Source organism: Hypanus sabinus, chromosome 15 (assembly GCF_030144855.1).
Source record: "Hypanus sabinus isolate sHypSab1 chromosome 15, sHypSab1.hap1, whole genome shotgun sequence".
Classification (NCBI taxonomy): Eukaryota; Metazoa; Chordata; class Chondrichthyes; order Myliobatiformes; family Dasyatidae; genus Hypanus; species Hypanus sabinus.
Genome location: NC_082720.1, coordinates 38,981,559 through 39,046,385, shown reverse-complemented (window position 1 = coordinate 39,046,385; position 64,827 = coordinate 38,981,559). Strand labels below are relative to the sequence as shown.

The 64,827-nt window shown below is 40.6% G+C and overlaps 2 protein-coding genes across 2 annotated transcripts; one reads left to right on the top strand and one right to left on the bottom strand.

Moving 5' to 3' along the window:
* Positions 1 to 11,918: 11,918 nt before the first annotated feature.
* On the bottom strand, positions 11,919 to 30,094 carry higd2a (HIG1 hypoxia inducible domain family, member 2A). The gene is made up of 2 exons (XM_059990239.1): positions 29,840 to 30,094; positions 11,919 to 12,337 (listed from the first exon to the last, which is right to left on the bottom strand). The coding sequence occupies exons 1-2, from the start codon at positions 29,985 to 29,987 to the stop codon at positions 12,168 to 12,170; spliced, it is 318 nt and encodes a 105-aa protein (XP_059846222.1). The 5' UTR covers positions 29,988 to 30,094; the 3' UTR covers positions 11,919 to 12,167.
* A 112-nt stretch (positions 30,095 to 30,206) lies between these two features.
* Positions 30,207 to 45,985, top strand: nop16 (NOP16 nucleolar protein homolog (yeast)). The gene is made up of 5 exons (XM_059990238.1): positions 30,207 to 30,402; positions 39,302 to 39,410; positions 44,312 to 44,372; positions 44,672 to 44,778; positions 45,572 to 45,985. Exons 1-5 carry the CDS (start codon positions 30,296 to 30,298, stop codon positions 45,710 to 45,712), a joined length of 525 nt encoding a protein of 174 aa, XP_059846221.1. The 5' UTR covers positions 30,207 to 30,295; the 3' UTR covers positions 45,713 to 45,985.
* Positions 45,986 to 64,827: the final 18,842 nt, after the last annotated feature.

Here is a 64,827-nt window from a genome sequence, read left to right as displayed (position 1 = left end):
TCCATTTAGGAATCAGATGGTAGAGGGGAAGAAGCTATTCCTGAATCGCTGAATGTGTTCCTTCAGGCTTCTGTACCCCCTTCTCGATGGTAACAGTGTGAAGAGGGCATTCTATTAAATCTATTTCATGAGTACTTACAAAATACCAAGCAATTCTCATTAAGTTCGTCAACTGTGCCTCATCAGTCACATGCATTTAAAAAAAAAAGCGAACTATAGATCGTAAGGTGGAAACTGCTTGATTAGTATTGGAGAGGGTATTGGTAAGATGTTTCCTCAGCCATACTGTATAATAAATATTTTTCTAACAAATCTCTAATACCTTATAATAAGTAACTGAGAGGAGTTCCTATCAGACAAACATTCAGTCACATTGACTCCCTTTTAGCATAGGGGTTTTGTCGGAAGTAAAAGCTTCAGAATTTGAAACTGTCCTAATTAGTCATTGATTATTGTTTGTTTGAGCCAGAATTGAAATCTATTCTACATTTTCACCCATTATTCATCCAGTAGTAAACTTTTAAACTCTGACAGTTTGGATCATATTTGCTTTTACGATCAAGAACTCCCATTTGCCACACCAAATATTGGAATAATTAAGCAAACTTGAACAACCCCCTCCCTTTCAGTGTTTAAACTCTTGATACAAAGCTAAGTCTTGTAGCTGGATATATTCCTTTTGATTGAACTTTTAGTCAATGTATTGCATTAAAAATTTATCTCTAATTTGTTTAAGGAAATTAATTCAGATTAACAAAATAATACTAGTATGAATATTGTTTAATTTTAGAGAACAGGCTTGTAAGTGACTAATTACTTGTCTTTTTCCTTTGTGCCTACTGCCCAGCTCAGTTTTACTATGCAAAAATGTCATTTGGACTTTTGAAAGTGTATATTTTAGTCATTTGCATATGTAGTGCCATCAGACAATATTAAGGCCTCAGTTCATACATTTGAAGTTTTCATTTCCTTTAGTGTTACAGATGTCAGAACTTTAATTTAATCATCCTAAATGCTATGATTGTATTAACCTGATGTTAGAAACATTTGGATCAGATGTGTGCCTGTGAGATGCAAAACCTTGCATTTGTGTAAGGAGACCCTTCAACTGTTTTGCTTTCCCCACACCTGAGCATTTCCGGTATCAGTGGATTTGATTTATTAGATTAGATTCAACTTTATTGTCATTGTGCTGAGTACAGATACAAAGTCAATGAAATGCAGTTAGCATCTAATGAGAAATGCAAAGAATAGTGTTATTTACAAAATAACTGCAAATAAAAAGTAAGTGCTACAGCACACAAATATAAAAGTACTGAGACAGTACAATATGGGTGCAATACTGCTTAGCGCTGTGATGTGAGGTTCAGCAGGGTCACAGCCTCGGGGAAGAAGCTCTTCCTGTGCCTGCTGGTGCAGGAGTGGAGGCTCCTGTAGCGCCTACCAGATGGGAGGAGAGTAAAGAGTCCATGTTTAGGGTGAGATGCATTCTTGATGATGCTTTTTGCCCTGCCCAGGCAGCATTTATGGTAGATCTTCTCAATGGTGGCCAGTTGGGTGCCGATAATCCACTGGGCAGTTTTCACTACACGCTGGAGTGCTTTGCGGTCCAATACGGAACAATTGCCATACCACACTGAGATGCAGTTGGTGAGTGTGCTCTCAATGGTACAGCGGTAAAAGTCCCTCAGTATCCTGGGACAGAGGTGAGCTTTCTTGATGCTCACAGAAAATAAAGGTGCTGTTGCACCCTTTTTATCAGGAATTATCACAATATAGCTTTAGCCTATGATGAGATGCCAAGCTAAAGTTGGAACAGGCAGTGTTCTGATTGTTAGGGCTGCAAAAATATGGTAGTTCAAAATGGGAAATAGTCTTGTAAGCAGAGTTGCTGCTTAATAGATAAAAAGCTGGTGGTGTAGGTTTGGAATCTGAACAGAATTCTGGTTGAATATGCATTTGTAACTGGAAGGGATAAGAATTTCATGTTAATATCAAAAATGTGATTTGGTGTTTTGTTTGCCTGATATTTAACTACAAATTTCAACTTGCAGGACTGAATTTTGAAGAAAATGGATTTAAAAATGGCAGAATGGGATTTAAAAACTAGAACACCACAACCAATGCCGGAGGGTCTAATTCAGTACCTGGAGGAAAGAGGACAGTTTGTTTTTGGTCCATGCCATCATCTGGACATCTTGTTAACTGTTTATTTTACTCCCTTGATGCTGCCTGACCTGCTGAGATCAATAGCATTTTGTGTGTTGCTCCAGATTCCAGCATCTGCAGTCTTGTCTCTTGATTACATTAGTAAGAAGCACCGGGGGGGGGGGGGGGGGGGATTATAGAATGAGGTAGGATGGATATGGAGCTCAGCAGTTGGATATATTAAACAAAAATAAATAGTCCTTTTTTGGCCAAAAAAAAGGCTCCTGTGAAAGATAGACTAAAATGCATTAAGATTATCTGTGCAACACAAAATTTAGCAAAAGCAGTAAGATGGTGCAGATCCAAGTGTTAAAGCAATGGTTCTCCCTTGAATGACTTGGCATGGATTCTGAATCTTCATATTTGTACAACTTTTTCCAAATAGCTCAAGCTATAGTATATACAGTAAACCATCCCTGAGTTATGCACAGGCTCCAATTATGCATATGTCAGAAAATACACAAAACACTTCATCATTCCACAAGCATTGTAATGACTTCAAAGGCAAAAGATTCAAAAGTACAATTAAAAGTTGGTAAGTACATCTTTATGAATAGTTTTGAGAGATTTCTGAATTTAACATCGTGGGAGCTCAGTCATATAGAAGGATCTCAAGTTTGCTGTTTATAACAAGGGAATAGCTAGGATAACAATTATTCTTGTGCTTAACTCAATAACAAAAAGATGGAAATCTGAAATTTTGCAAGTACACTATTCTACACACAAGGATACACAGTAAGAAAAAACTGCTTCAACAGTCTCTTAATTGGGGAAGACTGAACATCTGGCTTTCAAATTCATTTTAAAATGTGGTAACTTTAGCATGTAATATTGGTTAGGGGATGACCCAACCAGTGCTCCTCCATCTGGAGGAAATGGTCCCCAGCTAAGCCTACCTTTTTGTTAGCTATGTAGAACAGTCTATGTTCCAAGCCTTCCCTGGTAATGCTCCCCAAGTCTTTCTATGCTACATTGATAACTGCATTGGTTCTGCTTCGTGTAGCCATGCTGAGCTAGGAATTATCAACTTTGCCTCCAACATCCACCCTGCCCTTAAATTTAGTTGTTCCATATCGTACATTTCTCCTATTTTTTGATCTCTCTCTCTCTTCATCTCTGGAAATGAAGGTGTCTAGCACTCTAGCAATATTTCATATTTTCCATAAACCTACCAACCTCCCACCCTGTCTTCTTTTGAAAAGGCTGTAAGATAAAGGAACAGAATTAGTCCATTTGGCCCATTGAGTCTACTCCACCATTTCATCATTGCTGTTCCAGTTTTCCTCTCGGTCTCAATCGCCTGCCTTCTCTCCATATCCCTTCATGCCCTGACCAATCAAGAATCTATCAACTTCTGCCTTAAATATACATAAAGACTTGGCTCCCACAGTGTGGCAAAGAATTCTACAGATTCACTACTATCTGGCTAAAGAAATTCCTCCCTGTCTCAATTCCAAAAGGACTCCCCTGTACTTTGAGGCTGTGTCATCCGGCCTTAGACTCTCCCACTATAGGAAACATCCTCTCCACATTCACTCTATCAAGGCTTTTCACCAATTAATTGGTTTCAATGAGGTCAGCCCTCATTCTTCTGAATTCCAGTAAATACTGGACCAGAGCCATCAAATGTGCTTCGTGTAACAAGCCATTCAATCTGGAATCACTTTTCTAAATCTCCTTTGAGCCCAATCCAATTTCAGCACATCCTTTCTAAGATGAGGGCCCAAAACTGCTCACAATACCCCTCGTCAGCCCTCACCAATGCTTTATAAAGCTTCAACAGCCTTGCTTTTATTTTCTAGTCCTCTTGAAATGAATGTTGACATTGCATTTGACTTCCTCATGCCTCAACCTGCAAACAACTTTTAGGGAACCCTGTACTACTACTCCCTAGTTCCCTTTACACCTCAGTTTTGTTTGAATCTTGTCTCAATCTAGCAAAGAGTCAACACTTTCACTTCTACCAAAGTGCATATCCATCCACTTCTCGACACTATTCCATCTGCCATTTCTCCCAATCTGTCCTCCTGTGGCCTCTTCTTCCTCAAAACTACCTGCCTCTCCATCTATCTCAATATTGTCTCCAAACTTTGCAACAAAGCCATCATTCAAATATTGACAAATAGCGTAAAAGGAATCTGTCCCAACACAGGCCTCTGTGGACCACTAATCACTGGCAGCCAGCCAGAAAATGCTCATTTTATTCTCACTCTTTGCCTCCTGCCAGTCAGCCACTGCTTTATGCATACTAAAATCTTTCCCTTAACACCATGGGCCTTCTGAAAATCCAAATACACATCATCCAATTCTCCTTTGTCAATTCTGCTTGTTATTCTAAGAATTCCAACAGATTTGTCAGACAAGATTTTCCTTAGTGGAAACCATGCTGACTATGGCCTATTTACCATGTGACTTCAAGTGCCTGAGACCTTGAGCTTAATAATCAACTCCCAACATCTGGGATTGCTGAGCCTTTGGCAATGATCTTTGCATCATCAAAGGGGACAGGTGGGGTTCTAGAGGATTTGGAGGGTTGCAGATGATGTTCCCTTATCAAGAAAGGAAGTAGAGATAGCCTAGGAAATTATAGACCAGTGAGTCTTACTTCAGTGGTTGTTTAAGTTGATGGAGATTTAGGAACATTTGGAGAGGCATAATACGATTAGGAATAGTCAGCATAGCTTTGTCAAAGGCAGGTCGTGCCTTACGAGCCTGATAGAATTTTCTGAGGATGTGACTAAACATATTGATGAAGGTAGAGCAGTAGATGTAGTATATATGGATTTCAGCAAGGCATTTGATAAAATACCCCATGCCAAGGCTTATTGAGAAAATAAGGAGGCATGCGATCCAAGGGGACATTGCTTTGTGGATCCAGAATTGGCTTGCCCACAGAAGGTCATATTCTGCATGGAGTTTGGTGACCAGTGGTATGTCTTGGGGATCTCTTCTGGGACCCCTTTGTGATTTTTATAAATGACCTGGATGAGGAAGTGGAGGGATGGGTTAGTAAATTTGCTGATGACACAAAGGTTGGGGTTGTTGCCGATAGTGTGGAGGGTTGTCAGATTACAGCCAGACATAGGATGCAAAACTGGGATGAGAAGTGGCAGATGGAGTTCAACCCAGATAAGTGTGAGGTGGTTCATTTTGGTAGGTCAAATATGATGGCAGAATATAATATTAATAGACTCTTGGCAGTGTGGAGGATCAGGGGGATCTTGGGGTCTGAGTCCATAGGACACTGACTGTGTGGTTAAGAAGGCATATGGTGCATTGGCCTTCACCTGTGGGATTAAGTTCAAGAGCTGAGAGGTAATATTACAGCTTACATAGGACCCTGGTCAGACCCCACTTGGAGTACTGTGCTCAGTTTTGGTCACCTCATTACAGGAAGGATGTGGAAACCATAGAAATGGTGCAGAAGAGATTTACAAGGACGTTGCCTGGATTGGGGAGCATGTCTTATGAGAATAGGTTGAGTGAACTTGACCTTTTCTCCTTGGAGTGATGGAGGATTAGAGGTGTATACAATGATGAAAGGCAATGACCATGCGGATAGTCAGAAGCTTTTTCCTGGGGTTGAGATTGCTAACGAAAGAGGGAACAGTTTTAAGGTGCTTGGAAGTAGGTACAGAAGAGATGTCAGGTAAGTTTTTTATACAAAGAGTGGTGAGTGCGTGGAGTAGGCTGCCAGTGATGGTGGTGGAGGTGAATACAATAGGGCCTTTTAAGAGACTCTCGAATAGATACATAGAGCTTAGAAAGATAGAGGGCTATGGGTAATCCAAGGTAATTTCTAATGTAAGTACATGTTTGGTACAGCATTGTGGGCCGAAGGGCCTCTATTGTGCTGTGTTCTATGTTTCTATTTCTTCCCAATCACTGAGGTGAGACTAACTGTCCTATAATTTTCTTCTGCCTCTCTCGCTTCTTGAAGAGTGGAGGGACATTTGCAATTTTCCAGTCTTCTGGAACCATTCCAGAATCTAATGATTCTTTAAAGATCATTACTGATGCCTCCATAATCTCTTCAGCTACTTATTTCTGAACTTTGGGGTGTACACCATCTGGTCCAGGTGACTTAACTACCTTCAGAACTTTCAATTTTCCAGGAAACTAGTTATGGTAACTTCATATACATCATGCCCCGTTACCTGGAAATTACACCATACTGATGGTGCCTTCCACTGTGAAGAATGATAGAAAATACTTATTCAGTTCATTTGCCATTTCATTATCCCCAATTATTACCTCTCCAGTATCATTTTCCAGCAGTTTGATATGCAGTCTTGCCTCTCTTTTACACTTTATGTATCTAAAGAAACTTTGTATTCTCTTCAATATTATTGGCTAACTTACTTTCATATTCCATCTTTACCACCTTAACCATTTTTATTCCCTTCTGTTGGTTTTTAAGTTTCCCAATCCTCTAACTTCCCACAGATTGTTGCTCTATTACATTCCTCTCTTTAGCTTTTATGTTGACCTTAGCCACGGTTGTGTCAATCTTTCCTTGTAAGATATTTCTTCCTATTTGTGATGTATAAATCCTGTGCCTTCTGAATTACTTCCAGAAATTGCAGCCATTGATGCTCTGTCATCATCCCTGCCAGTGTTTTTTTTTTCTAATCAATTTGATCACTTGCCCCTAGGGTTCTTCTACCTTATGCTATCTAATAATTCTGGTTCATTGCACGACCCAGTCCAGAATAGATGATCCTCTCATGGGCTCAACCATGAGCTGCTCTAAAAAGCCATCTGTAGCACTCTAGAAATTCCCCCTCCTGTAATCCTGTACCAACTTTACTTTCCCAATCTATCTGCATATTTGCATATTGAAGTCCACATGACTATTGTAATATTGCCCTTTTGGAATACATTTTCTACCTCACGCAATTTGTAGACCACATCTTTACTACTGTTTGGGGGCCTGTATATAACTCATATCAGGATCTTTTTGCACTTGCAGTTCCTTAGCTCTATCCACACTTCAGACCCTATGTCACCTCATTCTAAAGATTTGATTTAATTTTGTACCAACAGAGCAACACCATTCCTACTGTCTTCCTGCCTATCCTTTCAATACAAAGTGTATCCTTGGACATTAAGCTTCCAGCTATAATCTTCCAGCCAAGATTCAGTAATACCTACATGAACATGCCAAACTGCAACTGTGCTGCACATTAATCTACCTTATTCCGTATTCTGCGTGCATTCAGATACAACACTTTCAGTCCTGTATTCACCCTTCTTGATTTTGTTCGCCTTTTACATTGCAACTCGTCCTGTTGACTGCAATTTTGCACTATCAATTGCCTCTCCTCAGCACTTGTGGAAGCTTAAGGAAGCTGGGGTCATCACGGAGTCCAGAAACCCCTGAGTCCCCAGTAGTGGCAGCCAGGAAGAAGAATGAGAAGCTATGGATGTGTGTGGACTACAGGACTCTGTCCCCGGTCAGTATACCGTCCCTGTTCGGGCGCTATTAGGACACTCTTGCTCAATTAGTGTGGAGTTAGCAAAAGGCAGCATATCCACATTTGCCTCAGTTTGTAAACCAGCTACCTCATTTTCAGTACTATTACCCACCTTTCCTATGATGCTTCTTGCATTCAAACACAGGCAGCTCAGGACACTAGTCACACCATGCTCAACTCTTTCATTCCTAACTTTACCTGAGGTCTTATAAATATCTGCCTCCACAACCTCTCCACTAACTGTTCTGGCACTCTGGTCCCATCCCCCTGCACTCTAGTTTAAACCCCACCATGCAGTATTAACATATCTTGCAACTAGGATATTAACCCCTTCAGTTCAGGTGCAAACTGTCCCTTCAGTATAGGTCCCACCTTCCCTGGAAAAGCAGCCTCATGATCCAAAAATCTTATACCTTACCCCCCCCCCCCCCCCCCACACCAATTCCTTAACCATGTATTAAGCAACTGTATAATCTTCACTTGCACGTGGCATGGTAGCAATACTGAGCTCAAAACCTTGAAGGTCCTGCCTTTTAAGGCAGCATCTACTCCCTATACAGAACTCGTCACTCATCCTACGCATGGACCCCAACTTCTGGTTATTCATCCTTCCACTAAAAATACTGAGAATTCAGTCCAAGATATCCCGGTCCCTGGCACCCAGGAGGCAACGTACCATCAGAAATTTCATTCTTGCCCACAGAATATCCTGTTCATTCCCCTAATAAATCCCCTATCACCACAGCATGCCTCTTCTCGCCACCTTCCTTCTGAGCCAGAGTCAGAGGCAGACCCAGTGTCAGAGACCCGACCACAGTGACTTTCCTCTATTAGGTCATTCCCCTGACAGTATCCAAAGTGATATAGAGTACTGGTTGTTGAGGGAGATGGCGACAGGGTTACTCTGCTTGGCTCCTCAATTCTTTTCCCCTTCCTGAATATCACCTAGTTTCCTGTGTCCTGAACTTTGGGTGCAAATACCTCTATATATCCTATTTATCACCCCTTTAGCTTCCTGAATGATCCAGAATTCATCCAGTTCCAGCTCCTTAATATGGTTTGTGAGAAGCTGCAGGTAGATGCACTTTTTGCAGTTGTAGTTGTCAGGGACACTGGAGGTCTCCCTGCCTCACCACATCCCGCAAGAGGAGCATTGAATTACCCTGCTTGGCATCTCTAGTACCCTTGCTCTACAAATATAAAGGAAAAAAAAGAGCTTATCTTTCCTTTACTTTTTCTGATTTAAGCCTCAAGATCACCAATCAGACTGTCCACTCAGATGATGGCCACTGTGCTTGCCCCTGCCTTTCTTTAATTTGCTCTTATTAAACAATCCCAGACACCAATTGGTTGCCAGTCAAAGCTCTGTCATGCTGCCATATCGTTGCTGCCTGTTATCCCCGGGCAATGGATTCCCTTTTCCTACGTTCTTTATCTCTGCTGCATCTATTCCCAGGATAAAGCTTTCCACATCAGAGATGCCCCCTCTAAAGAATAGAGATTCTCTTCCTCCAGAGGTGACGCTGCCCTTGCCTGCATTTCCTCCAAGCACATCTTTACCCTCCCCGCTCTAACTCTGCTTTCTGCAGGGAATGCTCCCACTGTGACTCTCTTGTCCATTCATCCCTCCCGGCACCTACCCCTGCAAGCAGAAGTGCTACATCTGCCCATTCACCTCCTCCCTCACCTCCATTCAGGGCCCCAAACAGTCCTTACAGGTGACATGTAATCCGTGAATCTGTTGTGGTTATCTAGTATTCCCGGTGCAACCTCCCCTTCAGTGGTGAGACCTGATATAGATCGGCGGACCAGTCTTCTTTCCCATCAGATTCCTCCTTCTCCAGGCCTTCCCCACTTATCACCTCCCAGCTTTTACTTCATCTCTTCCCCCTCACACCTGGCTTCACCTATCACATTCTAGCTTGCACCACTTCCTCCTTTCTGTGCAGTCTCTATGAAGGGTCTCAGCCTGAGGTGTTGACTGTTTATTCACTTCCATTGATGTTACTTGACCTGCTGTGTTCTTCCAGCATTTTGTGTGTTGCTCTGTATTTCCAACAGCTGCAGAATCTTATTTATGGAATGAATTTGACTCCTTAAATAACCACCAAACCACTTAATTGAATGTTATAAGACGTGAAACAATAAATTAAAGGCAGATGTTAATTAGTGTTAATGGGAGATTTTCATCAAATGCTATCCAGTAATTCCACGAGGTACAAAAGCAGATGAATTTAAATATATTAAGGTGTCATATTTAAAAATTGTTAAATGAGTACTTTTGATAGGTAATCCAATCTCTTACAATCAATAATAGAATTACTTCAAGTTTAGTTGTTAGTAAATGGGTTAATTAAACATGAAAACTGTGCCATCACATCTTGAACTAGAAGCAGTAACCATGCTACTCAGAAATATTGGATCCACCAGTACCATCTAACTGCACGATACTATCTGTTCAAAAACTACTACCATGTGCACTTCAGGCTGCAATAATAATTGATGAAAGGTCCAGATTAGTCCTGAGTTTTACGAGTCTTGATGAAGGGTCTCAACCCAAAACATCAATGGGTTATTCTGCTCCTTAGGGGCTGCCCGATTTGAGTTCCTCCAGCATTGTGTGTGTGTTAGTCTGGTTCTGTCTTCTTCACCCATCCTTTCCAGCCCTGATGAAGGGTTCTCCCCCTAAACGTTGACTATTTATTCATTTCCACAGATGTAAGTTGACCTGCTGTGCTCCTCCAGCAGCTGCAGAATCTCTTGTTTATGGAATGAATGACTCCCAAAATAACTTCCTCTTACGTTTGCAGTAATACATGGTGATTTTGTTGGGGAAAACGTCATCTTAAGATTCCAGATCCCTGTTCAAATTAGTTATACTACAAAATTAACAAAGCACGAGGGATATCACTAAAATTTGGCCTTGATCTCAAAACTGAATGCTTCTCCCAGCTCAACAATATGTTGACTGCTCCAAAGCTGGATATAAAAATAATCCACTTTTTTTAAAAAAACAGAAGGAACAGCACTTCAACATTAAAATCCAGCAAATTTTAATACACCTATTTTCAGTGCATGTTTTGCTAACTTCAGTTAAATTACATAATTAATTTTGTTATTCAAGGAATATTACATATTTAATGTAACTTTTTCTACTTCAAAAATGTCCTAATCAAATTGCAATACCAAGCATTGCAGCTGGTTTCCTCAAAATTGAAGTAAAATGACTAAGCAAATTTTGAGATTTAGGAAGCACAACAATGAGTCACTGAACCATATGGATTTATCAGCACAAGAGCTGTGGTCAGACATCATGAAGCAACTTAACCCTGTACCGCTTGTAAACAGCAGGGATATCAACTTGCCCTCTGGTACATCTGAAGAACTTAAACGTTCTGAGGCATTGCCAAATTAAATTATTGTTACTCAGTCCCTCTCTCACACTAATTGCTAATTAACTCAAAGTTTGGGAATTACTACTATTCCTTTGTAAAAGATGGACAGTCTAAGAGTACTTTTGCCTACATCTAATACCAGGCAATAATTTACAGACTTTAAATGAACTGTCTGAATAACAGCAGCAAGTCAAAGCAGGGTTTGTAAAAGTCAAATTACATAGTCATTTTATCTGACCTTTACTTAATCTTAAAAGCTATTGCCTGTTACATTCAGATAGGACTGCTTGGAGAACAAGAATTAGAATTAAGTAACTATTAACTTACATACTCCATAATTGCATTCCTTTGCAGACCACAAAGCCTCTGCAAAGTAATGTTGAACATCACAATTGATTCTAAAAGTATGCAAGACAGTAAATTTAAATTAATTAGGTATCCATTGAAAATGAATGTTCATTTCAGGAGATGGAAGTGAATACCCTACCCTGCTAAAGCACACCATGCTATTTTAAAGGCTATTTATAATCTGGCTGAACACAATCTTAAATATTTCAATTTAGCCCTGCTGGTTTGATATGTACTTCCTCATATGGCATTTATAAATTGAACTTTTCAGGTTTTTAAAAAGCAGTATACAGGCATGATGTCAATTCTTCATGAGAAATAAAATCATACAAAGGTGAAAAGGAGCCCATCAAAGCAAAGGCTGACACAAGAGACTACAGATGCTGAAATCTGGAGCAACAAACAGCAAATGGTGACTAGCAATGAAGAACTACTGGAGAAATAGTCTAAGTTGTGTAGGACAAGATACAATTAAGATGTAGGACTGGTAGGGAGGTAAAAGTGAAACAATTTAATCATGACTTGCTGGAGAGCACATTTTAAGAAAACTTACTTTTACAATAAAACTTTGAAATGATAATGCAGCAACCAATACTCAGTAACATTTTCTACCGGAAATGTACTTAAAATTACCACTATAGAGTTTAAGCTTTTTTTAAATTGAGTTACAACCACATTCCAAATGGCAAAGAATACAAACTTCCAACATTACACTTGATTCTGTTCATAGAATAGAAATTCACTTTTCCTTGCGCTTCATTGCAGTAGCTAGCACACCAATCAGGATAGCAGCAACAGTGAAACCTTGTGCAAAGATTCTCGTTCGCATTAACATCTGGGACTGTCGAGTCTTGCCATGTTTGAAAGCAATCAAACCATAGGTAAGGGCGCCTGCTGTACCCAGCATTCCTACAAAGGAAAAAGAAACAAATTAAGACTCAAAACTACCATTAAGGAGCATTTGAAATTTTACAAGCATTGGGACTGTCTCATTGATTGTAGAAATCAATATTCCTGTTTAAGCCTTGTAGTAAGGCAGCAGCATAGCTACCATATTTAATAATATGTGCTGTGGATTAAACTGGCAGATTATATTAAGCTTAAATTTCCATAAAGTATGTAAAGCTGTAATATCAAAGACGTGGATAATAACAGTTTCAGGCATAGGATATGAATACCGGACTGGCCAGACAAGAATCTTCTTTTCTCCCCAGATGGTGATATGAAAAACGTAGGGTGCCACAGGGGCTAGTAACTTCTAAAATGTAAATACCTGGGTGAACACAAGAATACAGATACGAAATAGGTAGAGAGATGCAGGAAAGTAAATTGTGAAGAAGATACAAAGCCACAAAAGGATATTCACATTAATTTGACAATGGTATGGCAAATGGAGTATAATGTACAAAAATGTGAAATCAACTACTTAGGAAAAAAAGTGTTATCTAACTCATAAAAGATTACAGAGGCATCTGTTTGTCTTGTGCATAGTACTCAAAGGCAAATAATTACACATTCCAAAAAACTGAATACAGAAAGATGAAGGTTATGCTTCACTTGTATAGGACATTAGTGAGACAATATATCTGAACTAAACAAAACACAACCATAGAAGAAATCCTCGTTATGCAGAGTCTTCAAACTTAAAGGCTCGTTCCACCTTAACCAAAGGTTTTCACATCATTATGTTTTTACTACTAAATGTATGAAGTTATTCAAGTTGGGGTTTGGCCTCACCAATTCAAAAGCAACAACTTAAACTTCTGTCACGTAGCAAACCTCCTGAGACACTTAACAATTGTTGTTAATAAATATGGTGAACAAGCTTGCAGCCATGGGAATGGCATTCAAATCATGTTAAATGTAGATTTGAGAAGGCATTTGGGAGCATCCCTTGACAGGGCAGACAAAGCCAAGGCTGAGGATGGTAGAGAAACTGAGAGATAAATGTGCTTTACATGATTCACTTTTCCTTTCCCAGGCAGGAAGCTGCTCATTTATTCTAATGACCCTGTCAGAATCTGTAAGGCACAACTTTGGAAGTATGATTGGTACTGAAATGCTAGCTCTGTGTGTTATTATGCAACTTGGCATTTTTCTGCATTGATTTGAGCATGGTCAATGCAGAACTTACATTCTTATTGAAACGTATAAAATTCTAAAGGGATTGGACAGGCTAGATGCAGGAAGATTGTTTCCGATGTTGGGGAAGTCCAGGACGAGGGGTCACAGTTTAAGGATAAAAGGGAAGTCTTTTAGGACTGAGATGAGGAAAAACTTCTTCACACAGAGAGTGGTGAATCTGTGGAATTCTGCCACAGGAAACAGTTGAGGCTGGTTCATTGGCTATATTTAAGAGGAAGTTAGATTTGGCCCTTGTGGCTGAAGGGATCAGGGGGTATGGAGAGAAAGCAGGTATGATCAGCCATGATCATACTCAAAGGGCCGAATGGCCTACTCCTGCACCTATTTTCTATGTTTCTATTCTCTTCAGATGGCCATGGTACACCTGTGCACATCCCCACAGCATCTGGTTGCCCTGTGACTCTGTCCCAGATGACAGTGTAAGAGGGTGGATCCAGGAAAGATATACCTGGCAGGATACTGAAAGCTGGAGCAAACCAACTGCCTGGAGTGTTCAAGGTCATCTTTAACCTTTCACTGCTGCAGTCAGAGGTTCTCAGAAGGACAGCAATCATATCAGTGCCCAAGAAGAACTGCCTCTACAACTGTCATCCAATAGCAGTCCCATCTACTGTGATAAAGTGCTTGGAGAAGTTGGTCATGGCCAGAACTAATCCCTCTCTGAGCAAGGAACTGGACACACTGCAATTTACCTACCGCCCCAAGCAGGTTTACAGCAGATGCAGTCTCACTGACTCTCCACTTGGTCTTCAATCACCTGAGCAGTGGTAATACCCGTGTCAGGCTGCTGTATGTCGACTACAGCCGAACTCAGCATCACCATCCCCTCAGTACATGGGCCTCTGTACCTCCCTCTACATCTAGATCCTTGACTTCCTCATCGGGAGATCACAGTCAGTGCGGATTGGTAATAACATCTCCTCCTCACTGACAATCAACACCTCAAACATATGCTTACTCCCTACTCTACTCTTTCTACACTCACAACTATGTGGCTAAGCACAGCTCAAATACCATCTATAAATTTGCCAATGGCATCACTGTTGCAGGCAGAATCTTAGATGGTGATAAGATGGTGTACAGGAGTGAGATGGATTGGCTGATTGAGTGGTGTCACAACAACAACCTTGCACTCAAAGTCAGCAAGACCAACAAATTGATTTTTGCCTTCAGCAAGGGTAAGTTGTGGAAATACACATCATTCTTCATTGAGCAGTAGAAAAAGCGAGTGTCCTCAAGTTCCTGGGTATCAACATCTCCAAGGATCTATCCCGAGCCCTATGTAAGAAAGCATTTCAGCAGATTTACTGCACTCTGAATTTGAGGAGATTTGGTATGTCAAAGCCTTTAGCACATTTCTTCAAATGTACACAGAGCATTCTGACTGGTTGCATCACCGTCTGCTATGGAGTATTCAATGCACTCCACATCACGACCAAAAGAGGCCACAGGGAACGGGATGATCAGTTTCATCATGGGCATGTCTGCCCCCATTCGAGCTCATCTTCAAAAGGTGGTGTCTCTAAATGGCAGCAAGAGTCATTAAAGACCCCTGTCACCCAGAATATGCTACCCAGGTACAGGGGCTGAAGACCTGGACTCTTATTTGGAAAAGCTTCTTACCCTCTGCCATCGGATTTCTGAATGGTCCATGAACACTTCCCTGACCTTCTCCATGGTATATACAGAGACAAGAATTATTAATTTAAAACCTCACCCACCTTTTCTGACTCCACACACAACAGCCATATTGATCCTTGAGGGGCCCTCTTCTTTAACTAGTTACCCTTTTGCTCTTAGTAAGCTTGTAGAATCTGTTCAGAACATCTTTCACCTTGTATGCCAAATGTAGTGTCCTCTTTTTTTTGACCTCCTGATTTCCCTCATGTAGTTTTGCTTTTATGCTCCTTAAGGTATTTACTTGATGCCAATTGTCTATACCTGATGTATGTCTCCCCCTTTTTCCTGAGAGTCTCAATATACCTTGTCAATCATGGTTTCCTAATGCTGTCAGCCATATCCTTGACTCCAACAGGAACATGCTGGCCCTAAAATCCCCCCAACTCATTTTTAAAAAAATTTCCATAAGTCTCATTATTTGCAAACAGCCTTTTCCAATCAACCTTTGCAAGTTCCCATCTAATGCCATCATAATTATCTTTATCCCAATTTAGAACTTTAACTTGACCAGTTCCATCATTTTACAGGGCTATTTTTAAACTAGTAGAGTATTGGTCACTGATCCCAAACTGCCCCCCTACTGACCCATCAGTAATTTGCCCTGCCTCATTGCCCAATAGGAAGGGTGTTGCCTCCTCTCTACCAGGGCTTTCTACATATTCTTTGAGGAAACCTTCCTGGACAAGTTTAGCATGTTTTGTCCCATCCAAGCCTTTAGCAACATTGTCCCTGTTAAATTTTAGGCAAGTTCAAACCACAGTCTCAAACTCTGTCTCAAATGTTTTTGAGATTTCCTCAAATAAGCATGTCTTCAAACAAATCAATTTGTTTTACATGATTGTCAAAATGGCTGTGTGTACACTATTTACAGCCAAATCTACAGGATTACACAACATTCTGGCAGATTTAAAAAATTTGCTTCCTGAACTAGTCATGGCTAAACTATTCCGTAACAGTTACTGCCATCTACTGGCAGTACAGAAAATTGTCAGTGTGTACCCTATCCACAGAAAGCAAAGTTCAAAGTAAAATTTTTTTAATTAAAGTGCACGTTTCCATATACTACCTCAAGATTAATTTTCAAGCAGCCACTTACTGGAAAAAGAATTACAGAAAACTATACACAAGAAATAAGGACTGACAAATAAAAGACAAGCCATCCAAATAAAAAAATACTGAGCACCAAAGTTGTAAAGAGTCCTTGAAAGAGAGTCAGTAGGTTAAAGAATCAGATTAGAGTAGTGTCGACTGAAATTCTCCATTTCATTTCAGGAGCCTGATGGTTATAGGTTATTAACTTTTCAGGTGTTGTTGTGGTACCTAAAGCTTCTGTACCTCCTGCCGGATGGTTTTAACGAGAAGAGATTGTGTCCTGGATGGTGGGATTTTGATGATGGATGCTGCTTTATTGTGGCAGTGCTCTATTTAAATGTACTTGATCATGGGAGAGCTTGCCTGTGATGGACTGGGCTGCATCCACTACTTTCGGCAGCCTTTTCTGTTCCTGGGCATTGATCCTTCCATACTAGGCCATATTGCAACCAGTAAGGATACTCTCCAATGAGCATCTGTAAGAGTTTCTCAAAGTCTTTGGTGACATGCTGGATCTACACAAACTTCTAAGAAAGTAGAGGTGCTTCTTTATGATGATATGTGTGCTCATTCCGAGACAGTTCCTCTGATATGTTAATGCCAAGGTAATTAAAACTACTGTCTGTCTCCAACTGTTTTTGAAAAGAGGATTGGTTCATGAATCTCTGGCTTCTTCATCCTCAGCTGTTTCATTTCAGTTATGTTGATCGAGAGGTTGTTGTCGTGGTACCATTCAAACAGATTTTCAATCTCCCTTTTATAAGCTGATTTGGCACACAGTGGTATCATCAGCAAACTTGGAGCTGTACTTAGCTACACAATCACAAGTATAAAGTGGGTAGGGCAGGGGGCTAAGCACATTGCCCTGTGGTGCACCTGTGCTGACATTGAGTGTGGAAGGGAGGGATCAGAATTAGGTTTAATATTGTTTAAAAAAAAATCACCAGATGTTGTGAACTTAGCAGCAGCAGTACAATGCATGATAATTTAGAAGGAAACAAATAAATCTGTTACAGTAAATACATGTATATTAATATGTAGATCACCTCAGTGCTGGTGATGCAAAAAGACTAAATAGACTCATTAAAAGGCTGGATTTGCCCTTGGCTACAACTCAGACTCTGAGTTAGTGGTGGACAGGAGGTCACTGAACAAACTTATCTATTACGGACAATCAGGTACATTCTCTCCATGATCTACTGATAAGCAGCACAGCACCTTTTCCAGCAGGCTCACTCAGCTCTGCTGATGCAAAGACTACAGAAAATCCTTCCTACCAAATGTAATAAGTACATACAGCAGTTCATCACTGTGCAATAGGAGAACACACATTATAGTACAATAGCCTGTTTTATTACTTCGTACATTATTGCACATGGTAAATTATTGTGTTTATTATTATTCTGTACTTATTAGTTAATATTAGTATATTTATTATTGCTAAGTGTGTTTTTAAATGTTGCTGCTGTAATTAAATAACTTCAACTCTGGATCAATAGAGTACTTAATATTATTAAATGGTTAACTTAAAAATAGTGCAAAAACAGAAATATAAAAACAAAAAAAGTGAGGTAGTGTTCGTGGGGTCAGTGTCCGTTTAGGAATCAGATGGCAGTGGAGAAGAAGCTGTTCCTGAATCACTGAGTGCGTGCCTTCAGGCTTCTGTACCTCCTTCCTGACGGTAACAATGAGAAGTGGGTATATCTTGGGTAGTGGGGATCCTTAATGATAGATGCCACTTTTCTAAGGCACCGCTCCTTGAAGATGTCTTGGACACTTTGGAAGCTAGTACCCAAGATAAAGCTGTCTAATTTTACAACTTTCTGTAGCTTCTTTCGACCCTGTGCAATAGCCCCTCCACCCAACCATACCAGTTGGTGATGCAGCCTGTCAGAATGCTCTCCACAGTACATCTGTAGGAGTTTGAGTGTTTTAGGTAACAAACCAAATCTCCTGAAACTCCTAATGAAATATAGCCACTGTCTTTGCCTTCTCTATAGCCGTGTTGATATGTTGGGACCAGGTTAGATACTCACAGATCTTGACACCCAGGAACTTGAAATTGCTCACTCTCCACTTCTGATCCCCCTATGAGGATTGGTTCATGTTTTCTCATCTTGTCCACAATCAGCTCTTTGGTCTTATTGACATTGAGTGCCACTCTGTACAAACAGGTCTGCCAGAGAGAAAATCAAGGATCCAGTTGCACAGGCCCAGGTCTTGGAGCTTACTGATGAGTTAAAGTCAAAAACTAAGTTTATTGTTGTAAATACTTACCAATTCCCAATACTTCTACTCAAAGTGACAGAAAGGGGCATTAAAAGTAATCCGAAGTAGCATTTACTCATTATGAAACACAGTTTCCTAAGATCATTTAGCTGCTGAACGGCCTTGGTCCAAACATGGAGAGCAGGGCTGCATTCTGGAGCCAAGAAGAAAATGAATACATTTGATATCAAGGCATGAATAAAGTAGTTAGGAACATTGGTAAAAATCTCAACATTTATGACACAGGGGCCAGCCATCAGCACACCATGTCCAAGTCCATAGATTCAAAAGTTACACATCACAGAAATAGGCCCTTTATACCAGGGGTCACCGTGGACCGGTTTAATATTGACAATATTCTTGCGGACTGGCCGACGGGGATGGGGGTGTTAATCACGACCGGAATATAGATAATAAGTCAACTAAAAGTTAGTTATAAGTGGCTAATACACTCCATTTCATTTCTAAAAGTGTTTAACATATTTAATATTAAACACACAGCACATGTTTTCCTTGCATGAATATAGTGATAAGTCAATTATAAGTAACATACAAGTCAATAGCATCATAACATTTTAAGTAACATTAGGATATTAAACACACAGCACATGTTTTCCTCGTATGAACATATAAAAGCATTGCAACACACCAATATCACTGAATCAGTGGAGCCCTGGGCTTGTTTCCATGCAACAAGACAGTCCCGTCGAGGGGTGATGGGAGACAGTGATATTCGAAGGGGGTTCCTTATGTCCAGTCTATTCCGCAATTTAGTTTTTGTTGCATTTATTGCAGAAAACCCTGCTTCACAGAGATAAGATGTTGGAATCGTGGGTAACTCAGAATATTCAGCCTTGACTTTGATCCAGAATGCAAGCAGAGATGTTACGTCAAACATACTTTTCGTCATTTGCAAGCTCTAGGAGTTGATCATCTTCCCGCGCTGACATGGATGATTCACCGGGGTCATTCACAAATGGGTCACGGACCCATTCCTTTGCATGTCTTGGATCATTTACGGTTGGGAAGTAACGCTCGAATTCTGTTGACAGCGAAGATAGGTAATCGTGCACCAGCTGTGAGAAGGACGGTGCAGCCTCGGTCTCTCTCAAAATCCCAGCTAATGTTGGGAACATGTCAAATATGCTCCTGTCCATTCGCCGTCTCCACAGTGCCAGTTTGGCTTTGAAAGCAGACAATTTATCTGTCCACTTGAAGACAGTTGTCATTCTCCCCTGAAGTGACAAATTGAGTTCACTGAGCAGGTTGAAGATATCACACAGATAAGCGAGTTTTGCTATCCACTCCTCGTCACTGAAGTGTGCTGCCAGTTGTGACTTTTTTCCTTAAAGAAATCTCTGTAGCGGCTCCCTTAACTCAAAATTCCTGGCCAGGGCTCTCCCCCTTGATAGTCACCTGATGTCAATGTGTAAGAGAAGGTGTTTGTGCTCTGCATCCATTTCCTCAGAAATCTGCTCAAACAGACGTGGGTTAAGGGCTTTTGCTCTGATGTGATTGATAACTTCAATGACGTCACTCAATACCCTGTCAAGATCAGGTGGCATTTTTCTGCTAGCCAGCATTTCCCCATGTATGACACAGTGTGTAGACTGGTATTCAGGAGCAACCTCTTTGACTCGGGTAGTGAAACCAGACAGCCGACCAGTCATAGCTGCAGCCCCGCCTGTACATATTCCAACACAGAATGACCAGTTCAGTTTGCCTGATATGTAGTCATTCAAAGACTTGAATAGTTCTGCTCCAGTTATGATAGTTGGCAGCAGATTGTCTTGCACATTGTCTTGAAATATATATCACACATAAACCATCAGTATTGCCTTGTTGTCGACATCAGTAGACTTGTCAACCTGGATGGCATACCATAGTGACTTGCTAAGCCATTCCAACAGCTTGTGCTTCGATGTCCTCCGCTATGTCATCGATTCTCCTTGAAACTGTGGTAGCTGAAAGAGAAACCTGTGCCATCTTGTTAGCTGCAGCTTCTCCCAACAGTTCATGGAACATGTCCTTAGCAGCAGGCAAAATCAATTCTTCACTAACAGTGAAAGGCTTCTTAGCCTTAGCAATATGGCTAGCCACTAAGTACGACGCTCTCAGAGCTGCAGCATTTGTGGAGTTGGTGGCTCTCAGCACTTGTTTCTGTCAAATTTGCTCACGTTTTTTTCTGCTCCAAAAACTCAACGGGTTTGTCTTGAAGTGCAGGGTGCTTGGACTCAAAGTCCAAAGCAATTTTGAGGGCTTCATTGACTCATTAGACAACTTGTCTCCACATATCACACACAGGGGGCTTGCAGCGTGCAAGTCACCGGTTGCATTAAAGCAGGGGTCACCAACCTTTTTTGCATTGCAGACCGGTTTAATATTGACAATATTCTTGCAGACTGGCCAGCGGGGGGGTGTTAAGCACAACCAGAATACAGCAATACTCAAAGGAGGTTCCTTATGTCCAGTCTATTCCGCAATTTAGTTTACGTGGCTATCAGCACTTGCTTCTGTCCCGCTTGCTCACTTTTTTTTCCGCTGAAAAAACTCAACGGGTTTGTCTTTAAGTGCAGGGTGCTTGGACTCAGGGTACCAAAGCAGTTTTGAGGGCTTCATTGCCTCATTAGACAGCCTCTGGGCCCCAACTCCAGCCTCCTGCCTGCCCGCCGCCAGGTGCCTTGGCCAGGTGCGGCTGGTCGTGGGTGGGGTGAGAGGAAAAGGTCAGAGCCAAAGGTCCCCGTGCTGGGGCCGCGGTGGTTACAGTCCGGAGAGAGCAACTGACTGAGCGAGGAGTGTCACAGGGCAACCCCCACCTCCGCAGTAGGTAGGATCTATCGGCCGACAAAAGTTTGTCTCAAGGGATGACCTTCAGTAGATCGCAGCGAGGTAGCTGCTCTGCTACTTACGAAACCCTGAGTCCAAATTAGGTCGTCTGCGAATAATTTAGCACCAGGCTCCCATGAACATTTGGTGTGGTAAACAGGTCTAGAGGCAGTGCCCATCTGTCCACGCTCCAGGCCATTAGCAACGGCACTTCTCACCAGCCACGCGAGGTGGCCCATTACCCGAGGCCAACCAGTGATTCCTGGTGCAAGGGTAGCACCCTGTGTTTAGGCGACTGATGACCTCATGTGGGTAATGACTTCGTGTGCGTAATGACCTCACGTGCATTCAAGTTCAACAGTGGGCGTGACAGGGAATGAGGAAAGGTGCAGCTGACTCATATCATTTCATATTGCCAAATCATATCGTTTCCTTGAGGCCCGCTACCAGTCCGTGGCCTGGTGGTTGGGGACCACTGCATTAAAGCCATATTTTATGTACGACTCATTGTATTTTCTGTTGAAGGAAGCCTTTTTTTTGCAGGCTCGGCCTCAGCTGTCTCTGTGTTATTATCATCATTAGGCCTTTTATGTCCCTACCACCTCTTCCAAAGAAATGCTCAAGTGATGTTTGTTTTTTTTTAAACTCATCGAGTAGTTGTAGGGTAATGACCAACTGATGACCTCGCATGCGTTCGAGTTCAACAGTGAGCGTGACAGGGAATCATGAAAGGTGCAGCAGACTCGTATCGTTCCATAATCGCTAAATCATATAGTTTCCTTGTGGCCTGGTACCGGTGGGGACCACTGCTTTAAATTAACTTGTACATTCCGACCAAACTGCCTTTCCAAGCTAATGTTTGTCTGCATTTGGCCCATCATCCTCTAAATCCTTCCTATGCATGTTCCATATAACCCTGTTATCTGCCTGTTCATATGTCTTGTCTAATGCCTGTTAAGACATTGTTATCATGCCCAGGTCATGCTGTCTACTCAGGTCTTCTCTCTACTCCACCCAACCTGTCGTCAGGTAGAAGGAACAGAAGCCTCAGGACTCACACCACCAGGTTCAAGAACTGTTATTAACCCTCAATCATCAGGCTCTTGAATAAAAGGGGATAACTACACTCAGTTGCCCCATCATTGAAATGTTCCTACAACCAATGATCTCACATTAGCTCATGTTCTTGTTATTTATTGCTATTTACTTACATTTGCAGTTTGTTGTCTTCTGCACTCTTCTTGATCTTTCATTGATCCTGCTATAGTTACTATTATATTGATTGCTGAGTATAACTGAGCAAAATGAATTACAGGGTTGTACATGATGACATATCTGTACTTTGGAGAGCCAGAGAAGTACATCACAGAAACAGGCTCTTAAATGCTGAAACCATTTAAACTGTCTACTCCCAATCGACATGCACTTGGACCATAGCCCTCCATGCCCCTACTATCCATGTACTTATCCAAATTTCTGTTTAATAACTTTGATAATAACATTTACATTGAACCCTGACACCAATGTCTGTCTAATGATCAGGAGATGACAGAATATTCACCTCCTGTGACAGTCACCAAAGTAATTGCTGAAGTTCGACACCATCTGGGTTAATGCAGTCACCCAACTCTCAAAAAGCTCATCACCTAGAACAGGGGTCGGCAACCCGCGGCTCCGGAGCCGCATGCGACTCTTTCATCTCTGTGCTGCGGCTCCCTGTGGCTTTGGAAAATAAATGAGTATTTAACAAAAATGTATTTTATGTTAGTTTGTTAGTTTTTGAAATGTAATTCTAAATTTGAAGATTATGGTGATCTTGTACAATCTAAATAAAACGTTGTGGCGACCCATTTCCTGGCACATCCGAACCGGCTCACAATTTGCCAGCGTTCTGGCTAAGGGTGATAGCCTACGGGGGTTTGTGAGTACCTGTCTTTTGGAGCATCTGCGCCCATGGGGGGGGGGGGGGGGGGCGGGTCGAGAGAGGCTTAAAAGCAAGGCTGTGTAGTTCGAATAAGGTTATCTTTGACTGCAGTTTAACCACTCCGTGTCGTTATTTTAGTGCTGCGTGTTTTTATCGCTATTAATATACGTCACCACTGCCAATGCCTGACACCCACCAGTGCGCGATTTCTTTTAATTTTTCGATCCAAGGTAGGCTAACGATGTAGTAACCTTCAACCCAACGTCTTTTTTTCGGAGTTCAAAATGTTTTTGTTGCATGCAGAAATGTATTTTCGTTTGCTCTGCAGGAGTTCATCGATTCCATAAATGCAACACATTATAGTTTGTTTATACATAGCATAAAGGCAAAAAAAAAACGTATGCAGTGTTATTTCATTTTAAATGTCAAACGGGTTTTGTGGCTCCCAGTGTTTTCTTTTCTGTGGGAAGCGGGTCCATATGGCTCTTTCAGTGGTAAGGGTTGCCGACCCCGATCTAGAACAAAGTCTGGATAATCTTTGGTTGGCACCCCACCTACTAACCTAAATATTCATTTCCTCCACAAGCAGTACTCTGTGACTACATATGCAGTTTACACAAACTACGCTGTGAGAACTTGCCTACTTTTATTAGGTTGGTCTAATAAAACCTCCCAATACAATAACATGGCAGCCACACCCACATATACAAGGAAATATCACCACTTGCAGATTTGAAAATATACATAATTAAGATCTGGCAAACTCTTTTTTTTCTCCTCCCCAATCCTTTCCAGCTATGGGAGTGGTGCCAGAAGAATGGAGGATCATAAAATAATACTATTGTTTAAAAATAGAAATAGGGATAAATCAGTCAATTTGTTCAACTTCACTAGTAGGCAAGTTGGTAAAGCTCAGCTTAATCAGGAACTGTCAGCATGATTTGTTTCAAGAAATTTGATTTAAATTCTTTGACAGTTTATAAGGAAGGTCTGAAAGAAATGCCTTTCATGTAAATCTACAAAAATTGTCTCACAAGGTCCTGCATTGCAGGCAAGTTAATAAAAAGGTGAAAGTGACAGAGCTCCTTAAGACTCAGTGCTCAACCCTCGTTTTTTTGTTATGTTCATTAAATGATTTTGACTCTAAGTGGCATGACTAAAGTTTACAAGACGCCCCGGTTAGAGTCAGAAGAATGCAAATAGAATTTAATGCAGTCAAGTACAAGTATAGGAATACAATCGGAGAGCTACAATAATAGACAGAATACACAAGTAGAGGTATGTGGAGGAACAGAGAGAAATTGGAGAGATCTTGAAGATCAATTGAGTAAATATGGACTTAAGTCAAGTCACTTTTTATTGTCATTTCGACCATAACTGCTGGTACAGTACATAGTAAAAATGAGACTTTTTTTCAGGACCATGGTGTTACATGAAACCGTACAAAAACAACACAGAAAAAAAACTACACTAGACTACAGACCTACCCAGGACTGCATAAAGTGCACAAAACAGTGCAGGCATTACAATAAATAATAAACAGGACAATAGGGCAGTAAGTTGGTGTCAGCCCAGTCTCTGGGTATTGAGGAGTCTGATAGCTTGGGGAAAGAAACTGTTACATGGTCTGGTCGCGAGAGCCTGAATGCTTCGGTGCCTTTTCCCAGACGGCAGGAGGGAGAAAAGGTTGTATGAGGGGTGCGTGGGGTCCCTCATAACGCTGTTTGCTTTGCGGATGCAGCGTGTAGTGTAAATGTCCGTAATGGCGGGAAGAGAGACACCGATGATCTTCTCAACTGACGTCACTATCCACTGCAGGGTCTTGCAATCAGAGATGGTGCTATTTCTGAACCAGGCAGTGATGCAGCTGCTTAGGATGCTCTCAATACAACCCCTGTAGAATGTGATGAGGATGGGAGGTGGGAGATGGACTTTCCTCAGCCTTTGCAGAAAGTAGAGATGCTGCTGGGCTTTCTTTGCTATGGAGCTGGTGTTGAGGGACCAGGTGAGATTCTCCACCAGGTGAACACCAAGAAATTTGGTGCTCTTAACAATCTCTACCGAAGAGCCGTTGATGTTCAGCAGGGAGTGGTCGCTCCATGCCCTCCTGAAGTCAACAACCATCTCTTTTGTTTTGTTCACATTCAGAAACAGGTTGTTGGGTCTGCACCAGTCCGTTAGCCGCTGCACCTCCTCTCTGTAAGCTGACTCGTTGTTCTTGCTGATGAGACCCACCACAGTCGTGGGTCAGCAGAGTGAACAGCAGTGGACTGAGCACGCAGCCCTGGGGAGCCCCCGAGCTCAGTGTGATGGTGTTGGAGATGCTGCTCCCGATCCAGACTGACTGAGGTCTCCCAGTCAGAAAGTCTAGGATCCAGTTGCAGAGGGAGGTGTTCAGGCCCAGTAGGCTCAGCTTTCGAATCAGTTTCTGAGGGATGATTGCATTGAATGCTGAACTGAAGTCTATGAACAGCATTCAAAAGTATGTGTCTTTTTTGTCCAGGTGGGTTAGGGCCATGTGGAGGGTGATGGCAATGGCATTGTCTGTTGAGCAGTTGGGACGGTACGCAAACTGCAGGGAGTCCAGTGAGTGGGACAGCAGGGTCTTGATATGCCTCATGATGAGCCTCTCGAAACACTTCATGATGATGGATGTGAGTGCAACGGGACAATAATCATTTAGGCAGGACACTGAAGACTTCTTCGGCACGGGGATGATGGTGGCGGCCTTGAAGCATGTTGGAACGGTGGCGCTGCTCAGGGAGATGTTGAAGATGTCCATGAGAACATCTGCTAGCTGGTCTGCACATCCTCTGAGCACCCTACCAGGAATGTAATTTACTCAGAGAAACCTTAACGCCTTAATGTTTAAAAGTTCTTGGATATGTACATGATAACTCCTGACTTGCAGTACTGGAAAGAGCATTTAGACTAGAGATCTGTTTTTACTGGTCAAAACAAAAATGGGCTGAACAACTCCCTGCATTCAATATTTTTTTGATTAAACACCAAGTAATCCTTGCAAGCAACACCCCAACATTCTGAAACCAATGTGGTGGAAGGTGATATCAGTAATACTATGAACAGATACACCATTCCTCTCCAAACCATACTGTAGATTAGGTCCAAATGTGGGCAATTAGAATTTTAGATCTGAGCAAAGACTAAGTTGCCTTGAAACCAAGGCATCATTTGACAGTAGGTTGCATCAAGCAGTCCGAGTAAAATTGAAAACAATGAATAATAGGGTTAGTTCTCCTGCCATTCCAAATGGAAATCACTGAAATAGAGAAGTTCCCTAGGCTACTGACTTCCTTAACATTGGTAATGTCTATATGAAGCACTGCCTCAAAAAGTCCACATCTATGATCAAAGACCCTCGCCTTCTGGGTTATAAGACCTTAAAACATAGAAGCATAATTAGGCTATTCAGCCCATTGAGTCTGTTCCGTCATTTCATCAGGTTCATCCATTTTTCTCTCAACCCCATTCTCCTGCCTTCTACCCATAACCTTTCAAGCCCTGACTAATGAAGAACCTATCAATCTCTGACTTAAATGCACACAATGACTTGGCTGCCACAGCCATCTTTGGCAACAAATTCCACAGATTTACCACTGTCTGGCTAAAGTAATTCCTCCTCATCTCTGTACGAAATGGTCATCCCCTATGCCATCTTCTCACAGCTACTATTGGGCAGAAGTTACAGATTCAAGAACAGCTACTTCACTTAATCCATTTGGTTCTTCAACCAACCTGTACAACCCTAAGTACTACATCATCATTAAACAATCCACACCACCATTACCACCACATTACACCATTTCTCACGATAATAGGCTTTATTTTATGTTCTAATTGTGTTTTTTTCTTATATAATTTGTGTTTTGGTGAATGTTGTGTATCAGATGCCACATGCCTGTAATGCTGCTCTAGGTAAGCTCTTCGTTGCACATGTGCTTGTGCATATGACAATAAAACTCACAAAACTTAATGATATTACCTCTCACTCAATGTCAATAAGACCAAGGAATGAATTGTAGACAAAAACACAAAATGCTGGGAGAACTCAGCAGGCCAGACAGCATCTATGGGAGGAGGTAGTGACGACATTTTGGGCCGAAACCCTTCATCAGGAGTGAAGTAACATGGGTTGGTCGAGGGGGGATAAGACGTGGGGGGGAAGGATAAAGTAGACAGCTGGGAAGTGATAGGCTGAAGGGAAATGGGCTAGGGGGAAGGTGGAGAATTATGGGAAATAAAAGAGAAAGAAAGGTAGGGCTGGGGGGAGATTATAGTGAGGGGGGGGGGGAAGGAGAGAGAAAGAGAACCAGACTAAAATTATAGATAGGGATGGGGTAAGCGGGGGGCAGGGGTATCAACGGAGGTCTGTGAGTTGAATGTTCATGCCAGCAGGTAGGAGGCTACCTAGGCGGGAGATAAGGTATTGCTCCATCGATCTGCGTGTGGCCTCATCTTGATGGTAGAGGAGGCCATGGACAGACATATCGGAGTGAGAGTGGTCTGTGGAATTGAAGTCTGTGGCCACAGGAAGATCCTGCCACTGCTGGAGGACTGAGCGCCAGTGTTCGGCGAAATGGTCTCCCAGTCTGCGGTGGGTCTCCTCAACGTATAAATGGCCACATCGGGAGCACTGGATACAGTATAATCACCCCAGTCGACTCGCAGGTGAAGTGGTGCCTCACCTGAAAGGACTGTCTGGGGCCTGGGATGGTGGTGAGGGAAGAAGTGTGGGGGCGGGTGTAGCACTTCTTCCATTTGCAGGGATAAGTGCCTGGAGGGAGGTCCGTGGGGAGGGATGGGGGGGGATGGGGGATGAATGGACAAATGGACAAGGGAGTCGTGTAGGGAGCAATCCCTGCGGAAAGCCGAGAGTGGGGGGAGGAGGGGAAGATGTGGCTGGTAGTGGGATTACGTAGGAGGTGGCGGAAATTACGGAGGATTATGCGTTGGATCTGTAGGCTGGTAGGGTGATAGGTGAGGACCAGGGGGACTCTATCCCTGGTGGGCTGGCAGGGGGATGGGGTGAGGGCAGAGGTGTGTGAAATACGGGAGATGCAATGGAGGGCAGAGTTGATAGTGGACGAAGGGAAGCCCCTTTCTTTAAAAAAGGAAGACATCTCCTTTGTCCTAGAATGAAAGGCCTCATCCTGAGAGCAGATGCGGCGGAGACGGAGGAATTAAGAGAAAGGGATAGCATTTTTGCAGGAGACAGGGTGGGAGGAGGAATAGTCTAGGTAGCTGTGAGAGTCAATGAACATGTTGCCAATGAATTGTAGACATTGGGAGAGGGAAACCAGAGGACCATGAGCCAGTACTCATTGGAGGATCAGAGGTGGAGAGGATCAATAACTTTAAATTCCTGGGTGATACTATCTCACCCAGGCCACGCTCCTTTCTTGCTGCTGCCATCAATTAGAAGGTACAAGTGCCTCAGAACTCCATCACCAGGTTCAAGAACAGTTACTATCCCTCAACCATCAAGCTCTTGTGTTCCCACAACCAATGGTTGCACTTTAAGGACTTTTTTATCTTGTTATCTCATGCTCTCATTATTTACTACTATTTATTTATATTTGCATAATTTGTTGTTCATTGATCCTGTTTACAGTTGCTGTTCTATAGATTTGCTAAGTATGCCCACAGGAAAAAGAATCTCAGGGTCGTGTGTGGTGACATGCATGTACTCTGATAATAAATTTTACTTTGAACTTCGATCAACAGGTTGGAAATGAAGATGATAACTTTTCTCACACTCAAGTGTCTACAGCTATTGTGTAGACAGAACATTATTGACAATTTAAATATCAGTCAAAACTAACGCGGTTTAACCATAATCTCTTGATACTGTAACTCTTGCCAGCATGAGGTTCACTGTAAAACAGAAACAAATACGCAAGAGCTGATCAGAGGGTGGATCTCTCTCAGAGGGTGAACTCTTAGACTTCCCAAACTTTTTTTATGCCACGGACCCCCACTATTTACCGAGGGGGTTCGTGGACTCCAGGATGAGAAGCCCTGCTTTATACCATCTTTCATGCGATTCAAGTTAGGAACGCGATCAAATGTTCTACCAGCCGGGTTAAGTCCAGTCCAATAGCTCACAAACAACTATACAGAGTAAGATATTTGAGTTATCTAGTTTTCTGCGCAACATTCTAAACATTCACCATTCTGGTAATAGATTATATAATGTTTTATATGAGAATCGATAACATTAAGTGAATTTTAAAAGCTGGATTATCAGAACCCTGCAAAATCATGACCCAACCACTTACAGTAAATTCCGTAATGTACATGCCATTTCCAATCGTCTAACCTAAAATTAAACAAGCAGAATAATGCTGGAAGTATACAACAATTCAGGGATACCGTGTAAAGAGGGACAGGAAGAACAAGTTCTATCACAGGACACGAAGAAAAGATGAAACATCACAAGACATCGAAACGCTCACCGATCGGAACGAATGGATTCTCCTTCGTTTTCCTGATGAATTTGTCCGCAAACCCTTCCTCGTGAGGCTTGGGCAAAGGAGTAAAGCCCTCAATAGCTGGGGGCTTCGTTAAATCAAGCGGCGAAGTCACAGAAACCGGCTTCGACATCGTTGGTGAGTTCCCGGAGAAATGGAGCAAAGTCGGTTGGCTCCCCTGAAGTGCCAATCAACCTTCAAGGCGGGGCCAGCTTTACTTATGTAACTACGAGGGATTAAAAAATAAAAAAATAACAGGAGGATTGTCGAAAATGCATTGCAATATGGAAGGAATAAGTCTTATTTGTGCTGGGATTGTTTCTACCTTCGCGGGGGGACGGCGCAGGGCGGTCGGAGGTCAAAGTTGAAAGGTGGGTCGGTCGCGTCGTTGAGTGAGCGAGGTTTCTCGGCCCTTTGGCAAGGTGTGGGATTTGCAGCAGGATGCCGAAAGCCAAAGGTAAAACCAGGAGGAAAAAGTTCGACTACAAGGCAAATCGGAAAAAGCTAAAGAGGAGGATGGCGAAGAAGGCGGCGCCCCGGATCGAGTGGTGAGCGAGAGTGGCGGGCAACACGCGGTCCTTTAACATTGCAGGAATCTTCTCATAAAACTCACTTCAAACAGAAACGTTCGATTGCCAGACGGAAAATAAAACGCGGCTGCTTTTGATTCCCTTAGTGTTCTGGGGCAGGCGGAGCCTTTACATAATTGTACCATCTTCTGTGGTTCTGCCTTACCTTTGGACTGGGGCAAGCGCGGGCATTATATTAGATGAGTCTTAGTAAGGCGTGATTCTGAGTCTGGTCGGTCTGTGAGGCAGTTCGATCCGAAAATCAGTTCCCACATGTTTATGAGGGAGACTTTGTAAGACCAGTTAAGGTGGGAAGAGCTTTGTGGTCTTTGATTACAATTCCTAGGTCAACACTAGCTGATCCCCTCCCTAATATTTGTGGTGTTTAGAATCTAAGTGGTTATCTGAGCCATTTCATAGGAAACATAAGGGTCAGCTCCACGGGTGCTCTCTCAAGTAACATATCAACTTAGTACTACACCATAAAATGCAACAGCACAACACAGGACCAGGTCCTTTGGCTTAAGATGTCTATGCCAAACATGATGCCAGTGTATCTGCCTGTGTATGGTCTAAATATGTAAATTCCCTGTCAGTTCATCTTCCTATCTAAATGCTTTTAAACTTTACTTTCATATCTGCTTCCAGTGCTTGACAGTGTGTTCAAGGGACCTACCACTCCCTGTGTAAAAGAAAATCTTGCCATGGAAATTCCCTTTAAACTCCCCCCCCCCCCCCCCCCCCACTGTAAGCTATGCCGTCTAGTATTGGCATTTCCAACCTAGGTCCACTTCTCAGTGGATTGTTACCTTGTCAAGGTGGTGAAGCTTGTGTGGTCTTGAGATCCCGAGAGCGATGACGTCTGGAGCTATGCTCCTGGTAGGGTCACCCATGGTGGTAAAGTCGAGGGTGAGGTCCCTGACAACGAACAGTCCAACCAACTCTCAACAATGGAACAGGCGGACGAAGTTACTTCAAACTCAATGGCTGTGAAGGCGGATGAAGGCTGCAACAAATCCATCAGCTCCAGTCATCGTGGTTTCCATGCCATTGGAATCAGTTGGTTGATTTGTGAAGTATTGTTTGCTTCTTGGAGTGCAACATCAAGTACATGTTAAACAAATACACGCATAGGCGTCTTTGCTCTGTGGAAATGGAATGAAGACCATCATCCTGAACCTCGAGGGATAGCCACGACAACGACGAAAAGACTGTGATTATCAACTCTATCTATGATTTATATAATTCGATTATGTTGCCCCTCAGTTCCTGACACTCCAGTGAAAATGTCCAAATTTGTCCAACTTGGTAGTTTTGAGGAAGCAGAAAGGCTACAGAAGGACTTAATAGAAATTAGGAGAATGGGCAAAGAAGAGGTAGATGGCATACAGTTTCAGTAAGTGTATGAGTATGCAATTTGGTAGAAGAAATAAAAAGTATACACTACTTTCTAAATGGTGAGAAAATTCAAAAAGCTGAGGTGCAAAGGGTCTTGGGAGTCCTTGAGCTGGATTCCCCAATTTGCAAATTGAATCGGTGGTGAAGAAGGCAAATGCAAAGTTAGCATTTATTTCAAGAGGACGAGAATATAGAAGTGAGGATGTAATATTGAGGTTTTAGAAGGCACTGGTGAGGCCTTTCTTGGAGTATTGTGAGCAGTTTGGGCCCCTTATGTAAGAAAAGATGTGCTGACATTGGAGAGGATTCTAAGAAGGTTTACAAAAATGATTCTTAAGATTGAACGACTTGTGTGAGGAGCATTTGACAGCTCTGGGCCTGTACTCACTAGAATTCAGAAGAATGTGGGAGGATCTCATTGAAAGCTATTGAATTTTGAAAGACTGTGATAGTTTATGGGGAGAGCATGTTTCCTATGGTGGGGGAGTCTAAGACCAGAGGACACAGCCTCAGAATAGAGGGATGTCCATTTAGAACAGTGATGAGGAACTTCTTTAGTCAGAGAGTGGTGAATCTGTGGAATTCATTGCCACAGGGCCTCTGTGGAATTCATTGTCATAGAGTGGCTGTGGAGGCCCAGTCTTTATGTATGTTTAAGGCAGATGTTGATAGATTCTTGATTAGTCAGGGCATGAAGCAATATGGGAGAATGCAGGAGATTGGGATTGAGAGGGAAATGGATCAGTCATGATGAAATGGTAGAGCAGACATGATGGGCCAAATGGCCTAATTCTGCTCCAATATCTTATGGTCTTCTCTTTGTAACTAATACCCTCTGAGAGCATCTAGCAGCATCTGAGAGAACCTCTGCACTTCTTCAGAGCCAATTCTTTCCTGTAATGTGGTGACCAGAACTGCACACACTACTCCTGATCAAAGTTTTGTACAGCTGCAACATGATTTTCTGACTGTTTTACTGAACTCCTTGATAGATGAAGGCAAGCATGATGTACACTTCTATACCATCCTATCTGTTTTGTATTACTGCTTTCAGAGAACTATGGACTTGCATCCTGAGATTGCTCCTAAGTGTCCTGTCATTTACTATGTACATGTTGAACATTTAACTCGTTTCTTGGAATTGTTATCCAGACCTTTAGATTATATGTCTGATAATTAAATCACTTATCACATTAAAATTTATAGATTAGTTTTGAGTTATTTATAGTGGTTTGATGTGTGAATGATCCTGTTGTTTGTATTTTGGTATGCTTTTGTGTGTTACAACAAACTGCAAATCTGAATTCTTGAAGTGTTGTAAGTTCCATTTCTCCCAGTTGAGTTTACTGCGGGTTTCACAAGACAATTAGTGAGGTAATGAAGTTTTTTATCATTTAATTTTCTCTGAGAAATATGAGGGGTGGCCTAAGGTAGAATGACAGACAGACAGACATACTTAGTGATCCCGAGGGAAATTGGGTTTCGTTACAGCCACACCAACCAAGACTAGTGAAAGTCAATTTTGGAGTCAATTTTAGAAAACGTAGCACATTTATTTTTCAACATTGTCCCCTCCTACATTTACACACTTAGTTCAGCGGTCGTGGAGCATATGGATCTTGGACCTCTAGAAAGTGTTCACAGGTGGGTGATTGATAAGTTTATAGCCTAAGGTAGAAGGAGATGAGTTATACAGCTCCCTTCAGATGCACATGCAGTTCAAATCTTTCAGTGATTATGCAGAAAGTTTGAAGTTAATAACTCATCAGTTAATGACTCATCGAGGTGATTGATAAGTTTGTGGCCTAAGGTAAAAAGAGATGAGTTATTAAGCTTCAAACTTTCTGCATAATCACTCAAAGAGTTAATCTGCATGTGCATGTAACAAGAGCTGTATAACTCATCTCCTACAAACTTATCAATCAGTGGTCTGTGGACACTTTCTGAAGGTCCAAGGTCTGTATGCTCCACAATTTTAGAGATTTTCTAAAATTGACTCCTTCTACCTAGGCCACAAACATATCAATCACCCCTCGTAAAGGAAAATGTTTGATTTGGTGAGCTATATGAGTACTTGAAAGTAGTCACTATTTTGGCAGTTGATACCTGCAACTTGTTTAAATCAAAGCAACCTGAGTAATTGCAGCCCTTTAAATAGGAACTAAAGAAAGGCAGAGAGCTGCAGCAGTCACCGTACAGTGTCTTCTCCATCCAAGACAAAGTCATGGAGTGAGTTGGGCACCCTCATATTTAGCTGAATGCAGAAATGTGTCTTCATGGTTATACTTGCTTCATGATCACATTCAAGCCATGGTCTTTATTGTGAAGTCTACAATACAACCAGTATCCATGTGGACTGCTGTTAAGCAAGGTTGCATAATTGAGAAAATTGTTGGGACGATCTTTAGTGCCATAAGCTGCATATTTCCTTCCACAAGCTTCCTACTAGATGCAACTAATTTACAGCACTAATGGGAAACTGTTCAAACTGTGTTGTCTCTACTGGAGCTCCAAGGTCACACCTACCTCAGTAGTCAGGTTACAGTACCCAGATGATGCCAGTGTACATACCTATCCAGAGGTAAACAGGAAGGTCGACCTAGTGCTCAGCATCCATAAACAAGTGCTCAACTAATCTAACCCTGTTGTATACCACCATTTCTCCATCAAAGTCCACATATTGAGACCTGTGGGGGCAAATGGACCACCAGCCTGACTCTGATTACCATCACTGGTAGTGAGAAAATATAGCATTTGGTCAACTGACTTTAAACCTGGCAAAATGCTTGTGGTTTCTTGGGCAGCTATGATCGGAGATTTCATCAATCTACAGTAGGCACTTTGGTGCTTGAGAGATATGACCCGTGTTTGTTCTTGCAAAATCCTCTACTCCCAATGAAAGGAAAAGCAAGCTGACATTCCCAGCATTGATGATCTAATTGTGCTTGGTTGGCTATATTGGGCAAGCTATATCCTTTACGAGCTCTTAAAACAAAAATTCATTTCAGAATTCAATGAAGTGTACATCAGATGGACAGAAGGTATGTGTTCTCAAAGCTTCTTTGGATAGAGGTATGGGGGGGGGTGGGGTAGAAGGGGCATGCAGTTTCACGGCAGACTACCAAGAATTAAGGAGAAGCATTCAGGATAGCACTGAGAACTGAGAACACCATGCATTGAGAGCACACATAAACCCTGTGTAGACAGCAGAGTGCATTGTTCACAAACTACCTTAACATGTGGTGGCATCTACCCCACTTGTAGTAAAGGCTACAGAATATAAATTGGCCTTTGCAGTCTCCTCAGGTCCATGGAACAGGAGTAGAAACAAGTCACCCTTAACAGACTTAAGATGTCAGGAATGGGGAACTGTGGTGCAATGGGACTGGGAAGCAAACTTGCATTTATGTAGCTCTAAATGCAATCTTTGATAAGTTCTTTATAGCTAATGCAGCACCTGGTATCACTAAACACAAATTTAAAACAAACCCTGAAATGTAGAACTATATAAGCACAAGAACAGGGCCCTCCAGTCCATGATGTTGCACCAGATTAATTAAGATAATGAAGCCTGATTATGCTCATTCCTTGCGCCGGCATGTGGTTCATATATCTCCTTTCTCTGCATTTCCGTGTGCCTGTAACACCGATTGTACTTTTTTTTCGATAGATGCTGCCTGGCCTGCTAACTTCCTCCAGCATTTTGTGTGTGTTGCTTGAATTTCCAGTTTCTGCAGATCTTCTATTTTGTGATTAGTTTGTTTAACCTCTTTATAACACATGTTGGCGTCCTGGTAAACTTCTATACCCTCTCCAAAGTCTCCAACACCTAGATAGATAGGTACTGTATTGATCTGTGGGAAATTACAGTGCACAGATATAAATATTAGAAGAGAATTAGAAAGAATTAAAAAAAAAAGTTACAACAAACCATCTAATGGGAGGAGTCATCACTTCCCTGGCTATAGGTTGACTCATTATAAAACTTAATGGCTGACGTTAAGAATGTCCTCGTATAGCACTCTTTGGAGCAGAGTATTGTCTTAAGGCTGATTTATACTTGTGCGTTGCATGTACGTTGTAGGTACCGCATACCCTACGCCATACCTACATCATAGGGTGACGTGCCCCTCCCCCAAAAAGTAACTCAAGCGTCACAGCGACGCAGACCGCAACATGAGGAAATCTGCAGATGCTGGAAATTCAAGCAACACACACAAAACGCTGGTGGAACGCAGCAGGTCAGGCAGCATCTATAGGGAAAAGCACTGTCGACGTTTTGGGCCAAGACCCTTCATCATGACTAACTGAAAGGAAAGATAGTAAGAGATTTGAAAGTAGGAGGGGGAGGGGAAATGCGAAATGATAGGGAGAAGACCGGAGGGGGTGGGGTGAAGTGAAGCTGAGAGTCGGAAACGTGATTGGCAAAAGGGATACAGAGCTAGCGAAGGGAAAGGATCATGGGACGGGAGGCATAGGGAGAAAGAAAGGGGGAGGGGAGCACCAGAGGGAGATAGAGAACAGGCAGAGTGATGGGCAGAGAGAGAAAAAAAAAGAGGAGGGGGGAAAACTAAGTATATTAGGGATGGGGTAAGAAGCGGAGGAGGGGCATTAACAGAAGTTAGTGAAGTCAATGTTCATGCCATCAGGTTGGAGGCTACCCAGCCAGTATATAAGGTGTAGTTCCTCCAACCTGAGTGTGGCTTCATCTTGACAGTAGAGGAGGCCATGGATAGACATATCAGAATGGGAATGAGATGTGGAATTAAAATGTGTTGCCACTGGGAGATCCTGCTTTCTTTGGCGGACTGAGTATAGGTGTTCAGCGAAATGGTCTCCTAGTCTGCGTCAGGTCTCACCAATATATAAAAGGCCACACCGGGAGCACCAGACACAGTATACCACACCAGCTGACTCACAGGTGAACTGTCGCCTCACCTGGAGAGACTCTCTGGGGCCCTGAATGGTGGTGAGGGAGGAAGTGTAAGGGCAGGTGTAGCACTTGTTCCGCTTACAAGGGTAAGTGCCAGGAGGGAGATTGGTGGGAAGGGATGGTGGGGATGAATGGACAAGGGAGTTGCATGGGGAGCGATCCCTGAGGAAAGCAGAAGTGGGGGGGAGGGAAAGATGTGCTTGGTAATGGGATCCCGTTAGAGGTGGCAGAAGTTATAGAGAATTACACGTTGGACCTGGAGGGTGGTGGGGTGGTAGGTGAAGACAAGAGGAACCCTTATCCCTGAAATATTTAGGTTTTTTCCCCCTCCTTTTTTCTCTCTTTCTGCCCATCACTCTGCCTGTTCTCCATCTCCCTCTGGTGCTCCCCTCCCCCTTTCTTTCGCCCTAGCCCTCCCGTCCTATGATCCTTTCCCTTCTCCAGCTCTATCCCTTTTGCCAAGCACCTTTCCGGCTCTCAGTTCACCCCGCCCCCTCCGGTCTTCTCCTATCATTTCGCATTTCCCCTTCCCCCCCCCCTCCTTACTTTCAAATCTCTTACTATCTTTCCTTTCAGTTAGAGCTGACGAAGGGTCTCGGCCCGAAACGTCGACAGTGCTTCTTCCTATAGATGCTGCCTGGCCTGCTGCGTTCCACCAGCATTTTGTGTGTGTTGCAGACCGCAACAACTGTAATTGGTCCACTTGATAGCATCGCATTTCCTCCTACGCAGTTCCGGTTGCTTCTTATCCGCCATGTCTGTACATCAATGCAAAATAGATGAACCAAATCGTCAAATCTACCTGCCGACATGTGAAAATGTTTGAAATGCACTTCCTCGTCCATGTCTCTCACAAAGAAACTCAACACAGTAGCATAGAAACCCCACCACCAACTAGCGTTTTGGCTCACACCAACGCATGCTTGCTATGGTGTAGAACGACGCAGAGGTGAAAATCAGGGCTACGGTGTAGCCCATACGCACAAGTATAAATCAGCCTTTAGTCTATTACTAAAAGTGCTTCTCTGTTCAGTCAAGGTGGCATGCAGAGGGTGAGAAACATTGTTCAGAATTGCCATGATTTGCCTTGGGGTCCTTTGTTCTACCACAGCCTCCAGTGTGTCCAGTTTAATTCCTATAACAGAGCCAGCCAGTCTAATCCGTTTACAGAGCCTTTTGTCATTACCCTCATTGATGCCATTGCCCCAGCACACCACTGCATAGAATATTGTACTGGTGACAGCAGACTGGTAGATCATTTGAAGGAGAGGCCTGTATGCTCCAAAGGACCTCAGTCTCCTCAGGAAGTAGAGGCGACTCTGGCTCTTCTTGTATACAGCCTCGTTGCTGGTGCTCCAGTCAAGTCCATCATCCAGGTTCACCCCCAGGTCCTCACCACATCCATGTCCTCACTATCAATAGTAACAGGGAGCAATGCAGGCTTAGTATTCCTAAAGTCTATCACCATCTCCTTTTGTCTTACTAATATTGAGCTACAGTTGATTCTACTTGCACCATTTGACAAAGTCCTCCACCAGGGCCTTTTATTCTTCCTCCCGTCCTCTGTTTGTACACCCAGCTATTGCTGAGTCATCAGAGAATTTCTGCAGATGACATAAGTCAGTGTTGTGTCTAAAATGCAAGGTATACAGGTGTGAGCAGGAAGGGAACCAGTACAGTCCCTTGTGGTGCCCCATTGCTGCTTATAGCCATGTCTGATACACAGCTCTGAAGGTGCACAAACTGGTTTGCCAGTCAGGTAGTCCATTATCCAGGATAATGGGGCAACTCATACCAAACTGTAAATTATTCCACTTTTTTTTTTGGTTCCTTGCAGTTGCTTGTCTTCCAGTGAATAAAGGTGGTGTTGGTGTGGGTCATTTAAGTGATACGTTTTTCCCGTAGTAGTTGTTGCAACTGAGTGATCCAGTGCTGGACTCCACAAGGAAACCAACATTGGAGTGCATTTCAGAAAAGACGGTTGAAGAGTGTCTAGCAGATTCTGCTCTTTTGTGTTTGTACGTGCATTGTAAAATACCATTTCTCTGAAAAGTTTGAACTGTTGAATGTAACAATTTCAGATTGTGGTGCTGTTCCTCAGCACCTCTTCTGGTACACCCGCCCATCGGTTTCATTTGCATGTTTTACTTTTGTGTGATAATCTTCAGCCTGCAGTTGCCCTCCCTCTATTATTCCCATTTTATTTTTCATATTTAGTTAATTTTTAAGCTCTGATTTCAAGTGCTAATGAACATTCCTTTGTCTGTAACAGAGATTATAGATCCTACTGAGCATGTCCAGCATCTTGTTTCTTTTGTTTCTCCTTGATAATTTTGATCTTTTTGTAATTGATCTTCTAAATTGATAAGTTGGAGCAGGGTTCTTAAGTTTGAAAATGTTTTAAATATAAAATGTTTTGTAGCAAGATTTTGCAAAGGAGTATCACTTATTCCTCTCATAATCTAGAATTATAAGTAATATAGAGTAAGTTTCAAAGTAAGTTTAACTGAGTGATAATGTTTAAATAATCCTAATTGTGTTTTAAAGTGCACAAATAAGAAATGCGTGGAACAACAGGAAATCAGTTACTCAAAATCTGGCTGAAATGGGTTTGGCGTGTGATCCAAATCGCACACTTCCTATTAAGAAAACTAAGGTATGTGTTTCTGTTCTTTCCAAAATATTATTTATTATGTTGTAATATTTAATAGAACAGTGTGGAATAGCAACAGGCCCTTTGGCCCATAGTTTTAGCTAAACTAATAGTAATCAAATGGCCAACTAAACTGAATCCTTCTACCTATACAAAATGTATATATTGTTCCATTTCCTGCACTTTAAATGCCTCTGTCATATTCACCTTACTGCTGTTCCAGGCACCCACTTCTTTTTTTTAACAAAAGAGTTTGCTCCACATATCTTCTTTCAACTTAATTGCCTCTCACCTTAAATGCATGCGCTCTCAGTTGTGCAAAAGCTACAGACTAAGGGTAATGTTCCAGGATGCCCCGATTACGTGACTTGCATTGGTTTGTCACAAATTATTTCATACATTCATCAGTTTATATTGTTCATAAAATCTGATTATTAAAGTACACTTGAAACTTGCCTATATACAGTGGCATGCAAAGGTTTGGGCACCCCTGGTCAAAATTTCTGTAACTGTGAATAGTTAAGTGATTAGAAGATGAACTGATCTCCAAAAGTCATAACGTTAAAGATGAAACATTCTTTTCAACATTTTAGGCAAGGTTAGTGTATTATTTTTGTTTTGTGCGATTTTAGAGTGGAAAAAAAGGAAAGGAACACCATGCAAAAGTTTGGGCACCCCAAAAGATTTGAGCTCTCAGATAACTTTTACCGAGGTCTCAGACCTTAATTAGCTTGTTAGAGCTATGGCTTGTTCACAATCATCATTAGGGAAGTCCAGATGATGCAAATTTCAAAGCTTTATAAATACTCTGACTCCTCAAACCTTGTCCCAACAATCAGCAGCCATGGGCTCCTCTAAGCAGCTGCATAGCACTCTGAAAATTAAAATAAATGATGCCCACAAAGCAGAAGGCTATAAGAAGATAGCAAAGCGTTTTCAGGTAGCCGTTTCCTCAGTTCATAACGTCATTAAATGGCAGTTAACAGGAACAGTGGAGATCAAGTTGAGGTCTGGAAGACCAGGAAAATTTTCCGAGAGAACTGCTCATAGGATTGCTAGATAGGCGAATCAAAACCTTCGTTTGACTGCAAAAGACCTTCAGGAAGATTTAGCAGACTGTGGAGTGGTGGTGCACTGTTCTACTGTGCAGCGACACCTGCACAACAATTACCTTCATGGAAGAGACATCAGAAGAAAACCTTTCCTGTGTCCTCACCACAAAATTCAGCATCAGAAGTTTGCAAAGGAACATCTAAACGAGGCAGATGCATTTTGGAAACAAGTCCTGTGGACTGATGAAGTTAAAATAGAACTTTTTGGCCGCAATGAGCAAAGGTATGTTTGGAGAAAAAAAGTACAGAATTTCATGAAAAGAACACCTCTCCAACTGTTAAGCATGGGGGTGGAATAATCATATTTTGGGTCTGTGTTGTAGCCAGTGGCACAAGGAACATTTCACTGGTAGATGGAAGAATGAATTCAGATAAATATCAGAAAATTCTGGAACAAAACATCACACCGTCTGTTTAAAAAAAAAAGCTGAAGGTGAGAAGAGGATGGTTCTACAACAGGATAATGATCATAAACACACCTCAAAATCTACAATGGACTACCTCAAGAGGCACAAGCTGAAGGTTTTGCCATGGCCCTCACAGTCTCCCGACCGAAACATCATTGAAAATCTGTGGATAGACCTCAAAAGAGCAGTGCATGCAAGATGGCCCAAGAATCTCACAGAGCTAGAAGCCTTTTGCAAGGAAGAATGGGTGAAAATCCCCCAAACAAGAATTGAAAGACTCTTAGCAGGCTGCAAAAAGCATTTACAAGCTGTGATACTTGCCAAAAGGGGTGTACTAAGTACTGACCATGCAGGGTGCCCAAACTTGCTGTGGGCCCTTTTCCTTGTTTGTTATTTTGAAACTGTAAAAGATGGAAATAAAAAAGTAATCTGGCTTAAAATATTAACGAAATGTGCCCTCTTTAACTTTATGCCTTTTAGAAATAGGTCTTCTTTTACTTGCTTAGCTAATCACAATAACAGAAATTTTGACCGGGGTGCCCAAACTTTTGAATACCACTGTATAAATGACAACATAAATCAAGTAAAAACTGTTTCTTTTGATTAACTGGAAAGTAGAGAGGATATTGAAATTTTAAAAAACTGACAGCATCTTATCACAGAATTATATCAAAGATGTGTTTGTTAAGAATTATCAGTTGGCAAACTCAATACGCATCCTAATGGCAATGGTACTCTCAGGAATTTTTGGCCATGTATTGATAATATGCAACTGGATTTTGCGTATAATTTGGATATCGTTTTCCTGTGGTGGTGTTACTTTTGTTCTCACCTGGAGTTATTAAGTTCTGTAATGGTGAAGTAAGAGTGCTAAGTTACTACTTGAAGATGGTGGACTAGCAGGATAGATCTGATAGGCTGTATCTGAATTCAAATTGCATTGATGCCTAATGTCCCGACAGTCTTGACTTGAATGACAAACTTAAGTGTTGTGGGTTCTTAAGTTTGATACAAAATGTTTTGTAGCAAGATTTTGCAAAGGAGTATCACTTATTCCTCTCATAATGTAGAATTATGAGTAATGTTCTAGAATAAGTTTGAAAGGAAGTTTAACTGAGTGACAATGTTTAAATAATCCTAATTGTGTTTTAAAGTGCACAAATAAGAAATGTGTGGAACAACAGGAGAATCAGTTGCTCAAAATCTGGCTGAAATGGGTTTGGCGTGTGAACTTTGGCTTTGACGTTTCAATGCTGCTACTTCTGATAGTAATTAACCTCTTTACCTGTAGTTGTGATCAATTATGCATGATTCAAATAATAATTTGTTTAAATTCCCCTTTAAGTACTTTTAAGAAATTTGGTACTGGTAATGCCATTGGAAATTAGGGGCAAGTGTTTTCCTCCATTTAGGTCATTCTGGCACAACAATATATATAGACCATCTCAAACTAACATGCACTGAATTAAGTATAGTAGAATTGAGTTCAGTACAGTTTGAATGAAAAATTAATTTTATCTGGTGTTTAAGTAACTTATAAGTTTATTGGTATGAAAACTAATTCTTCTAGTGGGAATTCCAGAATAGGAAAACATAATCTGGAAATTACAATCATACATGCCTTCCAATTTTAAAAATGCAGTATTATGTAGAAAATAACAGATCACTTGAATGAATCTAGCAATGGAGTATTCCTGGTATTAAATTTCAAATTATAGAATTAAGCGTAGCTGTGAGTTATATGGGTCCTAGAAATTTTTTGTGAATGACTGGCATGGTGTCTCAGCAACTTAGACTGTTCACAGTGTCAACTCCCTAGTACCAAACACTGCAGAGGATTGCTGCAGGTTCATTGACTTCACTAAGATAAAGTTCAAAGCAATTAGCCCTTTCTTTTCTTTGAGCACAAATGCACTTGAACCTTCAAAATGATCTCTTGGTGGAATACCATATACTGAGGTCATCAACAACTCTATATTTGGAATTGTTAAGGCCGTACATTAGTCAGGGTCAACATGGATGCTGCATCCCAGCAGTCTACATTATGTGCATCACAAGAGTTGCTAGCCGGCATTTAACTCAATGTAGGACTGCTTTAAGGACTCCAGCTCCAGATTGGTCCTATGGGTTTACTCCCAAAGCCATCCCCATAAAAGGATATAGCCACAGGATAGTGGAGGTTTGAGATCTCCTAGATGTGCTGCCAACCATGGCTGATGGAGTTGAATCTGCCCAAAGCAACTGCCTTTGCCCCTTCTCCTGACAATAAGAATGGTTCCACCGGGCTTAGTAGCTAAGCTGCATGCGAAGTCCAGCAGTTGGACTTAGTTGTCAGAGGCATTTGAGATGCATGCCATTGGGAGATTTAATAGGTAGTGGGAGCTTATCCCCACTACTTCCCTCAGCTATGACAACCTTTTGGTTTTTTGGAATTGTATTTACAAAAATGTGTAGTCTTGGGCTGGAAGACATGAAATGTATCTGGCAGTTTCTGGCACCTTAGTTAAAGCATGCGCAAGGAGTGAAGTGCTTGTCCTGCAGCTTTGGGGAAAGACTGTAAAGAAGCATATGTTCTGAAATTCATATATATCTCACTGGATGCTTCAACCAAAACCAAAGTATTCAATGTGTGAGTGCTGAAGATGGAATAAAAGAAGAATGGCTTCCATAAAGAACTTTGAATGGGGAATCACTCTTGCTTCTCAGCACTTCCTGCCAAATTGGCGGAGTAGCCATGTGATGTGTTTGTAAAAAAAAAACAACAACAACTTTGAACAGCAGCTAAGTTTACTGGAGGCCTGCATACTTCCCTACAGGTCTGTATAACTAAACAGTCAGTTACTTTTCTTTCTTTTAAAATATTCAAAATTGCACAAAATAGCATGTCTGCTTCCAATACTAAGGACAATCATCCAAATAATTCCTTTCCTCCCAAACTTCATGATCTGTTTTGCTGTGTTTATGATTTGTGGAGTTATTCCAGCTATACTAAAGCTTAACGAAATATTCAATGAATGGCGGTAACATGGAGTGTTGCTGTTTTCATATAGTGGGATTATTTTCCTTCAATTGGTTAGTTCAGATATTTGGTCTGAAAAAGGATCTAGTGCTTTCCCAGTGTGTATGGCAAGTGTGTATGTATATTTGGTCTGTTACACGGCATCTTGCAATGCTCATTAGCATACTGTGTGTGGTAGGCAATAAGTGGATTAACATTGAAAACACACTGGTAAAATAGGTCTCAACAAAACATTTTGCACTATTTCTTTACCTCAATTTGGAGGGGATAGAATCCTAGCAGAAGGTTGTGACAAGTATTTGTCTTGAGTTAGTATTTTGCTATAAGTGATTTATATCAAAATTTAAACTATAATTTCTTTTACAGAAAATGGAAGTGGCCTCAACAGATGGAAAGCAAGTTGTAGTTAAGCCATATGTCATTAATGGTTTGTATCATTATCAGAACTTTTATTCTTGGATATCCTCAATTTTGAATTATCAACAATATAATCTTTCACTTTGTCTTGTGCAAGTTGTTGAAGATGAATTGGTGTGGAATTTGGTATATGGATTAGCAGAGGGCAAGACTAAAATTAAACATTGTTACTTTGGTATAGGAATTCATGCTAAATTCAGTAAATGTTGCTTTGTTAGTCACTTGTAATCAAGCAAGATTATTTGCCCATATGTATAAATATGAAGTAATTGTAAAGTACAACATGTAACACACTTTTCCCCACTACAGAGCTAGAGGCAGAGGCAAGCCTCCCGGAAGTGACCAAGTCCACTCTTTCCAAAGAATTCATTGACTATGTACGGCATATGATTGAGAACTACAAGGATAATTTCAAGGTATAGTACTTAAGGAAAAAGTATACTGATAGGCAGAGCTTGGATGGGTGGAATCAGCAGTAGTTATTTCAGCTCTTTTTCACTCTGGTGTTGAGAAGGTCTTTTAATGTTGGTAGCTGACAGCTGGTGGACCACTCGCAATCTGGACTTGGAGGGGGAGAAGGTGCCAGGAAGCCAAACATTGGCCAGGAAATATTAAGATATTTCCACTAGTGAGAGAATCTGGAATGGGATACCATTTTTTAATTCAAATAAATTTCTGCCGAGTTGTTTCAATCAAGCCAAACTTTTTTTTTTCAAGTAATAGCTTGCAGTGGGCATTGGTTAAATTTGAAATTGCACTCCCATCTCCATGCTTGGAGAAAATGTTGCTGTAGCAACCAGAAATGTTGATTTGTTTTTAATAGCATGAGATGGGAAAGTAATAAATGCCAAATGTTAATGTGTTTTGGAGGGAAGAATCCTACTGGGGAGAAGAGATTTTTAAAAAAATTTGGTATTTGGTAGGCTAGGAGAACAAAAGCGAAAATTTTCTCAAGCTGAAGTATAAGATTGACCAGGTAGTTCCTGAGGAATTGTAAATCTAATCCTATCCTTGGTCGTGGGTAGGAATCAATTGCACAATCCCTGCAGCTGTTGGATATTATTGAATCTATAACCTGGATCATTTTAATCTTTAACATAGGGTCAGCAACTGACGCTTTAACTGGAACATACTAATGATTTGAATTATGACCTGGTCTGTTTTAAATGTAGAACCATTGAGCATATGCTTTACCTTTTTACCTCTTAGGCAATGGCAAGAGATGAGATGAACTATTACCAGGACACGCCACATCAGATCAGGAAAAAAATTGACTCTTACAAACGCTTTTATCCAAGTGAATATGCTGATTTGCTTGCTGCTGTACAAGATAAGATGGATGTCTCATGAGAATGAATCAGTTTTGCTTTAACCCAGTCAAAATATTTTTCTGTTGTCCTTGGTTACCACTGAGTTTTGCTAAGGCACATATTAAAGTAAAATGACAATTCTCATAAGTATTGAAACCATCTTTAAATATCAGTTCTAGAAATGAGTGATCTGACCTGTTGGACTTAATTAAGTTAAACTTTTTTGGTTAAATTGTATTGCCATAAATTAATTATAACTGTTTTGATATTTCATGCTGTAAGCAAACTGAATAAAATGTATTTTAATAGTGAATAGGTAGTTTCTGCATTTGATTATTGAGTTTTCCTTATGTTTTCATTGTTGGATCTGACTGTTTAATTATCATTTTCTTTGCAGATTAACAATCAATTATCTGTTGGTATTTTAAGTAGCCTGTATATACCTAACAGTTTAATATGCCCTTAGTGGCTATACAAAGTATAATTTCAAAGTAAATTTATTACCACAGTACATCTACAATTACTGTATACACCTGAGATTCATTTTCTTGTGGGCATGCTCAATAACTCCATAATAGAATAATAACCATAGTAGAATCAAGGGAAAGAACGCATCAACTTGGTCATTCCGCAAGTGTGCAAAAGGCAACAAACTGTGCAAATACAAAAAAAAAGAAATAATAATAAATAAATTAATGAAATTGAGAACAAGAGATGCAGAGTCCTTGAAGGTGAGTCCCTAGCTTGTGAGAACATTTCAGTGATGGGGCGAGAGGAGGTGTCACCTTTGTTTCAAGAGCCTGATGATTGAGGGGTAACACACAAAATGCTGGAGGAACTCAGCAGGCCAGGCAGCATTTATGGGGAGAAAAGTGCAGTTGGTGTTTTAGGCCGAAACCCTTCAGGACTGAAGAAAAAAAGCTGAGTAGATTTGAAAGGTGGGGTGAGGGGAAAGAGAAACACCAGGCGATAGGTGAAATGGAGGAGGAGAGATGAAGCAAAGAGCTAGGAAATTGATTAGTGAAAGAGACAGAAGGCCATGAAAGAATTTATTTTTAAAAAAGGGGGGGAGCACCAGGGGGACACGATGGGTGGGCAAAGGACAAAGAGGTAACATGAGGGAAAAGAAGATGGAAAATGGTGAAGATGGGGAGGGGGGATGGCATTACTAGAAGTTTGAGAAATCAATGTTCATGCCATCAGGTTGGAGGCTGCCCAAACAGAATACGAGGTTCCTCCAACCTAAATGTGGCCATATCAGGACAGTGGAGGAGGCCACGATTCCCTTCACCATTTCCCCATCCCCTTTTCCCTCTCTCATGTTATCTCCTTGCCCACCCATCGCCTTCCTCTAGTGTTCCTCTGACTCCCCCGCCCACATATTTTTATTTCTTCCATGGCCTTCTGTCTCCTTCACCAATCAACTTTCTAGCTCTTTGCTTCATCTCTCCCCCTCCAAGTTTCACCTATTGCCTGGTGTTTCTCTCCGCTCCCCACCTATCAAATCTACTCCTCAGTTTTTTTTCTCTAGTCCTGCTGAAGGGTTTTGGCCTGAAATGTCAACTGCTTTTTTCCATAGATGTTGCCAGACCTGTTGAGTTCCTCCAACATTTTGTGTGTGTTGCTCAGATTCCAGCATCTGCAGGCTTTCTCTTGTTTGTGATTGAGGGGTATTAACTGTTCTTGAACCCGATGGTGTGAGTCCTGAGGCTCCTGTACCACCTTCCTGATCCCTGCAACAAGAACTAAGTATGTCCTGGTTGGTGGAAGTCCCTGATGATAGATGCTGTTTCATGTAGACATACTCAATGATGGGGAGGGCTTTACCGTGATGGACTGGGCCGTATCCACTACTTTTTGTAGGATTTTCTGATCAAAGGCGTTAATGCTTTCATACTAGGCTGTGATACAGCCAGTCAATATACTCTCCACTACACATCTGTACAAATGTTATGCCAAATCTACAGAAACTCCTAAGTAGAGGCACTGCCATGCTTCCTTCCTAATTGCATCTGTGTGTTGGGTACAGAACAGGTCCTCTGAAATGATAACAAAGAAATTTAAAGTTGCTGACCCTCTCCACCTCTGATCCTTCAATGAGGATTGGCTTATGGACCTATGATTTCCTCCTCCTGAAGTTAACAATCTGCTGCTTGATCTTGCTGACATTGAGTAAGAGGAGGTTGTTGTGGCACCACTCAGTCAGATGTTCAATCTCCCTCCTATTTACTGATTTGTCACCACTTTTGATTCGACTTACAACAGTGGTATCATCAGCAAACTTGGATATGGCATTGGAGCTGTGCTTGGCCACACAGACTTGTGAAACAGGTAGAGCAGAGGGCAAAGCACACAGCCTCATGCACCTGTACTGATGGAGATTGTGGAGAAGATATTCCTATCAATCAGAACTAACTGGTCTGCCAGAGAGAAATTGAGGATTGCACAGGAAGGTATTGAGGCCAAGGTCTTGAAGCTTATTGATTAGTTTTGAGGGGATGATGTGAATGCTGAGCTGTAGTCAATTTAAACAAAAAAAAACCTTGATGTGCCTTTACTGTTCAAATGTTTCAGGCTGAGTGAAGAGCCAAGAGATGGCATCTGCTATGGACCTGTTGCACCAGCAGATTGGAGTGGACCCAAGTCACTTCTCAGGCAAGTGAGCTCTCAAAACACTTCATCACTGTGGATGTAAGTGCTACTGGACAATAGTCATTGAGGCAGTTACCATGTTCTTCTTAGGCACTCGTCTAAGTGTAGCCTGCTTGAAACATGCGGGCACCTCAGAATGCCAAAGCAAGAGGTTAAGGAGCTCCAGCCAGTTGATTAGCAAAGGTCTTTCATACATGGTGATATAACCTGTCTCTGCTGGATACTTTTTGTGGATCCACCCTCCTGGAGGTTGCTCAGAGACTGAAATCACAGGATCATCAGGAGCTTCGGGAGTTCGTGGTGGTTCCTCCATGTTTTGACGGGCAAAGTGAGCATAGAAGGTATCGAGTTCATCTGGAAGCGAAGCCCTGTTGTGGCTTATGTTGCTTAATTTTACTTTACAAGAGGTGATAGCATTCAAACCCCGCCACAAATGTGGAGCATCATTAGTTAATTCAAGTTTAGTCTGGAATTGCCTGTAAGATGGCTTTCTGGAGATCATACTTGGACCTCTTGTGACCAAGAATGTTACAACACCTGAATGCTTCTGATCTAGCTCTTTGGAGGATGCAGATCTCATGGTTCTTCCAGTGCTTCTGTTTGGGGAAAACCTGGAAGTATAATTCTGATAACTTGGTTCTTTCATTAAGCAGCTAGTATTTTCTAATTGGATTATTTTTTATGGAATTTTCGTATCCTTTGGATTAAAATTAGCTGTTTTATGCGAGGCACCATCTTTAAATCTTCTTCAAGTAGTAAGGGCCCCTGTCACTGACCTATCCTTTTTCTTTTTGTTCAATCAATGCTTAATAAAATGATCCTGAAGCAACAAGTTTTTTTGCCCTATTTCTGAATCTAAAAGAACCTTTGATTTCAACACCAGAATCCAACAATGTGTCTATCTGATACTTCCTAATGGTATAAAATAGCAGAAAATAATGGGAACAGAGGTAGGGTGAAAAAATGTCCTTATTTGCCCATAGCTAAAATCATAAGCTGATACAGCAAACAACTTTGAATTACATCAAGAAACCTTATGAGAGTAATCAAACTTCTCCCATTGTGCTCTCAGAGCTTTTGATAAAGGAAAATTGAAAGAACCTTGTTTATCAATATACTTAATCTAAAACCTGTTACCACAAGTGCAGAGATTTATTCAAAGGGAAGTCGGATCACCATGAGGAAGGCAGTATACGTTGAGTTTTTTTTAAATGTTTGTGTAGGGTATAAACACTGACAGTGATCCACAGTGTGTTTCTAGTCTATTGCATTTATTTGCAATATGGCCTCTTCTACATTGGAGAAACCAAAGGCACACCTGCACTGAGTCTGTAGGGTTGTGTACTAAGCCCCCTCCTTTACTCTCTGTATACCCATGACTGCTCCCACCCACAGCTCCAATCTGCTAATTAAATTTGCTGCTGACACTACACTATTGGTCTAATCTCTAATAATAACGAGGCAGCCTACAGAGAGGAAGTCATCACCCTGACACAGCAGTGTCAAGAAAACAATGTCACAAGAACAAAGGAGCTGGTTGTGGACTACAGAGGAATGGAAACAGGCTAACCCCTATAGACATAAAGGATCTGGGGTTGAGAGGGTGAACAGCTTTTAGTTCCTCAGAATAAACATCACCGAGGATCTTGCATGGTCTGCACAAACACCCTTTCGGTGTGGTGAAATTCTAAGAACTTTCTATAGGGGCATGATTGAGTGCAACCTGACTGGCTGCTACACTGCCTGGTACGGCAACTGTACTTACCTCAATCATAGGACTCTGCGGAGAGTGGTGCGGACAGCCCAGCACATCTGTAGATGTGAACTTCCCACTATTCAGGACATTTACAGAGACAGGTGTGTAAAAAGGGCCAAAAGGATCATTGGAGACCCAAGTCACCCCAACCACAAACTTACAGCTGCTACCATCCGGGAAACGGTACCGCAGCATAAAAGCCAGGACCAACAGGCTCCTGGGCAGCTTCTTCCACCAGGCCATCAGACTGATTAATTCATGCTGATGCAACTGTATCTCTATGATATATTGACTATCCTGTACAGAAAAGTGTACAACTATAGTATGAGCATTATAGCTTGGATTCAAGTAATTGATTTAAAGGTGCATACAGTAATTTAGAAACCAGCAGATATACAGAACCACTAGAACAACCTAACTTATATGAAAAAATTAGAATTGGGAAACTTGTATTTAATAAAGTGTAGTTTTATTTAATCATTTAGCAATATAAGAATTAAAGTAACAATTGTCTTTGAACAGCTAAAATAATTTTACAAAGTACTGTAAATGAATAGAAAAACTAAGAATAGAGTTTCTAAAACTAGTTTTATAATAAAAATCACAAAAGGGTTTATTGGGTTTAGCTTCAGAATGAAAATTAAGGTTTTCACCATGGGCATTAAACTGTAAACAAGTTATAAATTTTGTTTCCATTTTTGATGAAGATTTGTATTTTCTCACCTCTGCAACAGCAGTTTTTGAGAATAAGAATTATTTTATACCTGACTGGAGCAATTAACATTTTGATCCAACCACCCCTCCACTTCATCTGCCTGGAAATTCATAAAGAGCTCCTCTACACTCTACAGAGTCTTCAGGGTGTTTACCTTTGATTTGAATGAATATACTTTTGTATTTTTCCTGATTTCTGAAAAAGTGTATTTAGTTTACACCACTATCACCTAGCACCTGAACCTGCCACTGTTTATTGAATAAAGATGAGTAGGCAGTTGAGAATTGTCAGCTATTGTCTCAGCTACAATACAAGTTATAACAATTACATTAAAAAAAATATACTTTCGCCACCATGTTTGACAATTATGATGTATTGAATGCTGAAGTAGTTTTGAGATGCTTAATCTATGTTAACTTAATCTCCTATGTTAATGATTTTAAGTACAGACATTATTATGTAATTTTTTGCAGAGGCAAATTATTTATTTGGACCGTGTGTGGGAGAAGGAAATTATGAAAGATGCTGTTGGTAGGATTACAGTAGTTAATCAAAAATCCTACAGAACTATGAATTGATCTCTGGTTAGACCTTAACATCACAGATACTGTCAGAGATCTTGCTTCCATCATCATTGGTATTAGTAGCAACAAGGAAAAGCTTTCTTTCATGTTTCATGTCCTGGACTTGAGGCTTTTTCTGAAGATCATAAATACTGAGTGCTCCAGCAAGCTCCTGTGGGTAAAATTGATAATAATTGAATAAAAGATTTTATTTATAAAGAATGGTCAATGAATATAGAAGGAAGTGTACATCTCAGAAGTGACAAACTATTGTATTTTTGTTTAAGCAAGAGATTCTGAATAAAATTGACATAGATTTGGTAAGGCGCAGCATATTCAAGGCAACAGGAAAATAAAGCTTTCATTACAGCATAAATGCTGCAGTTCACAGAAGGGTTTAAGGAAAAATCCATGCTCAGATTGACAACAATGATTACAGAGCAATAGTTTTTTTGACTTTCAGGTTTGTTGTTATTTGTTGCAATCTGAAATGGGCTCATGAGCCAGTTTAAATGATTAGGGACAGGCAATTCATGCTGACCTTAACATCAATATCCACATTCCACAACTGAATAAAAATATGACTGATACATTCTGAATATTATGAGAGGAGAACACAGTTGCAACTTTACAATCTATTTTGCTTTCAAGCACCCAAAGGAGAACCTTTATTAAACATCATATTAGAGGATTTACTAACCTGTTTATTTGTCTATAGCACTAGAATCAGTGATAGGTCTTTTCTGAGCAGTTGCCCCAGCACTTATCCTGCAAGGGGCAAACATTCCTGATCTGTGGAATCCACCAGGTAGATTAAAGAGTTTTATTTACAGTAGGTCCAGTAAGACTGCAAGCTGTAGTTGCCACCAACTACAAGAAAATGATCATGCAACTTGCACTATCTGTGATTTTGTGCATTTTCAAGTGATTTGCAGTAATCCAACTAGGAGAGTAATATCTACAGAATGATTTTTTATATGTAGCAAGATGTCTCAGAAATATTCTGTGTAAGTATCAAGCTAGATGGAAAGGAAGAAATGGAGGAAGGTCAAATGACCAAAGTTAAATTTATAAAGAAAAAATCTGACTTCTTTTTAAAGTAGGAAGATGGTTAGGTAGAAAAGCAAAACAACTATTTTCAGAGACTGAGCAGAATAATGAAGGCTATATTTAGGAGCAGAGGATAAAAAGGAGCAAGATTTAAGATCAAACTATGTAATATGAACCTGGAGGAAGTTGGCATTGCCATGAAGGAGTTTGAATGTAAGACCAAGAATGTAAAATAATGTTCTTTGCTACTGCAGATCCAAGCTGGAAGTATGGAATGGGGCGAAATGATGAGAATGACTGACTGAACCTAAGTGCCACATCCTGAAATGATTGTAACACAGAATGAAGCAGTAGTCATTAGAAAAAGTTTTCTTAATTGAATGAAGGCATGAATTAAGATAACATTGATCTGGAAAAGGGAATGGTAAACATGGTGGGGGGAAAATAAAGCCAGAAAATAAAATTATGATTCTGTTAAGATAGTTGGTAAATAGGAATTTTTAGCATCCAGGATCTGGGCACCAATCAATGTAAAGTTATTTTGTTAATAACAATCTGAAGAAATTTGGTGTACATTAATAGTCATTCCTTAAGAAATCCCCAATGAACAGATTGTAGTTGTACTAAAAAGTGTTAGTGTTATATTAAACTATCTTAAAGGGACACCACTCCATCTCTGACCATCCCCTTCTTTTCCATGGACACTGCATTGTGGTCTTAAAAATTTATGCTCATTTTCTCCCACAATTTGTGCTTAAATTTCCCCAGTCAGGCTTCTTACCCTGTCATAGTTCCAAAATGGCTCTTCTTAAAGTCATTAATAGAATTAGATGATTTATCTTTCTTTGTGCTTCTCAACATGTACCTTAAGACCTTTACTAGTGGCTGTTGTCCAGTTCAAATTCAAATTTGTTCTTATCTAGACAGTCGCAGCCAGAAAGCTATCTGCAATGGCTTGTTTTTCCACAATTTCCTCTGGTGTTTCCTTCACCAATCAAGTCCTTCCAAGCAACATACACAAAATGCTGGAGGATCTCAGCAGGCCTGGCAACTTATGTGGAAAAAAAGTACTGTTGATGCTTTAGGCTGGGACCCTGTGTCAGGACTCGGCCCGGAATGTCAACTGTTCTTTTTTCCAAAGGTGCTGCCTGGCCTGCTGAGTTCCTCCAGCATTTTGTCTGTTTTGCTTGGAATTCCTGCATCTGCAGATTTTCTCCTGTTTGTGATTCAATTACTTACAACTGAATGGTAAGGTTATGTTAATTGAAACAAAACAACTATTTTCTTTCTCAACTATTCTTACATCCTTAGAAATATGAAAATTGACTTGTAAAGCTCCTTGGATCGTTTAGGCATAATTTATCCTAACAGTTAAGATGAGCTTCAATTCTTAATTTGCTGCCAATAATAAACCAGAGACATGAGAAGTTGTAAATCTGGAGAAATGCACACAAAATGCTGGAGATGAAAGGTCTTGGACCAAAACGTAGTTCATTTCCTGCCATAGTTAAGTCAGCTTTTTGTGTGTGTTGCTGCCAATGTTAAGTTTGTTACATCAACATCACCCATATTGTCATGTGAATGATGAAAGAAAAATTTTTAGAGGCAAACCTTTAAAGCTACATCTGTGCCACCAGCAAGACTGAAAGCCACCACCATCAGGTACCTGTCCCTGTTTGTAAATCTGCTGATTATCTAGCAATCTTGGCCTCCCTCTTTATGATAGATTTAACAGGAACTTGTTAATCAATCATGCTAGTTAACCCAATTTTCAAAGTAAAATTTATTATCAGAGTACATGCATGTCATCATGTGCAACCCTGGGTCTCTTTTTCCTTGAGCATTCTTCACAAATCTATAGAACAGTAATGGTAAACAGGTTAATGAACAACACACTGTGCAAATGCAAATATAAATAATGGCAATAATTAATGAGAGCATGAAATAACAAGATAAAGAATCCTTAAAGTGAGACCATTGGTTGTGGGAACACCAGAAATAGAATGAGTGTAGTAATCCCCTTTTGCTCAAGAACATGATGGTTGAGGGGTAGTAACTATTTTGAACCTGAGTCACTTGAACCCTCTATCTGATGGTGTCGTGGTTTCTCGTGCCCTACAAATGATTAGGAGACGCAGAAGATTCTTCAAGAAGGGTTAAACTTTAATTTGCAAATCAAAGCTGAGACAGTCTTTGAACCAGTCGCTGATTGCCCACTGATCCGTGGACATAGCACGTTTTATAGCAATCTCCTGGTTTAGTTGCATTAGCATATGCAATCGGTCTTTTCTACCCATTGACTTAATCATATTCTAATCTACATCTCTTAGCTACCTTGTCTTCTACATTCTTAATATTTCATTCTCCTGCTAAATTGGGTACATGCATAGCAAATGGCAAACTCGGATTACATAATTTACATCTCTTAGCTTCCTAGAACACACCATTGTCTTCTACATTACTAGGATTTCATTTTGGATACATGCATAGCAAGCTGACTACATAGTTTTGGTTACACAGTGTCGTGGTTTTTCGTGCCTCACAAATGACCAGGAGACGCAGAAGATTCTTCAAGAAGGGTTAAACTTTAATTTGCAAATCAAAGCTGAGACAGTCAGTGAGCTAGTCGCTGATTGCCCACCGGTCCTCGGACACGGCATTTTTTATAGCAAAATCCTGGTCCAGTTTCACACGTACGTCCCATTGACTTAATCATGTTCCAATCCACATCTCCCAGCCGTCTCTCACCAACACACCATTGTCTTCTACATTCTTAAGATTTCATTCTCCTACTAAATTGGGTACATGCATAGCAAATAGCAAGTTCAAACTACATAATCTACATCAAGGCTGACTACATAGTTTTGGTTACACAGCAAACAAGTTCAAAGCAAAACATCTCTTAGCTACCTCTCATTACCACACCATTGTCTTCTACATTCAATTGGATACATGCATAGCAAATAGCAAACTTCAAAGCTGACTACATCTCTTAGCTACCTCTCATTAACATATATTAGCACACCATTGTCTTCTACATTCCTAGCATTTCATCTTGGGTACATGCATAGCAACCTGACTACATAGTTTTGGTTACACAGCAAATAATACAAGTTTTATACTCCAATAACAGCAAATAATGCAGCTTTTATACTCCAATAATGGCAGCAGTGAAAAAAAGAGCATGGCCTGGGTCATGAGGATCTTTGATGGTAGATGCTGCTTTTTTACGCCAACATTTCATGTAGATGTGCTTAATGGCTGTTTGGGCTTTACCTGTGATGTACTGACTGAATCCACTACCTTTTGTAGGATTTTCCTACAAAATCCTTGGTTGTAGAATGTAGAGGTGCTGCCTCTTGGAGTTTACTGATATGTTTTGAGGGGCTGAGCTGTAATTGATAAGGAGCCTCCTGATTATGCATCTTAGCTATCCAGATTGTTCCAGGGTTGTTTGAAGAGCCAACGAGATGGCATCTGCTGTAGACCTGTTGCTTTGGTAGGCAAATTGGAGCAGATCCAAGTCGCTCAGACAGGAGCTACTATGTTTCAACACCAGTCTCTTAAAACACTTCATCACAGTGGATGTAAGTGCCACTGGGCAATAGTCATTGAGGCAGGTTACCATGCTCGTTATAGGCACCAGTATCACTGAAGCTTGCTTGAAGCAGGTAGTTACCACACAGTGGCAGGGCAAAAGGTTGAAGATATCTGTTGGCTCTGGGTCTCCCTATTTGTTTACCAGCAGGTTTATTACAATGTCAATCTTTTATCACCACAGCACATTCCATCATCCTGCTAAACTGTATTGATGCCAGCCCAGGGGTTCTATATGCTATGTACTCCATCAGGGTCTCTTGGAGCTGTCCTAACATCTGTTTGGGGCTCCTCAATATGGTCCAAATGTTGGCTTTGAAGTGCCAGTTGCTGCAACATGCCATTGAGTGAAGCATTGAATAACTGGTCTTCTACTGCTGAAAATTTGGAAAGATGGAAAAGGAAGTCACTCATTTGAGAAAGTTCTATCTAGCTTGACTTGATTAACTTGATTTCAGAGAATAAATACACCCCTAAATGAATCAGAATCAATTTAATATCACTGATGATTGTCATGAAATTTGGTGTTTTGCAATAATTTTAGAAATCCTATAAGTTACAGTAAGAAATATATATAAATTAAGTAAGTCATGTAAAAAGAGAACAAAAAAGTGATGTAATATTCATGGGTTTATTGTCCATTCAGAAATCTGATGGTAAAGGGGAAGAATCTGTTCCTGAAACATTGAATGAGTGTCTTTCGGCTCCTGTATCTCCTCTGTAATGGTAGCAATGAGAAGAGGGCATGTGCTGGGTGATGGGGGTCCTGAATGATGGATGCCGCCTTTGGTGATATCACGTCATGTGTAAGAATGCGATTGGACAGAGTTTGGAAATGACAGAATGATCCAGAAGCTTGTATGTTAAAATGTAGATGCTGTGTGCTGTTAAATAAAAGTTCTAGTTAAGTTCTTCCAGAATATGTTTCTTTATGAGTAACCCAGGGTACATATAAAGAACAGAACATGGTGTCAGAAGTTGGTCTGGAAGAATAATATGTTCGCTAAACATGGGAGAAGCGAAGATAATTGAAAAAAAAGCGCAAATATTTTTAGCGTTTGCTAACAGCTTTACAAATGGAAGGGTTGCAATCTCCGAAAACACTTCAGCTGACTGGTAATGTAGCAGAGAACTGGAGAAAATTTAAACAGTGATTTGAAATTTATTTATCAGCGATCAGAGCAGATAAAAAAATCGGAAAAATTGAGAGCTGCCGTTTTACTCCACATGATTGGTGACAATACAACTGAGGTATATAACCATTTTACTTTTGAGAATGGAGATAATTTGAATCCAAAAGCGATAATCGACAAGTTTGAATCATTTTGTATACCAAAGCGCAATGTGACGTATGAATGGTACAAATTCTTTACATGTAAGCAGAAAGCTGGTCAAACGATTGATCAATTTATTACCGAGTTGAGGAAATGCAGTAAAACATACGAGTTTGCAGAGCTGACGGATTCTCTCATTAAAGACAGAATTGTTTGCAGCATTCTGGATAATGGTCTGAGAGTAAGACTCTTAAGAGAACCAGACGTAGATTTGGAAAAAAGCTTTGATGCTCTGCAAAGCTTTGGAAACCACGACGTCGCAGACTAAAGAGCTTTTTATTGAGGACTGCAACGTACACGCTGTGCATGAACATATTAAGAAAAATAATGAAGCGACAATGAAACTGACAGAGAGCAAGACGTTTTCTGAGATTAAAAAAAAACTTTGTGATTGCTGTGGGCAGCAACACCAGCTAAAACAGTGTCCAGCGTATGGGAAAATGTGCAACCACTGCGATAAGAGTAATCATTTTTCACACTGTTGCAGAAGTAGAAAGGAAATAAAACACGCAAATGCAGTGCTTGAAAACGAATGTGAGGAGTTTCATATTGATGTGTTTTGTGAAAATAAACAAAGTAAGAATGACTGGACTATGCCACTGCAAGTGACTCAAAACAATATTCTGTTTAAATTGGATACTGGAGCACAAATAAATGTTCTTGCAGAATCTGAATTTTATGCATTAAAGCCAAGACCAATATTACATCAGACAAATATAAAAGTGACTGGGTATTCAGGTGCAGATGTTTCAGTTAAAGGAACATGTGTGGCAAAAAGTATCACACAAGAATATTGAGCACACGCTTTAATTTGTAGTTGTGCCAAAAAAGATACACCCAATAATGGGTTTATCTGTGTGTGAGAGACTGAATTTGGTGAAAAGAGTCTTAGTCCTGGACAGTGACAAAGAGTCAGAATACAGTGACTTGATGAAAGAGCGAGAGAGAACAGAATTTGATTCCAATGTGGCAAAAGTAAAAGAAGTCATAAGGAAAAGCCCCAGACCCATCCCTTTGTTACCAGCACCTAACAAAGCATTGCCACCAACACCAAACTTGCCGGTACAGTACAATACTGATCTGAAGCCAAAGAGTGACAAGAATCAGGATCCAATTGAAGAAGTGAAAGCACAGTGAAGGAATTGAGAAGTTTTATAGAAATGATGACGTCTCAGCATAAAAAGATTACACAGTTAATGAATGAATTGTGATTTATTCTCAAGAAAGAGCCAACTTCAGAGTTTCAGTTAATAGATGCAGAGAAGATGAAACATGACAATAACAACGAAAGACAAGAACTGTGTGAACCACTTAGAAGATCTACTCGTGTTCATAAAACCCCAGAGAGGCTGACAGAGACATGTTAAATTATGCATTCGTTTTGATTAATGTTGCTTATTGTTTTTTGTTTTAAGGAAAGAAAGATATGGTGATATCATGTGTCACGTGTAAGAACGTGATTGGACAGAGTTTGGAGCATGCGCAGGAATGACAGAATGATCGAGAAGCTTGTATGTTAAAATGTGGTTGCTGTTTGCTGGTAAATAAAAGTTCTAGCTATGTTCTTCCAGAATATTTATCTTTATGAGTAACCCATGGTATGTATAAAGAACACAACACTGCCTTCTTGAGGCATCACCTTTTGAAGGTGTCCTCAGTGCTGGGATGCTGGTGCCCATGATGGAGCTGGCTGAGTCTACATCTTTTTGCCACTTTTTCCGATCCTGTGCAACAGCCCCTCCATACCAGGTGGTGATGCAACCAGTAGAATGCTCTCTATGGTATGTCTGTAGAAATTCATGGAAGTCTTTGGTGCATCTCAAGTTTCCTGAAACTCCTATGAAATATAGTTGTTGATGTGCCTTCTTTGTAAACCATCAATATGTCAGATCAATTTGTGCCTCAAGATGTGGGGGAGTAGATTTAGGACAGAGATGAGGAGGAACTGCATTTCCCAGGGAGTGGTGAATCTGTGGAATTCTCTGCCCAATGAAGCAGTGGAGGCTACATCAGTAAATATACTTAAGACAAGGTTGGAAAGATTTTGTATAATAGGGGAAATTAAGGGTCATGAGGAAAAGGCAGGTAGGTGGAGATGAGGCCATGGCCAGATCAGCCAGGATCATATTGAATGGTGGAGCAAGCTCAATGGATCAGATGGTCTAGTCCTGTTCCTATTTCTTATGTTCTTATGTTTATTGTTCAGAAAAGTTGTTAAAAAACAAATATACAGTAGTTTAGTTCTAAAAGCTTACAATTGAAAGAGGGAAATTACATTGTTACAAGAATTACTCTTGTAAAAGTGATCAGTGAGGCACAGAGAGAGAATCTGTACTTATGTACAGGTACCTTTATTGTCTAAATGAACAAGTATGTGCATTCATATGCTAAATACCTTGTGTGCCCTATTACAAATTCAGCAACAATGAATATAGAATTGAGACAGGTTTGTATAAACAAATAAAACATTTATTAAACACTGCTAAAAAAAACCAAGAGGTAAACAAACGACTAACTTAACCGGAAGTGGACTGCTATACGGCAGCTCAAGCAGTTCTTAAAATGAGAAATGTGAATAGAGTTCTTAAAAGTAGTAAATGCAAAAGTCAAAATGATTTACGCAGTCAGTTAGGAGAGATTTTTCTAGAAGTAACAAATTCCTTGACCTCATGACGTTACTGCTGATCCTAGATGAAATATGCCTTGCCTGAAGGATTTACAATGAAGGAAATAAAAATGGCTGAAATGGACTGACCTTTTCCTTTTGGCGAATAACTCACTGCCCCAGTCCTTTCTGCTCTTTCAGCAGGGACTGTTATGGGTTGCAGGTTACTAATTCCTTCCGACTGAAGATTACATAAGGTCAATCCTGTAGTACCGCCGACACCAACTTTACATGATCCTTCAGCTTCCCAACTTCGATAATTCCTCACTCTCCAACTAGACTTTAACTAGCAGCAATTTTCAGAACTGCCAGCACAACGATTCTTACAGTAGAAATTAAAACTCCACTTTTAAACAAAACTGCGTCATAAAATCAAATAGGCAGCAGAACGGAGTCACTGACAAATTAAGCCACGAACTGACCTACATCACAGTGATGCGTTTTCCTTTTAAACCTGTTGAAAGACAGGCCATCACATGACCTCTCACTGGCAGGAAAATTACATCACTCCACCATCACAAGACCATTACATCATGCCCAGCAGAGACTCAATTACATCATGGTCTTGTGACAGTCACAAGATACCCACGGGGTATGTAACACCTCCCTCCAAAAATAAATTTTGATCTGTCATGAACAAAATTTTAACTATTAACTATTTACAAAAAAATACAAATGTATAAAATTTACAACATACACAGTATACATAATATTATCATACACCATCTTACAACTTACGATACAGTAGGAGTGTTACAAATGTTAAACTATCACTATAAAAAACTTACATTGTACATTCAACATTGAGATAGACAATCAGCAATCACATTATCTTTGCCTTTAATATGAGTTATCAAAATATTGTACTCTTGTAACATCAAACTCCAATTTAATAACCTATTTTTGTTTTTCATCTTACTCAGAAACACTAACGGATTATGGTCGGTGTAGACTATGAGTGGCTTTTGAGTTGTATCAACATACACACCAAAATGTTCTAAGGCCAAAACAAGAGATAACAATTCCTTTTCTATTGTTGAATAGTTTCTTCAATGCTCATTAAATTTCTTAGAAAAGTAAGCTACTGGATGATCAACCTCATCACCCTTATTTCTTTGCAATAATATTGCTCCTGCAGCCTCATCGCTAGCATCTACAGCTAATGAAAAAGGTTTTTCAAAGTCCGGTACCCTGAGCACAGGTTGATGACAAAACGTAGTTTTCAATTTTTCAAATGCTTCTTGACAAAGAACTGTCCACAGAATCTTTTCATTCTTCAACAAGTGGTTAGTTAATGGAAGGGCAATATTAGCAAAATTCCTAAATTTCAGTAATATCCTACCATTCCAAGGAATCTTCCGAGAGTTTTTTTTAGCAGTTGAAGTGGGGATCTCTAAAATTGCCCGAACTTTTGCCTGAACAGGAGCTACCTTACCTTGACCCACAACATAACCAAGGTAAGTCACAGTGGCATGATCAAATTCACTTTTAGTGAGGTTAATAGTTAAGTTAGCTTTTGAAAGCCTTTCAAATAGTTTCTCCACCGCAGTAACATGTGCTTCCCAAGTATAATTTCCTGTAATTAAATCGTCAATATAAGCATCTGTATCCTTTAACCCCTGAATCACAGAGTTAATCATCCACTGGAAAATACCTGGGGCATTCCTTCATCCCAAATGGAAGAACATTATATTCATATACCCAGATGGAGTTACAAATGCAGAAATCTCTCTACCTCTATCCACCAATGGAATACACCAATACCCTTTCAATAAATCAATCTTTGTAAGGAACTTTGCTTTTCCAACTTTTTCTACATAATCATCTACTCTAGGGATTGGATACACATCTGTTTTCGTTACAGCATTCACCTTCCTATAGTCCGTACAAAACCGAATACTACCATCTAACTTAGGCACCATAACACAAGGTGAACTCCAATTCTTGTTAGAAGGTCTAATAATATTATTCTCTAGCATATATTTAATTTCTTTCTCAGCAAGTTCACATTTTTCTATGTTCATCCTATATGTATGCTGTTTTATGGGTTTAGACATCTCCAACATCTACATCATGTGAAGCTACTGTGGTTCTTCTAGGAACGTCTGGAAATAAATCCTTATATTTAAAAATCAATTGCTTCTTCTGCTGCTTCTGCTCTGGCTGTAAATGAGCTAATTTCTTATCAATATTTTCCAAAATGGTTGAGTTTGGTAATCTGATAGAAACAATATTGGGTTTAGAATGAGTTTCAGATGAATCATCCATTATGTTCCTAGTGAGATCAGACTCTATTATTGACCACAACAGTCCTAGTAGTAGACTGTTTCTCATAATATGGTTTTATCATATTTATATGGCAAAGTTGAGTTGGCCTTCTATGATCTGGAATTTTTATCACGTAATCCACATCATTAATTTTAGACATAATCTCATAAGGACCATGAAATTTAGCTTGTAAAGGATCTGTTTGCACTGGGAAAAGAACCAGCACCTTATCTCCAGGCTTGGATGTCCTCATTCTAGCTTCTTTATCATACCAGGTTTTCATTTTCTCCTGACCCAATTTTAAAATTTCCCTGGATAAGCTACAAGCTTTATGTAATCTGTCTTTAAATTTTAAAACATAGTCCAGAAAATTAGTGTGTACCTCTTTATTAATCCATTGTTCTTTTAATAAAGGTCCTCTAACTCTATGCCCAAATACAAATTCAAATGGACTGAAACCTAATGATTCCTGTACCAACTCCCTTACTGCAAATAGAAGTAAGTATATAACCTCATCCCAATCATTTTTATTTTCCACACAATACGTCCTAATCATAGTCTTGAGGGTAGAATGAAACTTCTCCAAGGCGCCTTGCGATTCTGGATTCTGGAAGTCATCTGCTTAGCTCCCAATTTATAAACTATCTGTTGAAACAATCCAGACATAAAATTACTACCTTGATCAGATTGTATTTCCTTAGGCAACCCAAAATAAGTAAAGAATTTTATAAGAGCCTTTGTTACAGTTTTAGTTGTTATATTCCTAAGTGGTACTGCCTCTGGAAACCTAGATGAAGTACACATGATAGTCAACAAGTACTGATAACCAGTTTTTGTTTTTGGTAATGGTCCTACACAATCTATAATAATTCTGGAAAACGGTTCACCGAGTGCAGGAATAGGCTGCAGTGGGGCCACTGGAGTAACTTGATTAGGTTTACCCACAATTTGGCAAGTATGACACGTTCTGCAAAACATCGCCACATCTTTTCTTAGACCAGTCCAGTAAAAATGTTTTAAAATCTTGTCCACAGTTTTCCTTACCCCTTGATGTCCACTCAAGGGCACACTATGAGATAAAGTTAAAATCGCATTTCGATAAACTTTAGGAACAACTACCTGGTGAACAATATTCCATTCATCACTTGCAGGAATTGTAGGCGCTCTCCACTTCCTCATCAATACTCCTTTCTCAAAATAATTATTCTACTGGCACCTTATCAATTTCACTAACCAAAAGAGCTTGTTCTTTTAATTTGATAGTCTCAGGATCTCTACTCTGCTCTGCTATCATCTCTTTCTGAGACAGAGACAAATCTTCATGGTCAGACTTATTCTAAGAATCTTGTTCAAACAATGAAGGTAAGAAAGTTTCTGACACATCCTCAAAACTTGAATCCTAAGTTGAACAATCATGGGTAACAACCTCATTCTGCACATCAATCTTTTTAGCCATAGTTCGAGTTACAACACTGGAGGAATCTGTGTTAGAATCCATCCGTGGTCCCTCTGACGTTATTGTCAAATGCACTTCAGGAAAAACTTTTCCATTTGCCAAGTCATTGCCTAACAATAAAGAAATATCATTCATGGGTTAAGATAGGTTGTAGTCCTACTTTAACAAGTCCTGTAACTAACCCTGACCTTAAATTTTCTCTATGCAAATGTACAGGCATAAGGGCACTCCCAACACCTCGTATATAGTTTACCTCACCAGTGTCAGACTCATCATTAAACTTTAACACACTGTCTAACATCAGTGATTGAGAAGCTCCAGTATCCCTAAGGATTTTTATTGGCACCGGAGTGGATCCCTCTTTCAAGGATACAAATCCTTCAGTTATAAAATGATCATATCCCTTCTTAACTTGGTCAGACTCTAACGAAGCTTCATTTGTGTTTATCAAACCCTGTGGATTTACAGGTGTTTCAGTATGTTGCACATAAGCATCTGGGACTGCTTCCTTCTCCTTCCCCTTCAATTGGAAACAGTTAGCTATTACGTGACCAGGTTTCTTACAATAATAACAAATGTGACCAAACTGTCTTTCCTTCACAGGTTTTCCTTCCACTTTACCTTTCTCACTAACTTCTGATTTAATTTCTGGTTTACCTTCATTCTCTGTGTTATTTTTCCTTTTAAGAGTTCTGCCCTGAGGAAATTTATTCTTCTGGATTAAAGCATACTCATCAGCTAATTTAGCAGAGTCCTGCAATGTAGCAGTGTCTCTCTCATTTAAGCATGTTTTTACTTCAACAAGGATACTCCTTTTAAATTCTTCCATTAAAATCAGCTCTTACAATTTATCATAGTCCCCATTTACATTTTTAGAGGTAACCCATCTCTCAAAACACACAGCTTTATCGTAGGCAAATTCCACATGTTTTTCCCACAGATTTCTTCAAATTTCTGAATCTTTCTCTATATGCTTGCAGAACTAGCTCATACACCTTTAATATATGCAACTTCACAGTATCATAATTAAGTACTTGTTCAGCAGTTAAAGCTGTATTACTTGTTGTGCTTTGCCTTTATTACACTCTGTAACAACACT

Coding starts and splice junctions, on each gene's coding strand:
- higd2a (XM_059990239.1), bottom strand. CDS start 29,987: ATGTCGAAGCCGGTTTCTGTGACTTCGCCGCTTGATTTAACGAAGCCC. Junction 12,338..29,839: donor GAATCCATTCGTTCCGATCG/GTGAGCGTTTCG, acceptor TTTCCTTTGTAG/GAATGCTGGGTACAGCAGGC.
- nop16 (XM_059990238.1), top strand. CDS start 30,296: ATGCCGAAAGCCAAAGGTAAAACCAGGAGGAAAAAGTTCGACTACAAG. Junction 44,373..44,671: donor TAAGCCATATGTCATTAATG/GTTTGTATCATT, acceptor TCCCCACTACAG/AGCTAGAGGCAGAGGCAAGC. Junction 44,779..45,571: donor ACTACAAGGATAATTTCAAG/GTATAGTACTTA, acceptor TTTACCTCTTAG/GCAATGGCAAGAGATGAGAT.